Source organism: Equus asinus, chromosome 11, assembly GCF_041296235.1.
Source record: "Equus asinus isolate D_3611 breed Donkey chromosome 11, EquAss-T2T_v2, whole genome shotgun sequence".
NCBI lineage: Eukaryota > Metazoa > Chordata > Mammalia > Perissodactyla > Equidae > Equus > Equus asinus.
Window position 1 is genome coordinate 68,530,445 of NC_091800.1, and position 60,979 is coordinate 68,591,423.

General features: G+C 40.2%; 1 protein-coding gene and 1 non-coding gene across 3 annotated transcripts; both read right to left on the reverse strand.

The window, feature by feature from the left end:
- Positions 1-21,980: 21,980 nt before the first annotated feature.
- Positions 21,981-22,053, reverse strand: TRNAF-GAA (transfer RNA phenylalanine (anticodon GAA)). The gene has a single exon. It is a non-coding gene; the product is annotated as a tRNA-Phe (tRNA).
- A 19,230-nt stretch (positions 22,054-41,283) lies between these two features.
- Positions 41,284-60,340, reverse strand: TGDS (TDP-glucose 4,6-dehydratase). Of its 2 annotated transcripts, XM_014864852.3 has the most exons (12): positions 60,103-60,340; positions 57,887-57,953; positions 56,558-56,626; positions 55,278-55,368; positions 50,845-50,987; positions 49,615-49,713; positions 48,558-48,617; positions 47,319-47,362; positions 46,563-46,728; positions 45,074-45,132; positions 44,326-44,423; positions 41,284-43,205 (listed from the first exon to the last, which is right to left on the reverse strand). In XM_014864852.3, the coding sequence occupies exons 1-12, from the start codon at positions 60,186-60,188 to the stop codon at positions 43,120-43,122; spliced, it is 1,068 nt and encodes a 355-aa protein (XP_014720338.1). In that variant the 5' UTR covers positions 60,189-60,340; the 3' UTR covers positions 41,284-43,119. The 2 variants fall into 2 exon arrangements, with proteins under 2 accessions (XP_014720338.1, XP_070376140.1); XM_070520039.1 differs by lacking the exon at positions 44,326-44,423 and having other exon boundaries at positions 41,743-43,205; positions 60,103-60,328.
- Positions 60,341-60,979: the final 639 nt, after the last annotated feature.

Sequence of the window (60,979 nt, forward strand, 5' to 3'; positions counted from 1 at the left end):
GGAAGTCCTCAAAAAATGATGGGGATGTGTCAGAAGGACACAGGAACCAACCTGAAGGAGCCCCCAGTGGTCCAACCTGGAACAAGCTGAGCAAGAAAATAAATAATGATAGTGATGGATTATAACCCACAGAATAAAATAAATATTCATGAGTCTATACTGATATAAGTAAACAATTGAATCAATAAATAAGCATGGGAGAAAGGACAGTAGAATTTAATTAATAAACATAGAAGGAATGATGAAATAAAAAATAAATATCAGGCAAATTCCACAGTAATCATTCTTGTACGATGAAAGACAATGTATTTTACATAGGGGAAATATCTTCCTAGAAGATATTAATTATATAGGGGAAAATAGTAAAAACCAAAAAGTGGAGAAATCTGTAAGATACTCCTTAACCAAGTGATCAAATTTTACATCACCAATGATAAGACATAACATATCGGCATCATGGACCTCTTGATATCATGCACTGAGAAGGGTACAGTATCACTTGATAGTATTCTTGCAAAAAAATGCCTAACTTCAATCTACTTATGAAAAAAGAAATCAGACAGATTCCCACCAAGAGCTTTACTATTATCCTACTGTATGGTTCTCTCTGGGTCTTGCTTTCTTTATCTAGAAAATAAGGGGGTTGGACTTGTCAGTAGTCTCAAAAGTGTCAAAGTCATAGAAGACAAAGAAAGACTGAGGATTGTCACAGATCAGAAGAAACTAAAGAGACCTGAAAACTAAATGCCATATGGGATCAGAAAAGGGACATGGAAGGGAACACTGGTAACATTCAGATAAGATCTCTAGATTAGTTAATATCATTGTATCAATATTAATTTCCTGATTTTGATCATTATACTATGGTTATGTCAGATAGCAACATGAGGGTAAATTGGGGGTAAGGGTATGTGGGAAGTCTCTCTCCTCCTTTTTGCAACTTTTCTGGAAGTCTAACGTTATTTCAAGATAAAAAGTTTAAAAATAAAAAGCTCCACCTAGTATTCTAAGATTGGAGTTCTGATGGTTTTTGGCCTCACATCACAACTTAACGGGTGCAAAACCTTTGATCTAAGCTACAAAAGAGTCTCTCTTTGGTAGATATTTACTAACCCATATCAAAGGACACCCTGCTTTTGAACAGCTGGTGGAGTTTGCATTTCTGTTATATTGACTATTTTTATTTAAACCCCATAAGACATTAGCTCAGTTTTAATTAATCCCTTCTAACTTTATAGAGTCAAGAGTCTACTGGTTTTACTCTCTGTCCTTCACATCATTAGTGATACAAGTAATTGCTCATCCAAGTCATTAGCAAAAGACAAAATGTGCACATCAAGGCCCTTACATACTGCTCTTTAGACATGTTTTTACATGTTTCTCACATGAATTACATAGTCAAACCTCAGTAATCTGCAAATATGCCCAGAACCGTACACGGCATGCTCCATTTCATAATGATATGAGGAAAAAGTGATTACTACTAATCATTATGCATATTATGTCGGTGGTAGAAGCTGTGTAACATTGCCCTAATTATTTGTTTCAACAATTAACATTTTATTCTTACTACCTATCAAGCACTGAGCAGACCACTTTATGGATTCTTTCCTGTACTCCTTCAATAGCCCTGTGAGGTAGGCACAGACGAGGCTGCAAACATATATTCACTAGTAACATCTGGCTTCGGAGAAAGAGCTGGGTGGGTATACACTGGGCCCTATGGAAGGTCTGTGCTTGGGAAGTGACTGAGTTGCCACATGCCGTGTCCGTTATTTGATCAATCTCCTTTTATTTTATGCCTTTTAAATCAGATTACTCTGTTAGCACTAGCGCAGGGGAGGGGGAAGAAAGCGTGGAAGGAAGGAGGGAGGGAAGGAACGAAGAAAGGAAGGAAAGAAGGAAAAGTATGTGAAAGTGTATAAGGAATCGCAATGTCACAAAAATGGAACTTTCAGTTTGCTATGTTTTAAATTAGAGAAGTTTCAGGCTGGAGGAGAAAGACTCAGGGGAGAATGAAAGACATCTTCAAAAATATGAAGGGCTGTTTTGGGAAAGGAGGATTAGAATTGTGTGTGCTCTAAGAGGGAAGTTTGGGGAGACATATTTCAGCTCATTATCAAGAAACTCTTTCTAGCAGGGAAGTCCAATTACTGGTGAGGCTGCCTGAGGACTTGGTGAGCTCCTGGTCCTGAGAGGTGCCCCAGACAAGGCTGGGTGACCAACTCTCAAAGAAGAAGGAGAAAAGCTGGGCATTGGTACTTAAATTAGATGTCTTTGAAAGTCTTTTCTAGCCCAGAAGCTCTGTGTGGAATTCTGAGCTTCTACTTTGCAACTGGATCAGATCCTTCTGAGAGATGGTGATTTCCAGCTCCTTGTTCCTGGTGTCAGAGCTCTAGTCTGCTTCTGTACTGAGGGTAGAGAAGGAAACCGAATAGGTGTTTGCGAATGAGAGGCTGACTTAGACAACCACTGGCTTGATGTCAGAATCGTTCAGAGCCAAGAGAGATGTACATGAGGTCTCAAATTTGGAAGACTTTTACCTCTGTAAATTCTCTCCTTGACGGTCCTTGTCAGCCTCTACCCATAAGCGGAAGGCCGTGCAGTGTGGTAAGATATCAGCTCTGGAGTTGGCCTGCCTGGGTACAAATCCTGGCTCCCATCTCCCAGCTATGGCAGTCATTGGTTCTGTTCACACAAATATTTCCAGATCCTTTCTCCTGTATGGTAGGATTAGACATCCCCCCATGGCTGTGGCCATGTGACTTGTTAGAGACAGTGACATGAAAGCTGCAAAGCCAGTGTGAGATTTGCAGCCTGATCTCAAAATGAGCACACTGTAGAGGAGAGCCCCCAGCCACCCATGACTGGCATGCAGAATGAGTGAGAAGCAAATCCTTGTTGTTTTAAGCCATTTAGATTTTGGGAGTATAACCTCTGCATACTTTAGTCTACCCTGACTGATACAGGGGTTCTGAGCCAGTTACTTGACATCTATAAACCTCACCCTCCCCATTCATAAAATGGAAGAACAGACTCGTCTCATAGGCATGCTGCGGGAATCAAGTGAGAGTTGGGCTCAAAAATGAGGTTACCCAGAGAGACTGTAGAGAGAAAGATAAGAAACAGTAAGGGCAGTATCCACAGTGGGCCGAAATATAAGGCAATGATACGCAGCAAACCAAGCTTCTTGATGTTGCCCACCCACTCTCTAACTTCAGGAACTCCTTCATCTTACAGAACAAGACTCGAGCCCAGATTCAGTTGGTTCCAGCAATTACCCCGCCTCATGTAATCTAGTGCACTATTGACCATGCTTGTATATGGAATAGGATCTATTGCCTGCTTGTGCCTGGCAAGTATTGTGAGCCTTGATTAGCTCAAAATAGGAAGAGATGATGGTCAGGTGTGGGTGGGTGGAGAGGAAAGCCGGCAGAATTAGGGCTTGAGGTACAAGCTTGGTAGACTATTTTCTACATTAAATTTAAACCCTTCTATAACTGCTGCCCAGGAGAGAAATATGTCTGGTGGAAACCACATGATTCAAATTAAGTGAACTAAACAATGCTTCTTTGTGCTAGAGATTTTATGGTTTGTCTCATTTGCAATGGGTGGGGGAACTTTTTAAAGGAACAAATTTTTAAAAGCAACCCATGCTTACCAACCAAGTAATTTGTAAGATTATTCAAGGAAAGGCAAAGTAAACCAATATCAAAAGTGTGTTCTGAAAAACAAAGTTTGTACAAAGGTTTACCATTGCAAGTAAGATATCTCAAGGCATACTAATTACGTGGTTTCTAACCATTCTCCCTGCCCTTCCCCCGCACCCTTGCCCACCAAATGTAATCATTTGCTAAATCACAAGACGGTAATTGGTGAAGTAGGGGATTGAGGAGAATGGCTTCCAGACAATTTCTCTTCCACTCTGAGTTTTATTCCACCCACCAAAAACATCTCCTCTTCTAACTTCTAATCACTTTTCCTCATTCTTGGAAGACTTTGACAATTGATCACTGCAATTTCTGCTATTGTCCAATGTGACTTCAAGGTCCATGTGAACACCCATCCAATATCTGGACTCTCGTCTCCTTGACTTCATCTCTGATAAATCCCTCCTTGCCTCTACCTCAGAAACCATCCTTATGGTCCTGTTCTTGGCGTCAACATGACCTGAACCTGTATCACTTCCAAAAAATGAGAACTCTGTGTAATTTTTGAGGTGAAGTAGTAAAAACATGTACAGTAAAAATCCAATTCTGTGACCACATCCTCCCATCCTTCCTGTTTCTTTGCTCAAATACTCGGTAGTGGCTGAACAATGGCCCCCAAAGATTAGGTCCCAATCCCTGGAACCTGGAACTGTTACATTATTTATGTTTGGTACCTTTATTTGTCACCTAATGTTAGCTTAGTCTTGTGGGACTGTAGGACCCTTGGCTTATTTTGCTTTTTCTCTGCCTTCTCCACTTTCCCCATTGTCTTCATTTCCCTCCCTATCCATCCTAAATTCCACTGTCCATCATGATAACATTGCAAATGCTTATAATTCCCCTGCCCCTCTCTCTTTCCATAGCCAGCTGACTTACTCTCCACCCTGGATTGACCTAACCATTGGCCATCTCTTTGCCAGCACCTGAGCAACTAGGTGTTGTTGCAGAAAAATCATAAAAACTAGGCAGATTGACGCCACCAAAAATTGTTGGTTGTGAGACTAACTGAGCCCTCCACACTGCTTGCTCTCAGTCACGTTGCAGACCATACATATACAACTGCCAACCCAACTTGGAGGTCACAGAGGAGCTTTAAATCCAGCATGTCCAAAACTGATCTCAGAATCTCGTTCTCCAAACCCACTTCTCTGTGTTCCACTTTAGGAAATGGCAGTAATACCATCCAATCACTCAAACCAGAAACCTGGGTGTCATCCTTGGCACTTTTCTCTTCTCATCCCCTTGGCCAGTTCATCCCAAATGCTGTTGATTTTGCTTTCTAAAGATTTCTCAAAACTGCTCACTTTTCTCTACTTTTCACCAATGCTATGTTCAACTCACCATCGTCCATTGCCTGAACTTGGACAATAGTCTCTGAATGGATTTCCCACATCCATTCTTGCTCCCTCTGGTTGGTTCATTTTTCATGAACAGAGTTATTGTTTAAACAACAAGTATGATCATTTTATGTCTCTGCTTAAAACTAAATATCTGAATACGTTTCAGTTCCTCATAGAATAAAGTCCCAAGTCCAATGCATGACTCAAGTCTCCCTCATGATTTGGCCTCTTCCTTTCATCTTGCTTCCTGCTTCTCCTTAAGCCCTAAGCTTCAGTCTTGCTGGCCTTAGTCAATTCTTAGACTGAAATTGAAATATTTCAATTCAATATTTGGAAAGAATTCCAAATTCTTTCCAGCTTCACAGTCTTTGTCCACACTCTTCTGTTTGGATGGAATGTCCTTTATCCTTTGTTCCATCATTACTCCCTCCCCTAGCCTGGTTATTACTTATGTATCTTTTAAGTTCCAGCATAAATGTCATCTTTTCAAGGAAAACTTCCCTGACCCTGTCTCAGTCAGAATTGCTAATTGTACACTCCTGAAGCCCCCTATGCTTCGCCTTCACAGCACATACCCAGGTGAAAATTATTAATTATGGTAGCTATTTGTTAAATGCATTTTACTAGATTGTAATTTCTACAAGATCAGGAGCATTGTCTGTGTCATTTCTGGTGAATTGCCAGCACCTAGAACAGTTCCTGGACCCTAATATGTGCTTATTCAATTTTGGATGAAAGGGAAAAAACTAAGAGCTTGAGAATATAAAAGATGAGCAAGGCCTGACCTTGCACCCAAACAGTTTGCATTTTGATACTTGCTCAATTCTCATCTAACCTAATCCCATCTCAGAAAGAAGAAATGATTTTACCTCGAGAGACATATTGAGACACACATCTAAGAAGTTTAAGATGGAAAGAGTTGCTTGAGTCCTGGCCATTGTAATCTGTTGTGTGGGTTCTGCCCTGCTCAAGGGAACACAGTCAGGAGGTGGGGAGGAGCTAAAGTTCACCCCGCTTGACTTTCCAAGCTACATGTCTGTGGGGACTGCATCAGCTGAAGATGGGTCTTTTTTTGAATTTGCACAAAGTAGGGTAGGGGCTAGTCATTTCCTTGATTTACAGGATGAGGGCCAAAGATGTGGGCCCTTGGTGATTACAGTGATGTCCAAAGAAATGGGATAGCCTGAAAGTCGACCAGGTAGTAAAGGAACCAAGAAAAAGCCCAATGCTTGGGGCAGGCCCATTAATCTACTAAGGAGCAATTCAAACAGTTGACTGTGAGGGAGACAGAAGAGAAGATCTAAATATGCACTGAGCTCTGAGACGGCAATTATGGACATCCAATAGAATCTGGAAGTGGGTCCCATCTGACTTTAAGATGTCTCTCAGATGTCAAGAAGGCTCAAATGGAGCCTCCAAAAACAAATCTTGCTATTCGACATTCCCAATAATCCCAATGTTAACCCCTCTATAGCTTTCAGATATTGCACCAGTCGCTGCAAAATTACAATTAGAATCAATACAATGAACACTCAGTCTGTAAAACAATTCAAAGCTCTATTCCAGCAAGAAGCTTCATTTAAGCTGTAGGAATAAAAAGAAAAGACAACCCTTTGTTCTCTTCATTTCACAGTCCTGCAAATGGCCTCTTAGTCAAAATAGCTCCTCTAATCTTTAAGTTTTAATTAGCTGCCCACAATTCATAAAGTATCAGGAATTAAAATGCTGATACCTCATTCTCCTGAGGAATGGCACACAATTAACCTCTTTTTTCTGGTCAAAGACAGAAACTGAGAAAGGGTAATGACAAAATTAATCTATTCTGGTGGCAGGGCCTGCTGTAGTGCTGGAAAACAGCCTCCGACCCCACGTCAAAGGAAGAAACCATCTCGAGCGTGGTGAGAAACTGCGGATTCGTGGTGGATAGCCTTTTGTATTTGTGACAAGTTATATCACAAAACCATGGTGGGCCCTCAAAATCTTACATAAATGTTAAATGATTCCCCAGAATTAATCAACCTAACCCACCTTCCTTTTTCCTTGAGAAACAGATATATGCATAGGCTTTTAATAATGTCTGAAGCTCTGGCTTTCTAGTGAGGTGGGCAGAGGAAGAAAAGGCTGAGAAATGCACACTTTCCTGGCTTGATCTCGAGATCAAAACACACGCCTGGCAGCAAAGTCAGAGGGAGTTGCTGGTACTGAGTTTATGCCTTTCTAGAATAACTACTCCCCCAAAAAGGCAGATTCTGCTTTTTTTCCTAGCGATGGCAAATTACATGGTAAATATTTAATAGGATTAGCCACATCCATTTAAACTTAGTCAAAATCTCATAAAGACAGAATACAGTCCAAAACCTTTCAACATATGTTCTCAATGAAGACATCAGGAGACAATGGGTAGGACGGAGGCTGTAGAGTCAATCTGCCAGCTTTCAAACTCCAGCTTGGCAACGCACTAGCTGCGTGATCTAGAGCAAGTTGCTTAACCGCTCTGAATTTTTGTTATATACCTCAAAATAAGGACAAAAATCTATGTTGTAAGGATCAAACAGAGAATGCTTGTAATATGCTTAGCACAGAAACTGGCACTTCACAAGAGCTCATTGATGTTAGCTACTATTATTGTCAATAGAGGAACCCAAATGTCTCTAATGAGTACAGAGAGAGAAAGATACTATTTCATGTTAAGAACTCTTTGGTAATTCCAACTGCTGCTGTTTGTTTTTCAGGCAACAGTTTTACTGAGATATACTTCACATACTATACAATTAATCCATTTAAAGTATACAATTGAATAGTTGTTAGTATATTCAGAGTTGTGTAACCATCACAATCAATCTTAGAACATTTTCATTACTCCAAAAGAAACCCCATACCCATTAGCTATCATTCCACAATATCGACATTCCTCCCAGCCCTAAACAATCACTAATCTATTTTCTGCATCTATAGATAGGCCTATTTTGGACATTTCATACGAATTAAATTGTATAATATGGATCTTCTTGTGACTGGCTTTTTTCACTTAGCATAATGTTTTCAAGGTTCATCCACGTTGTAGCACATGTCAGAACTTCATTTGTTTTTATGGTCGAATAATATTCTATTGTATACTACTCAAATAGACTACATTTTGCTTATCCATTGCTATTTTTCTTTGATAGAGTAATTGCAAATTCAATGCTAAATAATAAAAGCATAATAACACAGTAGAGAACTTCTTCAGTATAGAGGTGTTTTCTAGCCTACAGGGTGTGTTGACATATGTGATTTCATTTGAACATGAGCCATTTTACTTGCAGCTCACAACAATCCTGGGTGGCAGGCACTGTTTTTCATTGCATACCATGATCCCAGGGAGGTCACAAGTCTTCGCAAAGATTGCACAGCCACACAGTTACTGGCAGAGCTGAGACTTAAACCTTCTGAGTCAAGTCCCAAGGTTTTCCTGATACGGTTGACGGGTGTGTGAAAGTCCACAGTGTTAGGCTACACTTTTCGTGTCTTGGAGGGAGCTGAGAGGAGATAAAAACTCTTTTCTCTGACCTCCATTTGCCCCCAAAACACAATCGCTAGCAATTATGTAGCCACGGGTAGGCAATCTTGGCTGTTCAACTTCAAAGCAAAGGCATCACAGCTTCTACTGGGGCTGACCCGCCCCGTGAGGAAGCAAAATAACAGTCCCTTTGCTAAACGTTCCATCTTCCTATCCCCCTGCTAAATCTCTATTTGAAGTTTTGCAACTATGCCATTTCTAAGCCGCACCATTTTGATCAAAGACACATTTGCCCTCGCCTCATGGGGGCTGGATCGGTTCTTTCTTCCATCTTTAAATGTCCAGCTGAACCCCCTACGCTTTGCTGCAAACATGTACAATAGCCTGCTGCCTCCTACTACCTAAATTGTCCTGCTCCCTGGCCTGGGATAAATGACCCCAAAGTATTCTACCTTTCAGAAGATGTTCTGAGAACTTCATTTTTTTAAAATCATTTTTCATTACCTCCAATCTCAAATCAAAGTGATTTGTTAACAGTAACCATTCATGAACCCAAGTATACAGATGTGAATATGAAATCTGGAATCCACTTTGGGAGAGGGGGAGCAAAAGGAAGAAAAAAGGTTTTAGAGTCCACCTGTGGATTTAAATTCAGTAAAATGAGCTCATACCGTCCCCTTTACACCAGAACAAGATCATCTCCCTCCAGACGGTGCCATCCAGGGAAGATCCTCAGCTGCAAAACTCTAAACCAGCTGTGACCCGGGCATAGAACGTTGGACCATATGGTGCGTCAACAAAGAACTGTCAGGTGCGTCACTTCTCTCGGAAGCTGTGGTCAAGCCAGCAAAGCTCCTCACAAGCTCAGTGGGCTGTAGCACATTCAGAACGGCTCGATGATTGAAAGCAACGCTGTACAAAGCCTGGCAAGGAAGCTGGGGAGCCGCCATGCTTGCAGCCTTCTGTCTGCTCAGGGTGAGAAGGATGTGTGACCAAAGACATCCTGGGCCAGACTTCGACCTTCCTCACAGCCTGCCAGCTCTCAGCAGTCCTTGGTTAGCCCAGACCCTCACTGGTGCCATTTCCCTGTGGCCTTGGGACCCTTCAGACAGGGGGCTCAGAGTCCTGTGCATTGATGTGGGAGATTGCAAGCTGAGCCTGCATTACTGTGCTGGATGCTTTGTGACTTTTTCCTTCCACAGTAAGAGAGGGATTTTCTTCCATTTTAAGCTCCTATGCAGAATCGGTTGCTTTCTCCCCCACAAGAAACAATAGAATCTTCTCTTGGTTCACCCTCAGTGGCTGTTTCTGGAGAATCCCACGAAGGCTTTGTTATGGGTTGAATTGTGTCCCCCCAAAGTTCATCTGTTGATAGCCCCAATATCTCAGAATGTGACCCTGTTTGGAAATAGAGTTGTCGCAAGATGTAACTAGTTAAGTTAAAATGAGGTTATTAGATTGGGCCCTAACTCAATATGACCGGTGTCCTTATAAAGAGGAGAAATTTGGACACACACACACACATACAGCGAGAACGTCTTGTGAAGACGAAGGCAGAAATCACAGTAATTCTTCTACACACCAAGGAACACCAAAGATTGCCCACAAACCTCAGAAGCTAAGCAAAAGGCACAGAACAGATTCTCTCTCAGAGCCTTCAGGAGGAGCTAACCCTGCCGACACCTTCATCTTGGACTTCTAGCCTCTAGAACTGAGACAACAGCTACCAAGTTTGTGGTACGTTGTTATGGCGGCCACAGCAAACTAATCCAGGCTTCTCCGCTCGGCTTTTGGAATTACTTCTCATCTCATTTTACATCCCTCCCTCACATCACAGGGAGACTTACCTCCTTCACTCCAGCCCCCTTTCCTGGGGGATGAGGGTACTCCCTTTGCCTTTGCAGGAGTTTGTGCCCAGGTGGAGTGTATTATGTTAAATGTAACTCTAGAGGCCTCTGCACAACTGAACCACTGAAAAGATGTTTCCTTCTAATAAATTTATTCCATTCATCTCCTTGCACTAAATTCTCAAGAAGATGAGAATATTTTCATCTGACAGATAATTGACATAGTAATAGAGCAAATACCGTTTAGAGCGTAGTATGTGCCAGCCTCTGTTTTGGTTGCATATATTAGCAATTTAATGATCACAACAATCCCACAAGGGAGATACTATTATTTTCATCCCCATTTTACAGGTGAGGAAACACGGGCTGGGAGAGAGTGAACGACTTCCACAAGGTCAGCAGCAGAGCCAGGGTTCAAAGACAGGCTGCAGTCCGGCACCAGAATCTATGCTCTGAACCACTAGGCTAGACTGCATCTCACAGTCAGAACGAATAGCATTTGTGTGGGTTTTTGAATATTCCAGGTGTCACTAATCTCTGCCACCTAGGGGTCCAGCCCAGTGTTCTAAATAGGGGATGATGACACGCTTCCATTGCACTCCCAGTGGGTTACTTTATACCACAGGACTAGCAGAAATGGGGGCCACCAGCAGTTCTCCTGTGCAGAGCACAGCAACACTCAGCCCCCCGAGGGCACTCGAGTATCTGTGGCAGTGCCCAGCAGAACTATGGCAGGGCCCATGAGGCTGAGTCAGAGAGGAAAGAACCCTGGTAGACCAGAGTTCCAATGGTGGTGCCCAGCAATCTGAGATTTTTTGTGAAAATGCATGAAACACCCCCAAGCAGGTAGGCAAGATTCTTTCTGATTGCTGAGGTCTTCAATAAATGGCTGGGGCAAAAGCCAGAAAACTCTGATTTATTACAAATACCATGACCCCATTTATACCCTCAGGTTGGGAGTACATGGTGAATTGCAAATAAATGCGAATAATATATCAGTACTTTTAAGTGGCATAGCCCAGCCTAGGTTGACCTCTTCCAGGGAAAACACCTTCTGCCACCCCACAGAGGCTCTGTGGAAACCAAAGTCAGTTCAGCTCCCCATCAGGGCTCCCAAAGAGGTATTAGCTAGAAATAGTATAACCCTCAACTCCAGAGAAAAGATCGACTGCGCTTCCAAAATGGTGTCAAGAAGCAGCTCAGGAGCTAGTAAGTGACACAAAACCCTTCTACATCTAGAGAAAATGAGCCCTTATTTAAGGCCTAGTGGACCAAAGTATGTGCACAGAAATGTGGCAGCTACCAAAGGCCAGTGGCGGATACAGACTAGGATCCAGGGTTGACAGGTCCAACCTCAAGGATGGCATGTACCAAGGGGTCTGGACCTGATGATGTAACATTGACATTGGACAGAACAATGTTCTGGGAGCTGCCAGGGCCTGTGATGTCAGCAACCACTCTTCAAAGGGGACCTCCTAAGCATACCCACTGAAGACCAACGCTTGCACAGCTTCACAACCCCGCAAGGATGAATGAACTGATAACTGGCGGATTAAGCGAAACATTTCCATTACATAGTCCTTTATCTGCGGTTTTGCTTTCGATGGTTTCAGTTACCTACAGTTGACCACAGTCCAAAAATATTAAATGGAAAATTCTAAAAATAAACAATTCATAAGTTTTAAATTGAGCACTGTTCTGAGTGGGCAGGATGATGTCTCCCTCCATCCCACCAGTACAAGAATCACCCCTTTATCCAGCGTCTTCACACTGTATATACTACCGGTCCGTTAACCGCTTAGTAGCCATCTCAGTTGTCAGACTGTCTCAGTATGGCAGCACTTATGTTCAAGTAACCTTTATTTTACTTAACAACAGCCCCAAAGTGCGAGAGTAGTGATGCTGGCAATTCGGATATGCCAAAGAGACGCCAGAAAGTGCTTCATTCAAGTGAAAAGATGAAAGTTCTTGACTTAATGAGGAAAGAAAAAAATCACATGCTGGGGTTGCTAAGATGTACGGTAACTTTTATTACAGTGTGTTGTTATAATTGTGCTATTTTATTATTAATTATTGTTGTTAATCTGTTACTGTGCCCAATTTATAAATTAAACTTTATCATAAGTATGAATGTACAGGAAAAAACATAGTATATATGGGGTTTGGTGCTATCTTCTGTTTCAGGTATCCACTGGGGTCTTGGAACCTAAGCCCCCGGATAAGGGGGTACTACTGTATTAAGACATGTTTCTATTTGTGTTGGACTGTTTGGTTTCTTGATAGCTCTCTGAATACAAAACTAGCTCTTAATCTCTCAGTTACCTCTGCAAGGTTTTCTAGAACCTGTTTATCTAGAAATTTATTTAAATCTTCCGTGTAAAAATAGCAGTCAGAACATCTTAAGTAACTTGAAAAATACAGAGAATGCTGTTGTTGTTAAGACAACCACGTATTGAATGTCAACCATGTAATGTGTGACTATGATCCCACTTCATGGGTTTATGACCTAAATTAACCTAGGTTAATGCCCTGGCAGATCCTGGTCCCCCAAACGCTCAACTTGTCTCTGTTAGACTAAGACAAACCCATGCTCTTTTTGGCACACTAACAAAGAGGTCTGGCTTCCTGCTGTCCTCTTCTGCTGTGTTGAAGAAGGTTTAGAACATTTTTTCTGCCCTCTTCTTTTAATTTTGCAAGTGAGAAATTTTTAAAAATACACATTAAAAAAAAAACACTGAAAATCATCCATAATCTTAAATTAACCACACAACCTTTTTAGTCCTTCTGAAAGAGTTGCTTATTGTCAAGTCAATAGATGTCAAGAAGCATTTCTTGAGAACCTAAAATGTTTCTGGCCCAGGGCTAGGCGATATAAGGTATAGAAAAAGAATAGGAACCTCGGTAGACCCTCAGAAGCATTCATTCTCCTGTTGGGAATATAATAAAAACAAGTACAGGCAGGGACTGTGACATGGTGGTGAGCCACCATCGGGAGGATGAAAAAGGGAACAGACGTATTATTACTCATTGAATAAATATGCATTGAACACCTACCATGTGCTCTCTGCTATGCACATAGATCATGATCCAAAGGAGATGATAGCAGCCAGTCAGGAAAAAAGACCAATGAAATACAATAAAATCTGACCCAGATGGATATCTGAATAAGGTGTGGGAGGACAGAGGGGAAGGAGCACCTAAGCTTTCCTGGGGAGCCGGGAGGATGGGAGGAGCTGATGCTTCAACTGCTTCCTGAAGCAAGAGAGCTGCATGCTGGAAGCTCGTTACTTCTTGAGCACACAGTATGTGCCTGGTGCCAAATGCTGAGCACTTTTCATGGATTACCTCTTTTAATTCTCACAGAAGCCCTGTAAAATAAGCATTTTTCTTTTTCTCTATTTTACAGATGGGGAGACTGAAACCGAGAAGAGTTATAGAAGTTATGAACATGACACAGGCAATCAGTGAAGCTGGAGCTCAGGCCCAGGCAGCCTGCCTCCAGGGGCTGTGCTCTTGAGCACTCCCCACGCCATATATGTACACATAGCAGCATCACCTTAGTTTCAGCCTTCTCCTCTGCCTCCTGCTGGACCACGTTTCCTCCTCTTCATCCACTGCAGTCAAAAGATCGTCCTCCATCTTTATTACAATGTGAGAGTTCAAGGCTATAAACCATAGACTGTTGGAATGAGTCTCAATTCAAAATCTTCAGCCAGGTTGGCTGAGGGTTACGGCGCTCACTCCACTGCTGATCATGAATGCAACTGAGAACTCAGATTTGAAAGGAATAAGGTTGCATTCAGGCTCTCTTGCAGTTTCTCTCTATGCCTGGGACAAAAGCCCTTTTCTGAGGATTCCTGCCTTAACATGCTAGATCAATCATCTGAGTTGCCCATCTGCCTCCCAGCCTCACCCCCACCACCTCAGGGGAGAGGACTTGACTGCCCGGACTCCCGCCTGCCTGGCTTCTTGTGTTGTTCTCTGTGCCCTTTTCCTCTTGTTCTGAGAGTCCAGCCTACTCCACCCTCTCAGGGTAATCAGTTACCGCCCTCCAGCTATTCCAGGTCACCTGACCTCTCCGCATTTTCTTGTTAGAAGGTGGAAACTCTGAATTATCTCTTCCTGAAATCAAAGCCATCTTTTGTGAAGAGCTAGCATTTTGCCATAAGGAAATGAGCACACATTCAAAAAAGAAAACACAAGATGGGACAGAATCACATGCCCAGTGGAGAGTGAGCTCTCTGGGGGGTCAAAATGAGGAGAGCACAGTATTAGCTTAAACTACAGGAAGAGGTTTCATGAGGAGGCCAAACTTGAGAGAGAACTCGAAAGGTGAGTATGAATTGAGGAGAAACTAAAGGAATAAGATGTGGACTAAACAGGCCTCTGATTATATTTTTCTCTGAGAAATTTACCAACTTGACATAAGAAAATGCTTGAAAAAGAAATATTTCTATGCTGCTGTACACCTGTATTTCATTCCTGCCTACTCAACAGTTGAACCTACTCAACAAATCATGCCTTCATTTTGTAAAAGGAGTAAAATCAAATTTTTCTATAACAATTGTTCCTAGAATAAGAAATAAGACCATTACCAAACAAACACACAGCAAGAGAGATTGGATGGTGGTTACCAGAGGGGAGGGGTGTAGGGAGGAGGGTGAAAGAGGTGATTAGGCACATATGTGTGGTGATGGATTATAATTAGTCTTTGGGTGGTGAACATGATGTACTCTACACAGAATTCAAAATATATTATGATGTACACCTGAAACTTATATAATGTTAAAATCCAATGTTACTGCTATAAAAACAAAAATTTAAAAATCAAAAAATCAAAATTAAAAAATAAAAAATCAGACCATTAAAGTTAAAGTTTATAGATTTAATATTAAAGTCCTTTGTAATCATATCTTTAGAATTTGATTCAATTAAAAAATGTAAACATCATGGCTACTGAGTGAGATTATCCCTGAATACTTTACAGGATACTAAATATGGTTTAAAAGTTCAGCCCAGGGGCCGGCCTGGTGGTATAATGGTTAAGTTCACAGGCTCCACTTCAGTGGCCTGGGGTTCACAGGTTTAGATCCTGGGTGTGGACCTACACATCGCTCTTCAAGCCACGCTGTGGTGGCATCCTACAAACAAAAAAGAGGAGGATCGGCACAGATATTAGCTCAGGGACAATCTTCCTCAAGTAAAAAAAAAAAAGATGAAGATTGGCAACATGTTAGCTCAGGGCCAGTCTTCCGGACCAAAACATAAAATAGTTTTTTAAAAAAGCTCAGCTCAGATTTACAATCAGTTAAGAAAAAAAAAGAGGAAAGTAGGGTGTTGTGTGAAAAGCAGAAGTAATATAGATCTTTAGAAAAAAGCTTTATGACTATAGGCATAATAATGATACTGTTTGTGTAAAATGAGATATACAGACATATGTGCTTGTATATATAAAAATTATAGGATACACTTGAAGCTACTAACATTGGTGGCCTCCACAGAGGAAAACTCTGCACAGAGGTAAAATGGAGATATTCTTTTCATTTATACCTCCTTCTCACCATGTGCTTCAATTATCAATTCTGAAAAAGAAATTAAGTTTTTTAAAACATTTTCTCAAATTCTCATCCCTAAAATGTGAGAATAGACTCTGATTTGGGAGTGAGAGATTAAAAAAGAAGATAGGGTGGGAAGGAAGAAAGAAGTTGTGGAATAGAGCCTGTGCTCTGGGAACTAAAGGATGCAGAAAGAGGAAAAAACCTCTGTTCACGTTGTCCTCCTGTTCTAAGGATATTTTTCCTGGGAGTGGGCTCCCCAGTTAAGAGACTCCTGGAAAAGTAGAGTCAAGGACTACATAGACTTTGTGAAGATGAGACAGAGTATGGGAAGATTCAGATTTCAAAGAGAACTGCACTAATGTGGAGAGAAGAGGGCTTTGTCCTATCTCCACACATGGGCCACTGCAGCTGGAAAGGACTCCAGGGGCAGAACTCTGGATTTTAGGAAATCACCTGCCTCATCTTTTATCTTCACACAAGTAAAGGTATAGAACTATATGCATATTCATTTCCTGAATAATTAATTTCATGGACTACCGCCTACTATCAAATCTCCTTCTAGGCAATCATGAAACTTACATGAAACAGACTGGCAGGGGTGCACGCCTCCTCTTTAACAGGACACATCAATGTTATTTAAGCAAGTGCATTACTATGGAAACATTAACTCAGGTCTTCACACCCACCAACAATTCTTGGGCATTCCATCTTTACGTGCCTGTTCCCTTTATTCAAGGCCATCAAGAATGTAATAGCAATTTTCTTTACTGAATTCTCACCCCACATAGCTTTGTGCTTTATGCATTCATGCATTCACTTCTGCATGTTTCCATTTGCCTGAAACTCTATTGAAGGACCCAGATTTTTATTTTTCTAACACTGAGCCCATCTTTGAGCAGACATTTGCTCTGAAAAAAAAGCATTTAGAAGCAAAATAGTTTACTTGCAAAGAAGGTTAATAAGGGAGTCCAAGTTTTAAAAAGACTAGCTTAAAAACAATACAAAAACAAACAAGAAATTCTGGAATAAACCCCCCCAAAATCAACTCACACCAGCATCTACACACAAGATGAGCGATGTTACCAAGTGTACATTTAGTCTGTTCATGATCAGAAAACAGTGATTCTGTCACAGTGTTTTATTTACCAAGGTCATCACATATCTTCAGATATCAACATTGAAATTGTCATGGATAAAAATTATCTTTGATGCAGAGTCAATAACTTTGAGGAAAGGCTCATGGCTTCATTTTTCATTTATTATGGGGACTCTAACCAGACAGGGGGATCCTCTGGGGGGCTGTCTTAATCTATATCAGGATGCAGAGTGCTTTTTAAAATTTTTTCTAACTAGAGTACACACTAACGCATCACAGAGGCAGGGACAGGTGCTGGTATTCCTCCTAGACACACTTAGTGTTAAGAAATAATAAGATCCATCCCAACCACCCTTTTTATGGTCTCTGCCAGCAACGTCCACACCTCACACTACCCCACCCCCTTCCTTCCTGAACTATCAACAGCAACAACCACAAAGAAACCACAACTCAGTAGATTTTCTGAAAGTGTCTGAAGGATGGCAGATTATGCCGCCCCCAATCATGCCACTTTGCCATAAGGATTATTTTAAGCTGAAGGCAATTGAGAAGAAGCAGATACAAGAAAAGCTCTCTGCCCCCTCCCCTCCATTTACCTAAAAACAGGACATAAACTTGTAAAGCTGTCTCCTTCTCTACCGGGAAGGACAGAAGTTAATCACGGAGACAACTCTAGACCCGAATTAGCCCAGAGACAGCACCAGAGAAATCTACAGAACAAACTTTGCTAACTAGCTCTTATCTTCCGTTAGTTCCCCCTCACATCTGCCTTCCCACAATTTGCCCCCCAGAAGCTCGAAGTCCTTCTCCTTTGTCTTGTCACTTCTCTACAAATTTACTTTTCTTCTATTAAGATGCTCTGTAAGCCCAAGTTCTAGCCACCTCTTTGAGTTACGCATCACTGAGCCCATGTGTATGCACACTGCACATATTAATAAATTCTACTTGTTTGTCTCATGTTAATCTGTCTTTTGTCAGCCTAGTTTACAGGGCCCCAGCTGAGAACCTAGGAGGGTAGTAGGGAAAAGTTTTTTTCCTTCCCTACATACCAAAGCAGTCCTCTTAAACACATACAAATTTATTCAACAGCAATTCTCTAGTTTATCCAATCTTGACTGACACTTTTCTATCACAAAACTAGGTCAAATATCTTATCACAACTTCTCTTGCTATCTAACATAAATCTCTCCTGCCTTCGTCTAAATCTATTTCTTCTTATGGCAGCTCCCTGGAAATTATATACTCCTGAGAAATAGTAATTTGAACCACAATCAAGTTACTCTTAGCTTTCTTTTATTTTGGCAAATCTATTTCATATCCTTTTGTCATTGTTTTTAAAATCAATCTCCTCTTCCTTAATCATGTTTTTGTTCTTTGTTAACCTTTTTCTCTCAAGTTAATTAAAACTGATCAAAAAGCTCTCACATGGATCTCACTAATGCAACATATAAAAGAACTACTGCTTTATTTTTTTGGCTCATGTTCCATTTTAAGACATCTCAGAATTATGCTGGCTTTTCACAACAGCACTCCTATGTAACATTTTTTTTTAATTTACATTCAACTATGCCTCCTCCCTCAAAAGGTTATTCACAAGTTTAATGGGATTGCATATGAAAAGTGCTCCTCAGAATGCCTGGCACATAAAGAACACTCCAGAAATGTTGACTCTAGTTATTCTTGACACTTTGGACTAGAGAGTCAATGAAGTTTGGAGCAGGAGGGGTTGCTCAAAATGCTCTGTGGAATATATGAAGGCAGTCAATAGGCACATATTTGTGCATCCTGATTTAAGACAATTCATTATATGAAAATTGGAATTTATGGAACTAATATGTGACCAGGTGTCTGTTATAAGAAGACCCTTGCCTTTGCTCAAATGGTCCTGCTTCATTCCCAGGCTATCAACTGGCCTTCTCCCAAACATTACACCCCAACAGTCAGGACCTGCAAACAACCCTCCAAGATTTTCAGTTAGATAAGTGAGCTACACTTAAACATGGTAATCCAATCTGACACCATGTATTGAGGATGATTGTGTAGGATCCATACATTCCTGGAATCTCAGGCAAATCCAAACAGGAGTTGTATTTCTGACCAAGGTTCAACAGATAAATCTGAGATATGACAAATGATATAACATGAAACTAAACAACTGTAAAGCATTATACATTTAAAAGACTAGAATTATGACCCAAGACTAATAAAATAGGCATTAATGTATGTACACATTGACTACACAAAAGGCCCCAATGAATTATTAAATGCTCATCTAGTTTAATGTATATAACAATTATAACAGCTTCACTATATCATAGTTCTGGCCTAAAATGAATATAGTGTCCAGAATAATTAAGAAATAAAGAGTCATTTAGCAACATGCTTGCACATCACCTTAGAAATTTGTTAGATGGGCCAGATGTCCCAGGTTCCCTTCTAAAAGCTTTCCAAGGAAATTTGAGATGCCTTCCCCCTTCCACCCCAAATAGATGGCCTGAAGTAAGAGGCGACATTCCTGACCTTTCTGCTGACAATAGAGCGCTGCAATGAGCATTAACTCTTATAAATGTTTAATGTTGATAGTGTTCTTCCCACTGAAAGCATTTCTTTTCCAAAGTAAGCGCTGACTCCACACTTCCACCCTCACCTTCTCCTTAGTTACAAAGAGGTACCCCGGAGCTGCAGACAACTCGTGTTCAGTCTTTCTCAGCCTTCACTCCTGGGAAGTGATGGTGTTTGACATCTATCAGAGCACTTCACACGTCAATGAAAGGCAATAAAGATGATCAGATTACATCTTTAGACTTTACTTCTTAAGGTAAAAAATATATATATATGTAAATGTACGTTATATAATTATTTTTAAAATTATATATATGTAATTTTTTTAATGCTGACTACTTTCGTCATGATCATTCCTCCCTCCCACAAGGCCAGCAAAACCCTTTACAACCACACTCCCAGTGGGGGCCTGCCCCAACTATCCGGTTTCATCTTCCTCTCTTCAGACTTCTAACAAGTATGTGCCTCTAGTCTCCTGGATACCAAACATGCCTACTCCAGTAGCAAATCCATGGTTTTACGATGTCTGTCTCTCAGGGTAGTCAGGCCTCAGGCTGTCTGAAATGAAGTCACTCACTTTCAGCTCGCACACCATTCTGCTTCCATTTAAACAAGCGGATAGCTTGTTGAGCTCCAGTTGGGTCTATTTGCTATCCAAGAAATCCTCCTCTGAGGGTCCAGTCAAGACATACTTCCCCACAGAGCCCTTTCCAATTAACCAGCAAAAGCTTTTGGTTTCCCTCATTTTTATGCACACAGTTAACCAAACATCCCAACAACTATTAATATATAGTAACATTGAGGAGCTGGCAGATGTAAGATGACTGACACACATTATGTTTAATCCTTGCAATCCTACAAGGATTGTTACGGTAAAATGAAGATAATGATATGCGCTTCATGAGGTAGTCATGAAGATAAAATCATGCCTGGCACATAGTGGGGAGTCAATAATTAATGTCCAATTGATGAGTGAATTAACCTGAGAGCACACAGTACTTCATAAGCGTGAGTTGCCTTTTCCTTTCAAACCAATAGAAGCAGAAGATATGCAAGACCCAAGGTACAAATCCCACAAGTGACTCATTCAACTGCAGACCAGCAACTCACCACCCCACTAAACTGCAGATTCTGTTTTCTAGTGATTCCAATAGATTGAAATTTCTTCCTCCTTTAATTCAAATCTACATCCTTGCAACTTCTACCCAAGTCCTGGCTCAGCTGGCACGAGCCACACAATTTAGAAGCAGGGTCCGGGCCTCCACTTTCTGTACTGCACACCACCAGCCTAGGAAAGCTCATACCCCTGCACATCCCACCCGCAACACACAGTGCAAAAGCCAAAATTCTCAGAAAAATTAATTTCGAGCAAGTGTCTAAGCTTTATTTCAGACTTCAGGACAAAAGACAGTAAAAGGAAAAAGCTTGTTCACAAAAAGTCTTAGGAGAGGGCTCTTTTAGAAAAAGAACGTCTAAATAAGTGGATCTCAAACTATAGCTGCTTCAGAATCACCTGGAGGGCTTGTTAAAACACCTGGTGCTGGGCGCAGCCCCAGTTTCCAATTCACTAGGGTCTGAGGTGGGGCCCAGAATCTGCGTTTCTAACTACTTCCCAGGTAAAGATGAGGCTGCTGGTCAGGGGACCACACTTTAGGAGCCACCAATCTAGACTCTAAATAAAGTTGTTTAGGTGCAAGACTGATACAGTTTACAGAGCTGTAAAGCTGCCGCGCCTTGACCCATCCGACAAGTAACCTTGGTCAAGCCACCCGAGCCGCCCCGCGTGCGCCCCCAACCAGAAAGACTGCGCTGCCGGTTCCCTTCACCGGCAGGGCCAGATGGGGGCCATCTGATTAGACAGCAGGGTTTTGCTTTTCAAACTCGGACGCTTTGGGTAATGAAATTCGGGATGACGTCGTCTTTCTCGTCCCCCAAGGCAGACCGACTCCTCTCTCACACCACCAGCCGCCAAGGCAGCGCCTGCCCGCAACCAGCGCCTGGCACCCTCTCACCCCCGGGCGCGCCCAGGCCCGGGCCGGGGACGCGCGCTGCGTCTCACCGCCCGGGGGCGCGCTCTCGTGGGCTTCGCGCGGCCGGACTTCGCGGTTTCCGCGGCGGAGCAGGGCTTCTGCACCCGCGAGGCTCCGCGCCGCGCATGCGCAGCAGCACCTTGCCGCCCGCCCGTTAGGCGCCCCGGAAGCGGCGGTGCCAAGTGGCTGCTCTCCTGAGAGAGACTGAGAAGGGTTTTCTTTTTCTCGCTCGCCCTTGAAGTCCCAGTTTTCACTTGCGCTGGCTTTAGTAAGCCAGGTTACTGTAGGCAAGGAGTCCTTGGAAATTTGAATCCCTTCAAATTAAAAAAAGAAGGCCCTGCCGAAACCCGGGATCGAACCAGGGACCTTTAGATCTTCAGTCTAACGCTCTCCCAACTGAGCTATTTCGGCGCCCTTTTTTGCTGTCTTTGGAGTAAACTGTTATTGAAGTCTTCATATCCGTTTCCTCCCCACAATCGCTGACGGTTTCTTTCTTGTATTGAACGGTTACATCAGAATTCTTCTGCCTTGCTTTTTATAAGCTATGATTAGGTGCACTGTATACGTTACTTTCTTCAATATAATCCGAGTTTCTGACGTAATTAGCAACAACGGGCATCACGAACGAGCCCGTGTATCGGCCTCGGGTCGGCGGCCGGTGGCCTGGGCGCCTACAGCCCCGCAGAGCTGGGTCCGGAGCAGTGATGGAGGCCGCGCGGCGGGGCTGGGCCGCTCCTCTGGAAGCGGGTTCCATCCTCCCAGGGCTGGTCCCCGCGACCCCGGGACAGGGTGGTGCCCTTGGCGAGCCGCCTGCGCAGGCGGGCTAGGCCCTTCCCGCTGTGGCCGCACATCTCTGTCGCGATTGGGGTGAAGGAGTGGACAAGGGTATGGAGGCAGGATTGCAGCCTCCTTGAGATCCTGGGCCCTCGAAATGCCCCCTTCGCCCACCACCACTTTGCACGGAGCCAGCCTGGCACACTGCAGGCGCTCCATAAAAGCTTGGCGAGTATGAACCACGATTATCTGATGTCAGTACTACTTCCTGCATCAGTAGACAACTGTTTCTGAAGCATCCGCTACGGGCCAGGTACAGACATTCTGCAATGCCCAGATATCCTGTTGATTATATATACGTATTTTCTCTCTAGTTGAATTCTAATTCTCTGAAGGCAGCATGATTATTGTACCGCCCTGTTAGCCGGCTCCTTGGAGCTTTGCGTTTAAGTGGAAGCTTCAGAGCCGGTTTTGAGGGATTGATGCATGCATTCGAATGTGAAAGGAAAAATAAAAGATTGAATATTGGAAGTGTTTGCGATATCTAAGGTGGAGAGTCGCTTTCTGGGTTCCTTTGTTGCGTGAAATACAGATAAGAGAAGAGTTTGAAATTTAAAAGTCATTGGCTAAGGAGGAGAAAGAGAGCAAAGAGAGCTTAGAGATGGACGTTGACCTGTGAAGGATTTCCGGGGCATGGAGTGGAAGGAGGAGAAATTTGGAGCAGCAGCCTGGCACAGGTGATACATAAAGGCAGGATGAGAAAAGAGGACTTTGACAGGCTTTCTCGTGTGTCATGAATGTAGCTCCCTTTCACATTCTCCTCAAAACACGGCAGGAAAGACTTGAACCCGGATGACTAGGAAAGTGGCTGGTAGGTTTTGATGGGATTTGGGGTGAGAGTAGGGGAAGAAAAGGTCCAGGGTCTGAGGGGAAATGGAGGGAAAAGATCGGGAGAGAGAAGAGAAGAAAGAGCACGACAAATAAACTTCACGTTTCACAATTTAACGTGATAAGATCCTTGGGGAAATTACGAGATGATAAAAGCCGCATTGTGATGATCATTTGTTAAGTAAAGGTGGATTTCAGAATGTAGGGGATATGATGTATGTCGTGGGTTAACTGGGTGGCCACACAAACCAGTTTGCCCAGGACAGTCCCTGTTTACATCTGTTGTCCCAGAATCCTGTCATGGCAGTACCCCTTTCACTTTTAAAAGTATGCTAGAATAGTTGGAAAATAAACGTTGTGATCACCCAATTTATAAACTGTGAAAAAGAGCCACAGCTTGGTGCTACATAATTATTCATTCATACACTACATAATGAACTCTACTAGTTTCACCATTGGTGATAAGATTTTTAACATCAACTCCATGTTTGTTGTTGCTGTTTTACAAAGGAGACTGAAAGTTTCCAGAATTTAGTGTATCATAGTTCCCAAACTGTGCAGATAAGCACCCTGGGGCACTGCAGTGCAGAATATTTTCCATTTTTGAGGGAGACACAGTTATACTGGACATCTGTGGGACACTGCACAAATCACTGGGTAGTTCATAGTTTCAGCAATAGAGCACTCCTCATTTCTGCCAGTGACATCATCTCTTAGCTGGGGTTTCAGCAGTTGTGATAAAAAGCAATTGCCCATGAAAATAAATGTACAACAGGAAATAGGTGGGCCAATGTCTAATCTGCTTCCACAGCTGGAGAAATTGTGCACTATGCAACAGGTACACACATCCCATTGGAAAGCAATGATGGTTGTTTAAGAATGAAATAAAAATTTAACATTTATTTTAGTGCTGGCCCCGTGGCTGAGTGGTTGAGTTCGCGCGCTACACTGCAGGTGACCCAGTGTTTCGTCGGTTCGAATCCTGGGTGCGAATATGGTACTGCTCATGAAACCACGCTGAGGCAGCATCCCACATGCCACAACTAGAAGGACCCACAATGAAGAATATACAACTATGTATCGGGGGGCTTTGGGGAGAAAAAGGAAAAAAATAAAATCTTAAAAAAAAATCATTAAAAAAAATATATAACTTTTCTTTTAATTTATGTGTATAATTTTTTCCAAACAATTACCAAGTTGTTGGACATAAATACTTAATAAGTTGTTTGGGCCTGAGTACTTAATAAAAGGAACCGTTCGATACTTCTTTTGGCTTGGGGGCATTGGAAAAAACTACAGAGACACTAAGAGCATTGTGAAAAGAGAAAGTTTGGAAACCTCTAGCTCAGTGCCTTAGTGTGGATAGCAGGAATGAAAATATTACTGAGTTTGGGAGAAAGTCTGGCTTTGCTCAGCAAGATTGCAGAGGCAAGACGAACCATCGGAACTTCTTCAGGGGCCAACTGCCAAGGGCTAAAGTGAAGTGAAAATCTTGGCACACACATCACAGCAAGGGCTAGATGACAAAGAAGTTGGCATTCAAATGAGGATAAAGTGTTGAAGAAGACTCCATGTGGTAAAGCTTTGCGTAGGCTGCAGGCCTGTCTTCCAAATTAGCCCAAGGATTTTGGCCAACTCCAGGGTAATTACCTATGACAACTATGAAAACTAATTATGAGAACTAACTAGAAGACCTGAGAATAGCACAACTAAAGAGAATATGTTATATACAGTTATAGTATCTAATAAATTTTTGAACTGGTATCAGTTGATAATCTGTCCTTAACTTTGTTCCTGGGACTCCACAGCACAAAAAAATAGTACTTATTTTGATTTGCCTCTGATTTTAATCAGTATTTCTCAGAAGTATTGAAAAGATGGGAGTATGTCAAACGGACATAGGAACCAGTTTGAAGGGGCTCCCACTGACCAAATCTGGGACACTCTAAGCATCAAAATAAATAAGGAGAGTAATAGATGATTCCCCCTTTGAATAAAATGAAAATCCATGAGTACAATATTGGGGGGGAGGAGACTGAGGGTTCTGGCTTATAGCTGAATGAACTGTGCCAAGTGATAAATGTGGAAGGAGTGCTGGCATTGGAAATCACCATTTTCCAAACATCATAGTAAAGACTGGGTCAGTCAAGAATCATCAATGGGTGCTAAGTCTGGGGGAAAGTTAAATGTTTAGTAGGATCATTGCATGGTCTCGAAGAGTCTCACCAAAGATTGCTTAATCGTTGCAAGGGGAAAAAATAGAAACTATACAGTGGCTTGATCTAGTCATCAAGATTACCATCACCAATGAAGGGCTTTCAGACATCATGGTGCCTCCTAATGTGATTCCTGGAAAAGACAAAATGTCACTTAACTAGTGGTCCAGCCAGGGATATATAACCTGAATTTAATCATGAGGCAACATTAAACAAATCCAAAATAAAGGTCATTCTAGTAAATAACTAGCCTGTATTCTTCAAAACTGTTAAAGTCATGAAAGCAAAGCAAAGCTGAGGAACTGTTCCAGATGGAAGGAGGATAAACAGACATGACAACTAAATGCATTACGTGACCCTGGACTGGGTCCTATTCCGGAGGGGAAATGCTTTAAAGGATATTATTGGGACAATTGAAGAAATTGGAACATGGACTGTAGATTATGTAAAATGTCATATCAATGTTAAATTTTCTGAAGTTGGCCACCAAAATTAGATAAGAAAATATCCTTGTTTTTAGGAAATACGTACTGAAGTATTAAGGGATAAAAAATGTCATATCTGCAATCTAGTCTCAAATGGTTCAGAAAAATAAATAAATAATATGTGTGCAAATACACACACACACACAGAATATAAAAAGATGTATGGAGAAAAATATTAAAAGTTGGTAAACCTGGGTAAAAGATATACGGCACTTCTCTGTACCGCTTTATAACTTTTCTGAAAATTGGAAACTCAGAATTTCTAAAAAATAAAAAAAAATTTGGTGCTCTTCTGGAGCCAGACAATTTCCATTAGAATCAGAGTAAGTAACGCGAGAGATGGAAGAGAACTAAGGGTTTATTTAGCCTGATCCACAACTCTTACATATCAGGAAACTCAGGCTCAGAGACACTATGAGTAGTTTCTTAAGGTTATCATCTTAGCTGCCAGAACAAAGTTCAATAGATGGGGAGCTTAAACAACAGAAATCTATTTTCTCACAGTTTGGAGGCTGCGAAGTCCAAGATCAAGGTGCCAGCCGATCTTGGTAAGAACTCTTCCTGGCTTACAGACTGGCGCACTCTTCCTCTTCTTAAAATGCCACCAATCCCATCGGATTAGGATTAAGACCCCACTGTTCTGACCTTTCTAACCTAATTACCTCCTAAAACTCCTATCTCCAAATTCAGTCACGATGGGAGTTAGGCTTCAACATATGAAGGGGGGTGGGGTGGACACAATTCAGTCCACAGCAGTTTAAAACAATTTATTTGGTGCAGAATTAACTGCTGACCCATACAGCATAATTCTTTTTTTGAGAAAACCTATTTCAATTAAAGAAAAATGACATTAGAGTCTAAATCTGAAAACTGGAATCTGGGGTCAGGACTCAGCTTTTTCTTGTAGATGCTTTTTTATGGGCATGTATATGCATCTTGAAGTTCTCTGTGTGTAGAAAGTAATACCTTTGCTTGATGATGTAAAGTGATTTTTCAAAGTTATATATTAAAGTTGTAACTTAGGGGAGAAGTATAAAAAAGTTAATAGATTGCAAATATCATCAGTGGGCTGAATTGATCCAAAAGAAGTTAATTTATTTAAAGCCATTAAACCACAAGTCAATAAAGACCTTATTGTTTTTTGTTTTTGTTGAATCTCATGCATCAATATAAAGCCTGTGGGTATACTTACCAGGCCAGAAACAATTAAGTAAATTATACTCAAGAACAACCTACCAAGCTTTTCGTATGTTCTGATCCAATACTCCCACATCCATCAAACAAATGCCTAACTAACCATGTGGATTTTGCACAATGCCCTAAAGGCCAGAAAACTTGGATTCCAGAGCTGGAGTTTCAGAGGCTTGGGCGCTCATTAAATACTTGTCAGCTTAATTGCTTGTCTCTCTCTTTTGATGAAGTGGGCCAGCCTCCCAACTATATCCCTGCACCATCTCTCAAGCCCGCCCCATCCAGCCATTAAGGGATAAGGCCTGATTATTCACTCAAAGAAAAAACACGAAACAAAGTTAACCCAGGAGTTTCCTAAATCCCTTATTTCAAAAATAAATGCCAGAAACAAGAAATACATCAATCTCTTCCTTTGCCCCATTGAAGACACACTAGATGGCGTTAAATGACCAGAGGCTCAGAAAAGAGGCCAGAACACAGAAGCACCTGTGCTATTTGGCCCTGATTCCCCTCCAACCTCCCAGGTGCCTCTCACTCTTGTCTTTCCACCGCTTTCAGCCACTTCTCTAGTCCTATTTTTTGTACCGTTACACTCCCAATTCCATGTCACTCCCGCCCCCCCCCCCCCGGGCGCGTTGACCAATTCCTGACCCACCTCACTTGTACCCAGGAGCCTTGGTGACAAGTCAGCTCTTCTCCCCTCTTCCTCCCTGTCCTCCTGGAATACACAGGCCAGAGTTTTTCTAGAGGACTTTTGTGGGTGGGTGGGATGGAGGGAGAGGAAGGGATAGTGAAGCTTTGCTGCTTCCTGTGGTCAGGACTCAGGCAAGACTCTGCAACGTGAGGCAGAAGCCTCGTCGGACTCACTCTCCTCTATGCTGCAGCTGGAGCTATAAGGGCACTTCTCCAGGGGTCTCCTAAATTAGAACAGAAAGCAGGGCCCTCACCCCAGATTCCACCACTCAGCTATCCAGCCCATTCCCATCACTTGGAATGGGAAGAGTTGACTACACCCAGTTTTCCCCAACCACATAAGGCTGCATATGTTTCAGGAGGGGCTGCACTCCACCCCATCATTCTCTGTCTTTTCCCATTGATAGTCCAGTGCCCAATTCTTCCCTGGTGGGCAGGAAGGAAGCCATCACACCACAGACAGAAGCACTGTATTCAGACTGCACATACTGCCCTCTTAATAACGATTGTCTGAACAACTGGATAAGGAGGAATGCTTTGATTTGGGAATGACTGATGCTTCCTTCCTTGCCCCGTAAGGGTAGCAAGAAGTAAAATCAGAGTGTTGTTCCTTGTCTCAACAAGAAGTAAACACTGGCATTGAATCACATCAGTGTTTACGTAATATTTACAAATGACCTCAGATCAGCTGGGACAACAGCCTCTGCTCCCACGTGTGAATCAATGAAAGCGCAGAGAGGTTAATGATTCCCAAAGTCACACCATTATTTGGTGACAGAGGTGGGACTAGAACTCAGGTCTCAGCTCTTAGGCCAGAGTTGTCACACTGCACCATGCTTGTCCCTGTATTAGACCAGCCTTATCAAAATACAGCAGCTTATTTAAATCTATGATCCACATGCACTTTGGGAACATTAGATTTTTGAGGCAAATGGTTTTCTTGACCTTACGCAGAGCTGAATTTTGCTGCTTATGCTAACCTGGCTTATTCCCCCAGCACATGAAGAAATTCTATGCCAACGTTGCTCTGAGAATCTTGAGGTCTAATCGCTTTCAGTTCACTCTTTCCTAATAAAACCTGGGTTCAGGAAAGGACCCACTAGGAATCATTTATACTTCAGTGTAGGAATAAATAAGTCCTTCAATTAATTTTTATAGGCCTCCTGGTATACAGGAATATAACATGCATAGCATCACCTATAAAAGCTTCTTGCCAAAAATGTTTGACCTGAAACTACCCAAGCCTCTATGTAGACCTAACTTCCAGTTTATACGAAATTCAGAAAACGGAGATAAATTAGATGACACCATGAAGAAATAACTAGACAAATCCAGAGGATGAGACATTCTCTAAGACATCTGGCCTGCTGTCTTCAAAACATCAATGTCAAGGAAAAAAATAAAAACACCAAAAAGATGAGGAGACAGCTCTATGTTTAATAGACTAAAAAGATATAACCAATAGTAATATGTGGACCTTTATTGGATCCTGGCAAAACAAACAAACAAAAAGCTATGAAAGAGAAAATCAACCCTTATAGCAAAATGTGAACAACTGTTGAATCCAGGTGGAGAAATTTATCCTTCAATTTTTCTGTATGTTGTAAACTTTTCACAAGAAAAATCTGAAAAAAGAAATATGTTTTATCTTATGCATCCTAGAAATTTCTGGATTTTAATGCTATTTTTCACTAAAGGTTGAAGAACTTAATTCCTTAGGAATGGGATTTCAGGTATCAGAATGTGATTAGGGATATATTTTTTGAGAACAGAGAGGTCCTTCCTGGAATCCATAATCGGTCTAAGTAGCCCCTTGCCCATCAATTGCTAAGGTTTGTCCCGTATATACCAGGACCATATTTTTGGAATCACCAAATCAAGACATGTGGTCTGACAAAGGATGTTTTCCCTACTTCTGCTTTTAATCACATGAAAGCCTTACAAAGGCATAAAAATCAAAACACGTGTAGATATGATTTTTCTGTTTAATAATCACCTTTTTTGAAAAATAACACAACTAAATGAAATTATGCTGTTTCCAGAAGATTTCGAACACACTTTCCATACCTTATAGTCAACTCCAATGTGATTTACAGCAAAATCTTTCTTTAACTTTTTACAAGGTCAACTTAATAATCTATCATGACATATATTGGGGATAAAAACGTCTTCCTTGTCTTTTATTCTTAACTTTTAATTTCCTTTTTGAAGCAAGCTTCCAGTTTTGACCTTCACAATTACTAAGGAAAATCAGATTGCAGTAATTAGGATATTGCAGAAACATCATCTAAAACTATGGTTTGATTAGTCTATTAACTTAAGCAACCACAGTGTCAACTCCTGAGAATTTTAAACTGATTTAATTTTAATACGTGGTGCGCTATTCTATTTTATGATAGCTGAAACATTTGCAGAGTAAGTCAGAGGCAGCATACTTATTTAGAATGTTATAAGGGAAAAAGGGAAACCTGCAGAGTAGCAGATTAATGGAAATGTGTATTTTCTAAACATTAACAAATAGAATTTTCACTTGAGGGTAACATCCAAGTAGCTAAAATGAATGTTTTACTTTGGAGGCTTTTTTTTCCAGGCAAAGAAAAATTGCTTTATATTTTCACCTAAGCTTATTCTATCAAGAAAAAAATGTGAAGGGCAGAACTCCAGAACCATTAATCAAAATTTTAAAATTTGCTGGAATAGACATTTCTCAAGGGCTTATTTGGCTTATTTTATTTAATATTTCTCATCTCTGTAAATTTTATTCAGCATTTTAACCTGAAAACCTGCTTTCCCCCTCTCCTACCCCTGTAGTTAATTCTTACAACTATCTTCATTAAGTGAGCGATGTTTTCATTCCAAGTCAATGGATGGGGGACTAAGCAAAGAACAGAACTGTTCTTAGACACTTGATTGGAGGGTGTCCCAACTGCTTAGAGCCACAGGAGGAAGACCATGACAGAACTGCTTCCTTTGCACCTGGAAATTGACCTAATCAAGGCAGGATGATGAAAAGGGGGCTTCCCACTTCCTGCATTTAAGATAGAAATATTTCATAGGTAAAATAGAATATTTTCCAGCATTGGGCAAAACTGATTTTTTTAAGAATGTGTCAATTAGAACATAATGAGTTTAGCTATAAACACAACAGTATTAGAAATACTAACTAGTAAAGCTAAGATCAGAGAACAATTATTCAAAGGTAGAAGTTTTTATAATGAAGCATCAAAGTGAGCATTAAAGATCAGTCCTTCTAAACAACCACAAAACTTCAGTGAAATCCGTAGCAAGCACAAGACTTGCAAAACATTTACTTCTTCCGTAGAGGGTGAGGTTCAAGGAAAAAAGTGAGCTGTATGTGGTCAGTGGTGTGTGAAAAAGCAAGGGGTTCGGCCTGGAGTGGGGATGGAGAGCAGATATGTGTGTGGAGAGAGAGGCAGAGAGAAACTGAGAGAGCAGAGACAGCAACACAACCTGTTGCTTTAAAACCCCACAAATGAATAGAAATGGCCAGGCTCACTGGTCTTTTACGTAAAACCCAGAAAAAAAAAAGTGCTGGGAAAATGAAACATGGGAATCATGGTCATCATGATGCAAGCTGATGATACAGGAATGAATGAGATCTCCCAAGAGGGCACGTAAATGAGGAGGCAGAGGAAGTAATGCTTCAGGGCAGTGTTTTTAAACTGGGGTTGATTTTGCCCCTCCAGGGGACATTTGGCAAAGTCTGGAGGCCTTTGTGGTTGTCACAACTGGGGAAGGAGGTAGAGTCCAGGATGTTGTTAAATCCTTACAATGCACAGGACAGCCCCCCACAACCAAGAATGATTCAGCTCAGAACGTCAATTTAGGGAATAGGCAGAATAAGAAGCCAGCAAGAGAGAGACCGGGAACGTGATGAGTGAGATGGGAGAGAGTGGTACTGCCGAAGGCAAAGGAAGAAAGCGTTTTAACAACTGAGGGATGAACAGGGCCAAATGCTCCTGCTGCTAAGTGAGAATAAAATTGCCTTTGGCTCTCTCATTTAAGAGGTTATGAGTGCTGATGGAGAAAACAGACTTGGTAAAGCAATGGGGGCAGAAGTCAGTCTACAACAAGGGCCTGAGAGATCAGGAGGTGAGGACACAGGTGGCTGAGTGGGGACATAGTTGGCAAACAGAGGAGGAAGACAAGACAGGAGGCAGGGAACAACTCTGTGTTCAAGGTGAGGAGACTCCTGTTTCCTCTACTTTTTCCTGTGAAATAAAAATAAAAACTAACATTTACCGAGCACTTATTATTTCTATACCAGCATGGTCTGAGTGTTTTACATGTATTGCCTTATTTAAAACTCACAATAACTATTATTCCATTTTACAGAGGAGGATATCAACACAGAGTTGAAGAAATGTGCTAAAGGTCACAGAGGGCTGAAGTGGTGAACTTTGAACTTGGAAGTGTTGGGAGGTTCTCCTAAGCTTGGCAGGGCTCATGGTCGCCCTATGCAGGTGTTGCTGCTGCCACCTTTCAGTTGCCCAGCCTGATGGCTCAAATGCAGCCTCCAAAGTCCGAGAAACTGGTCATCAGAGCCTTACAATGCCAACTTACCCTGGTGCTCACTTTATTCATCCATTTCTAGTAGGAGAGCTAATGAAATAACACTAGGATGCTGTCACTTTCCAACCAGGTTAGAATGGTGGGTTTACACTCCCCAGGAACTCACCAGCTGTAGGATTCCATATGACTAATCCTTGCTCAGTCCTCCAAGCAGGAGACAGCCTGGCAGGACGTCTGTCTGGACATGGTTGCCATGGTCCTCACCTTGGCGATCCTCTTCCAGAATCTCCTCAGTCAGGGAAGGGTGGGAATCCACAGGACTGAGGGATCTAGGGATCTAGGATTTTGCAAGCTCGAGCACACCTGCTCAAGGGGTTAGTTAGTCAAGAACTTTCAAAGGTGAGCACCAGTTTTCAGGGTTACTCTGGCCCGGCAAACACAACTCCAGCACTCATGCTTTTAACCATGGCATCATTTTGCCTCCTTCTACAACAGTGCTGGGAGAATTGTCTGAGAACGAGCGAGACCAGAATGGGATCAGGAACTTAACACTGTGATGAAAACTGAGAGCTCCTTCCCTGTGGCATATAAAAGGGAGCTAAACAGGGACAGATGAAAGCATTGCTCACAGTTTTGAGACCCTATCTGTTGGTATGGGGCCTCAAATGTTGGTAGTACTGATACTGTATGTAAAACTTTGAAATTTTCTTCAGCAATATCCTATAATACAGGTGCAGAATTAGAGAAAGGTCAGGTTCATTCAAGGTTGGACTAGGTAAGGATAATGCTTGGAACACGGCAGGAATTCAGCAATACAGAAGGAAGGAAGGAGGCAGCAAGAGAGCAGGCAGCAGGATTAAGAGTGCTAGGAACGAGTTTACACCAGTTTGGACCACTGGAGTCCAGACTGAGTAGGGGGAGTAGTGAAGCCAAGTCAAGGATGATGAGATGGACGGTTGAGGCTCATCTGATTGGGATCCTAAGTGGAATCCCGGTTGGATGGACCCTGAAGCTCATGTCAGGGGAGATGACATCAAAGGGGATGCTCCAAATAATGTTCAATCATGTCATTAAAAAAGATCTGCTTCAAACACCCCAGCTGAAAAACCACAACAATATAAATAGGCAGTTCAGACAAAAAGAAACACAAGTGACCAATAAACATACACAAAAAGCTTAAGCTAGCTTAAGCTAGCTTATAGAAGTGCAATAAAACAATAGAATTTTTACATCTTTCAAATTGGCCCAGATTAAAGGGTCTATTAATGCCCACAACTGGACACAGGGCAGGGAGTTTCATCTGTAACTTTGCAATTTTAAGTGCTTGTGCCTTTGGACACAGAAACAGCATTTCCAGGCATCAATCCTTCAGAAATACCCTCACCTGTGATAGGGTAGGTGCGTACAGGGATTTCAATGCAGCATTTTTTCCATAGTTGTAACAGCTGCCACTATAAATCACGGCCTTCATACCTGCCTGCACCTTCGTCTTGGTAGTGGTAGGGTTTCTGCTCTCATATTCCTGTGACTCTTCAAAATTCACTTCTCTCCTCAGTTGCCTCCCCTATCACTCTCAAGAAGAAATTGCGGCCATGGTGCATTTCTTCATGTGCCTTCCCCAAAGTCTCTATATCCAAACTCATCTCAACACCTGCCTTTACTGGTCCAGGAGGATGAGGTGAACTCTACCCATCTCACTCCACCTTAAGGTCAGTACTTGCCCGTGGAGCCCATCGTCTCAGACATTGTACCCCATTAATTACCCACTTCTGACTATCATCAATCTTTCCTTCTCTACTCCCCAGTCTTCAGTTTAGAATAGTACACAGTCCATTCCATGCTAAAAACAAAATAAAGCAGCTTCTGAAAACCCTTCTGAAAGGAAAACCTCAATTTCCTTCTCTACGCTCAACTAGTACCACACTCAGACTTCTAGCCACCAAATGTGTGTTTTTTTCCACACCAAGCAATTCTCTAATTCTCTGTGGACACCAACTGGGTATCCTACAGTTCAATTCACTGCGGAATTACCATCAGACCCCACAGGTTAAGGGCTCAGTCCCACAAGACTGCCCCCACTTCAGATGCCAATTGTAAGTCCAGGTTATCACCTGCACCTCTGACAAATAAGCTCTAAATCTGAGGTTCCCACCAGCCCCTCCTTGGGCTCAATAATTCGCTAGAATGGCTCACAAAACTCAGGGAAAGACTTTACTTTGGTTTTTGAGTTTATTATAAAGGATACAACTCAGGAACAGCCCGACGGAAGAGACGCATAGGGCAAGATACAGAGGAAGGGGCACAGAGCTTCCAAGCCCTGTCCAGGTGCACTCTCTCCCAGCACCTCCATGTGTTCACCAACCTGGAATCTCATTGTTCAAGAGTTTTCATAGAGCTTAATCTCCAGGACCCCTCTCCCCTTCCTGGAGGTGGAGGGATGAGATTGAAAGATCCCATTCTCTAATCACTTGGTCTTTCTGGTGACCAGCTCCATCCTGAGACTATCTAGGGGCCCCACCCTGAGTCATTTAATTAGCATAAACTCAACTCTGATCTAAAGGGGCTCCTTATGATTAAGAGACACTCCTTTCATTCAGGAAATTCCCAGGGTTCTAGGAGCTCTGTGCAAGGAACCTAGGGCAAAGACCAAATATATTTCTTATTATATCACATCCTCCTACAGCTTCCTTGACCCTGCCTCCTCTTTAGGGCTGGCCCTCTCTTGATTTTTCTCAGCTCCTCAGGTCTAAATTGCATTTCTCCATTCATCACTCCCTAACCGCTGCTCAATCTTTATTATCCAGATGCCTCTCCTCTCCCCTACACTCTACTAAAATGTCTCCGGAAAATTTGCCTGCACATTGCCAAAACCAAAGGACGCTTTTTAAATCTTTGCCTTCCTGAACTTCAGCTAGATACCTGCTTGCTATTGAATGTCTATCCCTCTGGCTTCTGTGCTGTTATTTCCTCCTCTGTTGTTTTTTTTTACCATTCCTTATTCATCTTCTCACTGCTCCTGTGCCTGCAACTAATGCCTTGGTATTTCTCATGGCTTGTCTATGAATCATGCCGCCCACCATCAACCTTGTCATTTTATATGCTCTCCTTGGGGGGATTTAATCCACTCTCAGGGTTTTAGTAACCATTTAACTCCCATATATGCATCTGTAGATCTCAAACCCTGCCCACCAATTTGAGCATCTGATTCATGTGTTTGACTGTTTCTACAGATCTCTAAAGCTCAACAGATCCCAAATGTAATTTACCGTTCCTCTACTCTTTCCAGTTCAACACTGAAAACGTTAAAATACTGCCCAAGTCAGGAAAGTGCACCTCTCACGTATAATCAATCAACAAGTTCTTTAATCTGCAGAGTCCTCACACCTGTCCCCGACGCTGCCCTTTGCAGTGAGGTGCTTCAGGCCTTATCATCGACTGCCTGATTTACTGCCACAGCTTCCTAACTTGGATCCCTGCAGGAGCTCAATCTTGCTTCCTTAAATTCATCTTCCATACTGATGCCAGAATAAGCTATCAAAAATGTAATTCTACAGTCAATAAAGATGGCAAAAGATCTCATAACATGTAAAAACATTCATGATATATTGCTTAGTGAAAAAAAGCAGGCTCCAAAACAGTATATCCATTATGACCCCATTTTTGTTTTTTTTTCTTTTGAGGAAGATTAGCCCTGAGCTAACTACTGCCAGTCCTCCTCTTTTTTTGTTGAGGAAGCCTGGCCCTGAGCTAACATCGTGCCCATCTTCCTCTACTTTATATGTGAGACCCCTACCACAGCATGGCGTGCCAAGCAGTGCCATGTCCACACCCGGGATCCGAACCGGAGAACCCTGGGCTGCCGAGAAGCAGAACGTGCAAACTTAACCGCTGCACCCCCGGGCCGGCCCCCATTTTTGGTTTTTAAAAATGTTTATATATGTTCTAAGAAATGAAATGAAGAACATACATCTAAATATTAACAGGGGTTATCTTTCAGTGGTAGGTCATGGGTGATTTTCTTTTTTTTATTGATTTAGTTTTCCAAGCTTTCTGCAATAAGCACATATTATTCTGGAATTAGCAGCCAGATAAATCTCACAAATCTAACAGTGTCAATTTCTTCCTTAAAATTCTGAATTAGCTCTCTGCTGGCAGGATGAAGCCCACGAATTTTTTCACAGCAGACAAGGCTGTCCACGACCTGGCCACCACATTCCTCTCCAGCCTCATCTCCTCTCTAACCATATAAAGCACTGGTTCTCAAACATTAGGGTGCATCAGAATCACTGGGCCCCACCCTCACAGTTTATGGTTCTGTAAGTGTGGGGTAGGGCTCAGGAATTTCTAACAACCGATGCAGATGCTGTTGGTCTGGGGATACATTTTTTAAAATTATTATTGTGGCAAAATATACATAACACAAAATTTACCATATTAACTATACATATATATTTTTTTGTGAGGAAGATTGGCCCTGAGCTAACATCTGTGTTAATCTTCCTCTATTTTATGTGGGGTGCCACCACAGCATGGCTTGATGAGTGGTGCTAGGTCCATGCTGTGCCTGGGATCCGAACCTGCAAACCCTGGGCTGCTGAAGCAGAGCACACAAACTTAACCACGATGCCACTGGACTGGGCCCAACCATGTTAACTATTTTTAAATGTACAATTCAGTGGCATTAAGTATATTTTCAGTGTTGTGCCACCATCACCATTATCCACTTTCAGAACTTTCTCATCATTCCAAACAGAAACTCTGTACCTATTAAACAAAAACTCTCCCTTTCGCCCTCCACCCCTCCCCTGGCAAACCTCTATTCTACTTTCTGTTTACGAATTTGTCTACTCTAGGTACCTATATGAGTGGAATTGTACAATTCCATTGTTTGTATATACTACATCTTATTTATCCGTTCGTCTATAGATGTACATTTGGGTTGTTTCCACCTTCTAGCTACTGTGAATAATCCTGCTATGAACATTGGGGTACAAGATCTGTTTGAGATCCTGCTTTCTATTCTTTGGGATATATAGCTAGAAGTGGATCATATAGTAATTCTATGTTTAACTTTCCGAGGACCCACCATACTGTTTTCCACAGTGACTGCATCATTTTACATTCCCACCAGAAATGCATGAGGGTTTCAATTTCTCCATGTTCTTACCAACACTTGCTCTTTTCTGCTTTTTAAAATAATAGCCATCTTAATGGGTGTGAAGTGGTTCTCATTATAATTTTTATTTGCACCTCCCTAATGAACTGGGGCACATTGTGAGAATGATGTGCTAGAGTAATACTGATGATCTGTAGTTCCCTGAACAGACAGTATTATTTACAACTTCATGCTTTCACTCTGCTAGTCACTCTGCCTTGAATCATCCTTGGTTTCCTCTATAACTCTGGTTCATCCTTTAAGTCACAACTCAAATGTCATCTGTGAAAGCCTTCTCAGAACCTCTCGGTTGGGCTAGTTGACCTCAAAGAACCCCTGAGAGGCTCAGGCCCCAGGAGCACCAGGTGCTATGCAAGGTGGGCAAGGCAGAGTGGGGAGAGTAAAGCACTGGACTAAAAGCAACTGATTTGGTTGAAAGTCTGTACAGGGAGCTGATGAGCCCCAAGACCACATCCCCCATGGCAAACGGCCAAGTGGCAGCTACAGAGGTCCCACCACTTGGATTTCCCTATAAGACTGAGTTTGCCATTCAGCTGCCAAGAGTGCAGTTACCTGACAGCCTCAGCCTACAGAGCCTGCAGTCTCCACCTCACTTCTTTCTGAGCAGCCTCTAGCCCATGACTGAGCATAATGGTACACCTGGCATTTCTGTCCAGTGTGGGACTTTGCAGCACTGACCACATGCTGGATAACAGCTATGCAGCAGACCTAGAATGCAAGTGATATATTCCACCAAATATATGACACCATCAGTTTTAAGAAGCATGATTATTTCATATACCACTAAGAAACACACAACCTAAAAATTATCCTAAGACATAATAGATTTCCTAATTTCAGAAATGTTGAATAGTGAAGAAGCGTGGGTCTTGGTATCAATTAAACACAGTAGTTCAGATTGGAAGATGGAGGGCTCCAAGAGTTAAGTCCCTAAGAATGAAATGAAATTCAGGTGGACGCCGGCCCTGTAGCTGAGTGTTTAAGTTCCTGTACTCCACTTTGGTGGCCCAGAGTTTGCTGGTTTGGATCCTTGGCATGGACCTACACACCATTCACCAAGCCATGCTGTGGTGGCATCCCACATAGAACTAGAATGACTTACAACTAGGATACACAACTATGTACTGGGGCTTTGGGGACAAAAAAGAAAAAGAGGAAGATCGGCAACAGACATTAGCTCAGGACTAATCTTCCTCAGCAAAAAAAAAAAAAAAATATATATATATATGAGAATATCTTTAAAAAAATGAAATCCAGGGATTATCTGAAATATTTGAGCATTTAGGAAGGAACTTATTAACTACGACAGAACTGATGGAAAAATTAAAGATAGCACTTAGAAAAGAGAAAAGAAAAATGAAACAATTACTAACTCCAGGAAAAACCAAAGTTAAGAATTATAATAATAACACTATTCTTGACTCTATAATAAAAAATACATATTTAATTACAATATAAAATACTAACTCAATTTAATTAAAATTTAATGTGGTTTTACCGTTTTGGGAAGATTGGAAGAGAATGGGAAGTTGGGGGGATAGCAAGAGAGGTAAATTCTCATCTATTATTACAAGAAGTTGATAATAAGAGCAGTATAAACATGCCACTTAAAAACATAAAAAGAGATGCCAGAATGGGGGAATATGATGGTGGAAGAGAAGGCTATGCAGAAGAGGAAAATATCAAGGATGACTACAATGACTACCAGTTTCCATTTATTAAAATAGGGACCACCAGGGCCTTAGGATCATATTGAGATTGAAGTGCTCCAAAGGCATCAATTTGCAAATATCAAGTAGGCAATTGGATACATGAGATTTCAAACTGGAGATCAGAAGCTCAGAAAAGAGATCTTCGCTAGAGATAAGAAATTGAAATTTGAAAAGACAAAAAAAGATGGTAATTGAAGCCATGGGAGTAGACGGCATTTCTCAAAAGGGTTTTAGAATTCCTGTGGTAGGGGTGGGATGGAAGCCAGATAGCAGCAAGTTGAGTACAAAGCAGGTGAGGAAAGGCAGACAGCTTTCAAAGGCCCCTTGGAGACTAAAAGCTTTCAACATAACTCAGCCAATTTCTTTATTTTTAAGGTTGCTCTTAACTTTAAGACTTTATTTTTTTAGAGCAATTTTAAGTTAACCACAAAATTGAGAGAGAAGTACAGAGATTTCCCACGCATTGCTTGTCCCCACATACGCAGAGCCTCCCCCATTATCAACATCACTCACCAGAGTGGTACATTTTTTACCAAGGATGAACCCACACTGACACATCACAATCACCCAAAGTCTATAGTTTACCTTAGGGTTCACTCTTGGTGGTGCACATTCTATGGGTTTGGACAAAGGTAGAATGGCATACATCTAGCATTACGTTATCATACAGGGTATTCACGCTGCCCTAAAAATCTTCTGTGCTCTGCCTATTCATCTTTATCCTCCCCACCCGGCAACCACTAATCTTTTTACTGTCTCCAGTTTTCCCTTTTCCAGAATGTCACATAGTTGGAATCATACAGTATGCACCCTTTTCAGATTGGCTTCTTCCACTTAGTAACACACACTTCAGGTTCCATGTCTTTTCATGGCTTGACAGCTCATTTCTTTTTAGGGCTGAATATTTCACTGTCTGGATGTACCAGTTTATTTATCCATTCACCTACTGAAGGACATCTTGGTCACTTCAAAGTTTTGGCAATTACAAATAAAACTACTATAAACATCCTTGTGCAGGTTGTCGTGTGGACATGTTTCAACTCTTTTGGGTAAATACCAAAGAGTGTGATTGCTGGATCATATGGTAAGAGTATGTTTAGTTCTGTAAGAAGCTGCCAAACTGTCTTCAAAGTGGCTGCACCATTTTGCATTCCCATCAGCAATGCATGAAAGTTCCTATTGTTCCACATCCTTGTCAGCATTTGTTGTTGTCAGTGTTCCAGGATTTGGCCATTCTAATGGGTGAGTAGTGGTATCTTGTTTTTTTAATTTGCATTTCTCTGATGACATATAATGTAGAGCATTAATTTTTTTTTTTACACTTTTTGTATAAAGCTTTGGGGTTTTTTTTTTATTGAGTTATTGATAGGTTACAATCTTGTGAAATTTCAGTTGTACATTAATGTTTGTCAGTCATGTTGTAGGTGCACCACTTCACCCTTTGTGCCCACCCCCCACCCCACCTTTCCCCTGGTATCCACTAAACTGTTCTTAGTCCATAATTTTAAATTCCTCATATGAGTGGAGTAATACACAGATTATCCTTCTCTCACTGGCTTATTTCACTTAACATAATTCTCTCAAGGTCCATCCATGTTATTGCAAATGGAATGATTTTGTTCTGTTTTGCAGCTGAGTAGTATTCCATTGTATATATGTACCACATCTTCTTTATCCATTCGTCTGTTGCTGGACACTTAGGTTGCTTCCACGTCTTGGCTATTGTAAACAGTGCTGCAATAAACATTGGGGTGCATAGGACTTTTGGGATTGCTGACTTCAAGCTCTTTGGATAAATACCCAGTAGTGGGATGGCTGGATCATATGGTAGTTCTATTTTTAATTTTTTGAGGAATCTCCATACTCTTTTCCATAGTGGCTGCACCAGTTTGCATTCCCACCAGCAGTGTATGAGGGTTCCTTTTTCTCCGCAACCTCTCCAACATTTGTTGCTATTAGTTTTAGATATTTTTGTCATTCTAACAGGTGTAAGGTGATATCTTAATGTAGTTTTCATTTGCATTTCGCTTTGGGGTTTTTTTTACTGGTTTTTCACTACACGTTCCTAATGTCTGTCGAGGTCATCTCCTGAGATCAGACGAACAATACAGGTAAATCATATTGAGTATAGGGGCTGGCCCTGTGGCTGAGTGGTTAAGTTCTCGAGCTCCACTGTAGGCAGCCCAGAGTTTCATTGGTTCGAATCCTGGGTGTGGATATGGCACTGCTCATCAGACTACACTGAGGCAGCATCCCACATGCCACAACTAGAAGGACCCACAATGAAGAATATATAACTATGTACCGGGGGGCTTTGGGGAGAAAAAGGAAAAAAATAAAATCTTAAAAAAAAAAATCATATTGAGTATATTAAAGCTGGAAACAAAAGTACATACCAAAATATGCGCAAGAACAAATGACAGAGAACAAATGACATAGAGCGTTTTTATTTTGTCATCTACTCCCAATGACCAAACTCCTCCAAAGACCATTTGCTTTCAGTTGGTCCATTTTCCACCTGTAGCTTCCTAGCCTCCCTGAGTTCTCACCTCCACTCCTTTATCCCTACTCCTCATCTCCATTTTCTCTAGAGCCACAGGCTACCTCCAAGAAGCATTTTCTTCCCTACACAACTAAGACCCGTGGAGCATCATTTCAGTCATGCTCACTCTCAACTCTCTAGTCATCTCCCCCACCTGGCTTTTCCTATGCCCAGCTCTGGCTCAATCTATTTTTACATATCTCAAAATTCTGAAATTACAGTGTTCAATTTTAGTTTGTGTTTCATTCCCGTTTGGCAAATGCTCTTACTAATTTTAAATCTGCTTACTCTTTCCCCAATCTTCATATCCTCAAGGCCCTTACTCCACTCCTATCCCCTCAACCACCTGTGAGTTTATGACCCTGCTTCCTACTTCACAGAGAAAATAAGTCATCACTCATGAACTGAACCAGAAAGCTTGGCATAATCTTGACTCTTTCCCTTTTCTCAACACAATATCCAATCAGTTACATTTCCAAATCATCTTAAAGTCTTTAGGGAAGAGAGGAATTAAGAATAAATAATCAAGTATTTTAAAAAATTTTCTACAGCAAAATAAAAACATACATTACTAAAAAAAGCCACATTGTACATTAAATACATTAAAATATTGATAATTTTATAAATAAAATCATTTTAAACAGTAAATACATGATAAAATTTCTCTCATACAAGGTTACTTATATATAGTTCAATGACTGATTTTGAAAATATAAAAACTATATCCTTCTTTTAAAAAAACATTTAACTTAATTTTACAAAATTATCAAAAGTTAAAAAGTGCTAGATATGCTTCCATTTTTAAATTACAGCACAACATCAGACCTTAAAAAAAAGATTAATTAGGGCATAAGGCTCAGCCTATATTGCCTAAAAATGAAAACTTCAGAGACTTTCTATGCAGTGGGAGAGGCTGGGAAGCTGACTGAGTGCAAGGCCAGTGAAGGCTGTCCCCTGCCCAGGGCTACTACCTGTCCTTGCTCTCAGAAGCAAGCGACTCCTTCTTCCCGGCCCACTCCTAGGGAGGAGTCTTTCTATGCCTACTCGTTCCTCATTTTCAAAAGACAAGGTTTCTGAAAGAATTTTGATATTTAAATCCTATGCCAATACTGAAATTCTTCTAAAGATTGAGGCATTTTGCATTGAATTTTATACAAAAAGTCATGATCTTATTCCAAATGAAACGAGGATACTTCATTTGGTGACTTGATTTCATACCACTTGTCGAGGTAGGATAATTTTCTTCTTTCTCTGAAAACAGCTCTGACTATACAAACGATGGTTGTACTGGAAAGGGCTCTAATGCCTTTTCCGCATTCTTCCAGTTGTGAAAATTCTCTCTGTACCACTCAACTGAAAGGAAAAACAAAAGACAAAAATAAAAAATAAAAACTAAAAATAGGATAAACAACATTTACTGAGTTCATACTAAGTAAAAGTCTTGCCCATCAGCTTATCAGCAGGCAAGAGTTGCCTAATGATGTAAACAATCTAATTTTAAACCTACCAATGAAGTTAATCAGAAAATGTTTCAGCACCTGAAAACTTAGATTTAAAAATCAACTTATTTTTAACTTCAAAAGTCCTTCAATACTGAATTTGCTGGTATAAGTGTTTAAGACATTCTGATTCTAAGGAATTCAGGAGGAAAGGGAGATAAGTCATTTGCACTGGTTTTACAGTCATGGAAAAAAGTATAATATTTTGTTCACGTAAATGTAGCAATACTACATTATAGGCATAGGGAGATAATACGAGCTTCCTTCTGTTAATATGTGAAATTATTTTATGTCTCTACACTATAACATTTTTAGTTAAAAAAATGATAAATTATCTTTGTATTTGCTTTTAAAATTCAACACAAGTACTTTGTATTTCAAACTCTTAATCAAGACTTTTTTTTCCTATATTTGGGTATATCCTTTACCACGAGTACATTTCTAAATAGAACTTTAACATATATACACAGACTTTATATACACTTATTTTAATGGATATTTCTGCATAAACCAAATTTGTTACCTATTTGTTTGTTTCAATATAAAAAGACTCAAGGCATTCAAAGACTGTAAACTGTCTCTATTTCATCAAATCTAAGACACCCCTGATCGTAAGATGGACCATTATTTTACATACCGCTAAGGAAAAGTGCTTACAATAATAATTATAAGATACTAGTGATTGTAAAACACACACTTTTCAAGGAGGTGAAAAAATATATATCTGAAAATCAATGAAAGAGGTATCTGACAAATGCTAATAAGATATAAGGAGACTAATCAGAAGTTAGTCTATGAAATTCAAGAAGCTTAGGAAATATATTGCTATTGCTAGAAATAGATTAGATGTTACAATGTGAAAAGTGAACATGATTCATCACAATATTCTGCTGAATTTGTAGTGTTCTAAAAATAAATTTCTTTTCTTTTAAATTTTCCTGAATCCCCCCAAAAATGACCAATTCATAACATACTTGTTTTCTTTATTCCTTCTTTCCAAGGCACTTTAGGTCTCCAACCTAAGCCATGTATTTTTTCTGACTTCATTGGATATCTCATGTCATTGGTAGGTCTTGGAAAACAAAACAGATTTAAAATGACGTTGTGGATGTACATTTACAAATTTGAATACTAAGATAAATAATGCATGTCCACGCATCTCTAGCATAATTCAAATTTTTTCTTAAAAAAATTTTCCCTGAAGACAAGCTTGTAGAAAATTTGTAAGATAAAATATATATTAAAAAAAAATCATCTATAACCCCAGAAGCCTAACCGTCTCTGTGGTTTATCCTTTTCTTATTTCAGCCACAATCTAGGTATGAATACAGTGCCTCATACCTAAATGTTTGATGAATGAATAAATAAATACACATCAACTTATTAGGACTCCTGTGCTTCACACCCTGGGTGGAGTACTTTATATACATTACAATTAAACTTTAAAATAGTTTTGTGAGCAAGATATTATTTTCCCTATTTCACACTTGAGGAAACCTCAGACTTGGACAGGGTCAATAATTTTCTTTAAGTCACACAGCTAGTTAGTAATAAAACACTTTAATATACTTTATTCTGATGACATCTATAAGTAGAAAAAAAATACTTTAGGAGAAAACTCAAAAGACATAAACTAGTTTCTGGTTAAGTCCATGTATTTTATAATTTTACAAGTACCTAAGATTTCACAACCTTTCCCCCGTGTTTTAACTTGTTACTCACCTATCATTAACATAATCAACCCAGTTTTCCATTTCAGACTCTGAACTGGTCTCTTTGATCTGTGAAAATGGAGAAGGCTTTTGAGTCAAATTGAGACCAGAGAACGACAATGGTATTCAATAGCTGATTCCAAAGAGAAGAAAAACCACCTCCTCTAATTAGGGGAGATAGCTAAAATGAACAGCATTTTAGTAACACTTTCCATACTTTATAACCTAAACTCCATCTGAAGCTCAGCGAGATTACACAATATATAAACTATGGGAGAAAATAAATTCTTTTGGCTTTTTGTTATTAATCAGTGTGATATTATGATTTATAATAAAAAAATATATACTTGGTCTTCATCCCTGTTCTTAGCACAGTGCTCCTAAAATCCTTGGAATTTCCTAAGTGATGGAGAGATAAAGCTGTCTTGTGCTATTCATCACAAGCCCCTTTTACCACACCAGAGTTTGTTAATGAGTGATTTCTGGAAAACCCCTAAGGATGAGGGCTGGTTGCCAGGGGAACCATTCACGTGATCTGATGCATAGCACTCAGCCCCCTTCTCCCTATCTCCAGGGAGAGAAGATATGGAGATTAAATTAATCGCCAGAGGCCAGTGATTCAATCAATCATGCCTACTTAATGAAGCCTCCATAAAAGCCCCAAAGGATAGGGTTTGGAGAGCTTCCGGGCTGCTGAAAAATGCAGGTGCTGTGAGGGTGGCACGTCTGGAGAGGGCATGGACACTCCACACCCCTTCCTTCATACCTTGCCCTATGTATCTCCATCTGGCTGTTCTGAGTTACATCCTTTGTAATAAACCAGTGATCTAGAAAGCAAACTGTTTTCCTGAGTTCTGTGAGCCACTCTAGCAAAGCACGTCCAATTTATAGCCCGTTGGTCAAAAGCACAGGCGACAATCAGCTCCTGTGACTGGCATCTGAAGCAGAGCACAGTCTTGTGGGACTGAGCCCTCAACCTGTGGGATCTGATGCCATCTCTAGGTGGATAACATCAGAATTGAGTTAAATTGTAGGACACCCAGCTGGTGTCTGAGAATTGCTTGGTGTGGAAAACCCACACGTTTGGAGTACAGAGCATTCTGTGAATAGTGTAAAGGAAAACAAAAGTTTTTCCATACACTCGGTTTCCCTTTCTACTTAATCCTGAGATTTGAAATTGATGTTCATTAATACATACAAGCATTCCAAACTATAGTTATTTATATATCATTGTTCCTCGATTCTGGACACACAATTTTATATTTTTGAAATTGAAGCATTTCTTATAATAGGTATATACATTTAATGTATTAGGATTTTTTTTTCCTAAAAAGCTGTTACTAAATGAGCGATACAGTTTCAAATAATGACATATCTTAGCATACATAAAATATACATAATTATGAATTTCATTTTTTACTTGTTCACTTTCCAATTGAGTAAACTATAAATTGTTGATTTTGAATTTGGAAAACAATCCTTTCACAATATATACATACCAGTTGTATTAGTTCTTTGGCAAGCTGGAGAACAGACATTTCAAAATTGGTTCCGATGTTATAAATTTCACCTGGTTTCCCCTTTTTGAGGACAGTGAGAAATGCTTCTACTACATCAGTAGCATAAAGGAAATTTCTTGTTTGAAGCCCTGACCCATGAATGCAGCTAAAAAGATGAAATGAAAGGGACTCATAAAGTGTAAAAATGTACGCTCTCCCAAACCCGGGTACGGCAATGCCTGGGTACAATTCCAGAGAAGCCAATGCCCATGGCGATCCTAGACATCTTTTACTGAAAATACAAATTCTTATGACTCTTCTAAATTTTATCCATGGTTCTTAAACGATCTCCAAACCTCCTGAGGGTACTCAGTAGGAGAGTGGAAAACATAAGTGACCCCTGCGAAATATTTATTCATCAATTTTATACCTTAAATTCACTTTGAAGAAATATCTACAGTTCTATGAATTAAACAAATTCTTTGAAAAAGTAAAACTACATAAAAATCGATGTCAAATTTTAATGCTGTTACTCAGAGTTCCAGGATACATTATTTAAGAATTGAAATTAGAAAGTATATTATAAAGATGAATTACAGATTATAATTGATTGTAGAAGGAATTCTTAAATTTGTTGGGACACTCAATTCTATGGCCTCCAACTCTAAGACTTTTATGATTTTCAAGACAGACTGTCACTAAATACTAGTAACATAGCAAAAAAACATGTGGGTACAAAGGTAAATAATAACATACCATTTCCTGTTGTGTTGTAGTAAAGATATAAATTTTGGAATAACCTAAAAGAATATTTAAACATCATTTCAGACTTTGGAAATACACTCATTAATATGAATCTGAACTCATCATAAATTAAAAGACTATTATTAAGAAATATAGATAAATTCTAATTCTTCCTATCAGGAGTTCAAGAGAAAAACCTATTATAATTTTGTTAAGTAAAAGAACTCTAAGCTTCTTATTTCACAAAAACAAGTTATCTGCTACATAAATATGAAGATAAAATGACATATACAGTGGAAACACTCAGAAGAAGTCTTCACGAACAGTCTGCTCCCATCACAAAGCTCACGTTTGTGCTGATTTTATAAGGGCAGGGATCCTATCTCACGGCTTTACAAAGAGCACCTATTCAGTAAGTGTTGGTGAAATTAATAAAAAGTAAATTCCAGTGCCATGGATTCAAAGAAAATTTACGTTAAACAGGGTGAGATAAATTACTAAATTTATACTCAACCTGTTAAAGATACTCCAAAAATTAAGCAAAGTAGATATTAATACCAGCAGATCATGACATGGCCCTTTCCTTTGGGCAAATAGATCAATACAACTGGCTGCCAAGTGAAAAACCCAGTCCCTAAATATAGGCAGAGAAAGCAACAGTTACTTAAAATTGGGCTTAAAAATACAGAACTAACCAGCATTTTCAGTCTTTTAACTGCATTTCTTTATTCGCTACTTGTACTACTTTCTGGAAGACATTCTGACCTGCAATTATAAAGAGGGAACTTGGGGACAGTTAACGAGCTGACTAACACAAATTTATGTACAAGCTCCCTGCATCACACTCTAACTACCTTTTACATCTCTGTACAGTCTGATGTACTGCTCTGACTGCTAACCAGGAGTCTTAACCAGCATGACAGTAGTGATGGGAGTACTCCATAGTGCTTTAGAATCCTGCAAAGTACAAGGCATTTTCACATATATGATCTCATCGGAGCCTTCAAAATCCTTTCTAAGTCACCCTTCAATTTAAAGATGAAGCTCAAGGGCTTAAGTTCATGCCAACTGGTATCAGGTTGAGACTTAAACTCAAAATCTGATGAGAGTTGCATATGGCCTACACAGCATTTATAATTATGTACAATTAAAACATAAATTATTTTAGACAAATAACTGAAGAAAAGCTATTTTAAATAATGAGAAGTTATGATCACTAAAACACACCATGAATTCAGAAGTAAAATGTACCTTTTCTGGATATTGATGTGGTCCATAAACATTACTGCTTCTTGTGATGACAACTGGAAACTTAAAGAGTATTCAACATTAAGGTAATGGAAAGGTCCGATAACAATTATCTAAAGGCAAGCAGTTTTAAATATGGGTGCTTTTGGCTAAATAATTCCACACACCTTAAAGACAGAAGCGAAGGGATTTTTTTCTAATGTAAGGGTCCTGAAAAGACAGGAGAGGATGAGATTCAGATAAGGCAGAGGTTGCAAAAGGAAGAAGAGGAATATTCTCTTTACTGGGACAAGGGGAGGACGAATATAGATGGAGGTAGGTTTGTAAGTCTGATAGCAGAAACTAAGGAAATTTCCACCTGATTACTTCAGAGACCAGCTCTAGGACTCTAGGTTTGGTTAGATGTTAAACTTCAAGTTGGCTTTCTCTGTTGTACCAACGCTTACGAATAAAAAGAGCTACCATGAAAGGGGAAAGGACCAATGCTACCGGAACACAAAAGGCAAGCGAATCTTAAGTAATTTTCTGGCTTGCCTGTCTGACCCCGTCCCTAATAACTGCACAAGAAGACTGGGGGAAGCCAAATGTAGGGATTTGAGCTGATGATTTATAGTGAGTAAGGCTCCCACATTGACAGTGTAAGAGCCAGCAGGCAAGTCTACCTCCCATTCATGAGGAGCCAAGAGAGGTGAATCATGCAGAAGGAGCAGGTGGAAGGGAAGGGAATGTGCCCTCCCTCTGTCTTCCTTCACTCAGAGGATTCCTGGGAATCAGGATATTCCAACAAGGCTTTTCACTATAGCTGTAACACTCTACCTATTACTAAAGCAGGAAAAAAATATACACAAATTATTCCTTTAAACGATGAACAGAACAGGAAGAAGTAGGCCCTTCCCTGTCTACACAATGTAGGAAATCAGTTTTCTTAATTCCTTAATATATAACTTTTCTCAATCTATGTCTTCTACTCTAAAAGAGAAATGTTTCTAATGCTAACTTGGAGTTTTAATACCTAGGTCCAGAGAAAAATGATTTGAGAGTTTCTGAAATCAGTTCTTACCTTATATCGTTCCCAGTAAGACTGTACAAAACACTCAGCGGCTGCTTTAGATGATGCATAAGGATTTGTAGGTTGTTTGGGTGAAGATTCATCAAATTCCTAATTTTAAAAAGATATATTTAAAAAAGACGTGTTATGCATACTTTCTAAGTAGAAAAATCAGTAAACATATTACAAACTTGAAATGTTAATCACTACATTTAAAAAAACATTTACTGAACCCTGACTATGTGGCTGCCATTTTTCTAAGCACTTTCTATGTAGTAACTTCTTTAAAGTTCACGACAACCCTTTAAGGCAAGCAGGGAGAACAGTAAGTGCAAAGGCCCTGAGACAGAAGCATGTCCAAAGGAACAGCAAGGAGGTCTGTGTGAGGGAAGAGAAATGGAAGATGAGGTCAGAGAGCTGGAGGGAGGAGAGAACATGCAGAAGCGTGAAGGCCACTGTAAAAACATGAACAGGTTTCTGGCAAAGTAATGTCATGATCTGACTTATATTTTAAAAATCATTCTGGCTACTGTGTCAGATCTGATGCAGGGTGACAAGCATACAAGAAGAAAGAAGTTTAGCTCAGAAAAATTGCAAAGTGAGTTGAAAACAGTTACTTCTCAGAAGTTGGATTGGGGATTAAGGAGAAGTGGTCAGGGTCTGCTTTTTCTCATGAGTTTTTTCAATCTACTTGACTTTTTTCACTATGTATGTGTTTTGGTAAAATAAAACAGAATGAGGTCATTGTAAACAATGACTATGAAAAATATAGACGAGAGAATGGAGCCATCTTTTTGCACAAAACGTATATTTACAAATGATTAAAAAAGGAGAACAGATTCCAGTTTCTACAGTAATTTCACACGTGCTCCTTGCCCCTTGACAGTGCTTTCCTGAGGGGAAGAGACAGGTGAGCAGGCAGTATGCTGCAGCCTAACTGACATCTGCCATGGCCCGTGGGAATGCCATCCATCATGTGAGACTGGGAGGAAAAGGTGAGACCTGCTGCTCTCTTACAAAATATCATCAGTCAAATTACACATAAATCTGTCCCAAGACTAGGTTAGTGTTGCCAGTTGGTGGCACATTTGATCTGAACAGAAGACACAATGGAATAACATTTGGCGAGTCCCAGAAGTGTGTCCAATCAGAGGATGAGAAAAGCCCAGAGTAGGTTTTAATAAGACAGATTTGTATCATGATGTGTAGTGAGCAGGTGAAACACACATTTCCTAAGCTTACCTTATCGAGACTGCCTCCATATACTTCATCTGTGCTGACGTAAATAAATTTCTCCACTCTGGCTTCATGAGCAGCACTTACCAAAACGTGAGTGCCATAAACATTAACATATGTAAACTCAAAGGCACGTACAAATGAAAGATCTAAAACAAGAGAAAAAGCTAGAACAATTCCACCCAAGGGACAAAACAAATACCAAATGATAGACTGAGTTTTAAGGAGTAATAATGATTTCTAGTGGAACTGAAAAAAACAAAACAAGACAGACTTTGAATTCTAGAAAAAAACAGAGCTGAGAATAGATACATGGAGTTAAGTGTCTAAGGACCTTGTATTATTTGAGAGGAGGGCAAAGGTTTTGATGGACTTTAGCCCCTGATAAGCTAATTACACATGTTGTAATTTTTAGGGGAACCACTCAAAGCACACAAACAGACTATATAACTTCCAACTAGCAGAGGAAGAAAAAGGATAAAAAAAGTTCCTCAGTCAAGTCTTTAAAAAAGCAAGCATTTTTTTAAAAAGCATTTTTTAAAAAGGCAAGGAAGAATTTTTTTAAAAAGAATTTAAAAAGAAACAAGCAAAGAAACAGAACAGGTGAGAAAAATAGAAAGTACACAATAAGGTGGTAAAAATAAATCCAAATATATTAATAAACTAAATGCTCGGGGTAAAGATCAAGGATGGTGACACTGGATTAAAAAAACAAAATCCAAACACAAATTGTTTATAAGATATACAGCTAGACCATAAAACCAGAGAAAGGTTGGAAATAAAATGATAGGAAAAGACATATTATGAAAATAATAACTAAAGGAAGGTGACAGAGCTATACTAATTTCAAATAAAATGCTCTTCAAGGCAGTATACATCACTAAGGAAGAAAGATCGCTTCATATGAATAAAAGGTTCAATTCACTAAAAATACACAGAAGATTTGAAGAATATGATTAACCTATTTAACCTAATGGATATGTAAAGAACAATGCACCCAACATTTGCAGATTACACATTCTTTTCAATACACATGTAATATTTATAGAAAGTGACCATACATTGGGCCAAAAAGCAAGTTGCAGCACAAAGAACTGAAATCATACAGTATGTTATCTAACCAATAAAATTAAGCTAGAAATCAATAACAAAAAGGTAACAAGAAAATCCACACGTTTGAAAATTAAGATATACACTTCTCAGGAACCCATGGATTGAGAAGAAATCAAATTCTTAAAAATAAAATATAATAAGAATAATGCACATGAAGACTTGTGGAATTCAGATAAATCAGTATTTAAAAGTAAATTTGTAGACTAAAATGTAAACATTAGAGAAAAGCTGTAAATTAATAAGCTAAATATTATCAAATATTATACAAAAGGTAGAAAAAAATAGAAAATAAACCTAAACAAAGTAGAACTAATGAAATAATAAACATCAGAGTAGAAATTCATGACATAGAAAACAAGCATATGATGGAAAAGCTCAACAAAGTCAAAGACAATTTTTTGGAACAACAAAAGGGTGGGATGGTTTGCTTTGCTGATATCAAGAATTATTATAAAGGTACAGTAATAAAGACAGTGTGGTAATGGCATAAGGACAGACAAAGACCAATGGACAGAACAGGAGCCCAGAAATACCAGCATGCATAAATGGGCACCTCATCTACAATAAAGGTGTCAAGGAGGAAAAGGTGAGTCTTTTCAATAAACGGTGTTGGGTAAAACTAATATTGATATGGGGGAAAAATCTGAATGTAAAAGGCAAAACAGTAACTTTTATAAAAAGAATATAAGAATATCTCCATGACCTTGGTGGTAGGAAGAACTCTTACCCAGAACACAAAGAGCACTGACCCCAAGGGAAAAGGTTGATGAACAGGACTACACAGAAATGCAGACCTTCAGTGACCAAAAGACACCATTTAGAAAGTGAAAAGGCAATGGAAAGACTGAAAAAAGTAATGGCCAAAGGTTTGGATCCAGAATAGATAAAAGACTCATAAGAATCTGTAAGGAAAAAATTGACAACCCACTAGAAAATGTAAAGAGACTTTCCAAAGAAGATAGACCAAGGACAAAGGGAAGAGGATAGTCCAATAAACAATCGCAAACGTTTTTAACCTCATTAGTAGTCAGGGAAAAATAAAATAAAACCTCAAAAGACTGACAACAGCAAGTATTGGTGAGCATCTCATAAAGTGCTGGAAGGAGTGTACAATCACTTTATCATTAACCAAGTAGAAGGATTTGCTCTACCAGATAGGAAAGCACTATATGAGTCAATATACTGTGTAATCAGCCCAAGCATAAACAAAAAGAGAAATGAAGAGCTGACAAACAGATACTCATATAAGGATACTTAATATATGACCAGGCCATGGAAACTGGTGAACTTTTCTGTAAGTGGTAGAGATCCAATTGGTATCCAAATAGAAAAAAGTGAAATCGGACTCCTATTTCATACTGCACATAAAAATAAACTTCAGATAGATTACAAATCTAAATGTGAAAGATAAAACTTTTCAAAGATAACACAGGAGAATATCGTCAGGAACTTGGGGCAAGAAAGAATTTAAGATCCAAAAAGCATTCACCATAACATAAAGGAAAAGATACATAAATTCAACTACATGAAAATTAAGAACATCTGTTCATCAAAACATGCCAGAGGGGCCTGCCTGGTGGCATAGTGCTTAAGTTTGCACACTCCGCTCCGGTCGCCTGGGGTTCGTGGGTTCAGATCCCATGCACAGACCTACAGACCTACACACCAATCATCAAGCCATGCTGTGGCAGCATCCCACAGAGCAGGACAAGATATTTTAATACACATAACAAAGGACTAGTATCCAGAACATAAATAAACTCCTACAAATCAATGAGAAAAAGGTAAATAACCCAATTTAAAAAATTGGCAAAGATTTCAACAGCATTTCACAAAGAAGAAATGTAAATTACCAATAAACATACAAAAGGTGCACAGCTTCATCAGTAATCAGGGAAACAGAAATTAAAACCACAATGAAATACGATTACACACTATTCAGACTGACAAAAATGAAAAAATCTGATAAAACTAAGCTTTGGTGAGATCTGGAGCAAGAGGTCTCACATCTTACACACTCTTGGAGTGGAAACTGGTCCAGTTACTTTGGAAAACAGTTGGACACTATCTCAATGTTGAAGTGTGAAGATCTATGATTCTAGTTAGATACTGAGAGAAATGTGTACTAATGTGTTCCAAGATACATGTCTAAGAATATTCATGGTAGTGTTGTTCAAAATTGCCCAAAAGTGTAAACAATCCAAATGCCCATCAAGATAAAACAGATACACAAATTGTGGTATATACTTAGAATGGAATGCTGTGTCACTGAAAATGAACAAATTATACCTACACCCAACTACAGGGAGGAATCTACAGAAACGAAAACGTTAAGACCAAAAAACCTACATGTTATTTTATATATACATTTTTATAAAATTTTAAAACAGGCTAAACTAACCTATACTGTTGAAGGATAAATACATAGACAGTAAAACTGTTGAGAAAACCGAGTGAAATTATAACTTTAAAATCCGGTTATAAAGCAGTAGTAATATTACTATTAAAGAAGTTCAGTGACATTCTATCTGTTGTTTAAGTGATGGCTACGTGGGGATTCACATTATTATTCATTTAACTTTACTTCTAAATTCTTCTGAATGTATGTTATTATTTCACAATATAAATGTTAGACAAATTATTAGAAGATATTTCAAATATACAAAACAGTAACAGATAATAATGTAATGCTCAGAGGGCCAGCTCTGTGGCTGAGTGGTTAGGTCTGTGTGCTCTGCTTTGGCAGCCCAGGGTCTGCCAGTTCGGATCCTGGGCATGAACCTGCAACTACTCATCAATCCATGCTGTGGTGGCATCCGATACAGAAGAACTAGAATGACTTACAACTAGAATATACAATATGTACTGGGGCTTCGGGGCGGAGGAAAAAAAGAAGAAGATTGACAACCGATGTTAGTTCAGGGCCAATCACCCTCACCAAAAAGCAAAAAAAACCCAAACAAACATAAGGGAATGCTTAACTGTGTATCACCACCCAGGCTAAGAAAAACACTATAAAAAATACAGTTGAAGCCCTATCTCCCCAGAAGTAATCACTATCCTGTATTTGGTTAAACTCAAAGTTTTAAGATAGCATTCAAGGTAACACGTCAACCTAGACTAATAAAACTGACCTGAAATGTGCCAAATATCTTGATGACAGAGTGACCACGGGCTTGTTTTTCTGGTACAGTGTGGTATATGCTCTTTCAAGACATATATTAAGTACCTACTTGTTCAACCTCATTACTGGACTTCAATTTAGGCTAGTTAGCCACTGGAAAAAAAAATTTGTCCATCATAACCGTAATATAAACAATGCTTACCTACATGCGTTTGTGCAGCAAAATGTAGTACTATATCTATTTTCTCTGTTTCAAAAAGCAGTTTCACAAAGTGAGAATCACATATGTCACCCTATATAAAAAAGCAAACACGAAAAAACTAAGTTTCATTGAGCACTCCCATTCATAATTACCATTTACTATATAAGCCAAAAAAAGATAAGAAAAAAATTAATTCTTCCTGTCACCACCCTGGTTTAATAAATAGAGAATATCTTGAAAATTCAACTGAGGGGTCAAGAAAGTATAGCAATGATACATTTCTCCAGCATCTGAGGATATAAGATATTCAATTCAAAATATTTTTTGGCAAGTAAGCATCTAAAACAATATTTTATTAAGCACCAACTACTATTAAGGACTGCACTAGCTTTTTTCCATAACATTCTTGCCAACCTAAGATCATTGTGTTAATAAGAAAATTTTTAGACATATTTTTAAAAGTTTGAGACAGCCATTACTGAAATATATTTAAAGCAAGTAACAACTTGAATTACATTTTGAAAAATGTATTTAACCACAACTAAGTAAACTTATGAGTACTTTTGATGTTATATGTACATTTAGGTCTTCTAAAAATACATATTCTCGGTGATTCTTTGGTGACTGAAGGAAATACTTTCATATAGAAGAAGAGAATTATGAAACATTTGCTCAGTATAGTCTTTAAGACTTGTGGTTAAAAAGAGAATTTAGAGAATCTCTTTAAAAGAAACATAAATCATAAGACAGCTTCATCTGACATTAAAATTTCCCTTTGCAAATTAATGACCTGGCTCTCTGGTTTATACTTTGGACTCTTCTAAGAGTGGGTAGTAAGAACCAGCCTTTCAGAGCCAATCGATCAACCTTCATGGAGAAGACTAGCCCATGGGCTGGATGGTGGGCTTTTGGCTGTTGGCTGGCCTGAGTAAAACCCAGCTTTATAGTAATCTCTTTAAATCCCAGCATGACCTTATTAAGAAGGCTATCGAAGCCCTAAAAGTCACAGACCACGTAAGTCCAATCAGCTACTCATAGATCTGCCAAGGCACCAAAAATCAACATGTAGCTTTAAGACGTGGTGTCAATCTAATAGTATTCTCTATAGCCCGTTGTACTTCTGGAAACTACTAAGGCTTTAATAAGTGGGCTTTCCAAGTCCATATTATACAAGTTCGTAAACCCATATTACGCAAGTTTGTAAAGTAGAAAGATAAAATGTCTGAATGACTAAAAAGGCACAGTATAATAATTACATAATTATAAGAAAACTTTCATACCTGTATAAATTTGTAGTTTTGTTTGTTAGAAATGGTTTCAAGATTCTTCAAACTTGCACAGTAATCCAGCTTAAAAGAAGTAAGTGGGGGAGGGTGGAGAAACAACACAAAAAGTGAGACTGGCTATTCCTATAAAAATATCAATTTATTTTAAAGACCATAGATGTTGTGATTACAATACAAGAACATGTCTTCTTCAAGTGTTTGCCCTTTGCGTTTTTAGAAATTTCTGATATCTTAAAACTAAGTGTAATTTTATCATCTTTCCAAAATACAAAAAAACGACTTTTTATAAACCTCTTCTTTAAAAAATTTTCCTGTCCAGAATTGGCTCCAGCCACTGGTGGCTAGCAAAGTTTACCATTCCTTACTGAAAAGAAATCAGTGAATAAGACAATTATGTCTGTGTTATGCATATTATAACTCATTCCACTGTTTCCTGAGTTATCTGCTGGTAAATTGGTGTACAGATGGGGGAAAAAATTATTGTCGATGATAGTAAGGCAGGCAAAAATTCATAAGACTTACAGGTTATTCTTTGTCTACATATTTTTATTATTACATTTTATAAAATTAAGGTAACTAATCACATCTTATGTTTAAAGTCAAAAATCCAGCAATTACCAATCACAGCTTTCCGACTCCCCACAGAGACTCCAATTATTACAGAAAAATTCTCAAAACTATATTAACTTAACTGCATTTTAATTTTAAAAATATATTTAATCTTAAAAATAAATATATTAAAAAAACAGTCATGTGCCACAGAATGTAATCTCAGTTAATGACGGACCACATATATGATGGTGGTCCCATAAGATTAGTACCATATAACCTAGGTGTGTAGCAGGCAATACCACGGAGGTTTGCAAAAGTACACTTATGATGTTTGTACAACGATGAAATTGCCTAACAAGGCATTTCTCAGAATGTATCCCCTTTGTTAAGTGAAGCATAACTGTATAATTTTCCAGGAGGTGGGGATGATAAAACCAAATAATAAAATGATAAAATCAAATAATCAGAGTATCCCAATTCCAAAAAAGGTTAATAATCACAGGATTACACTCAATATTGAATTTAGGGTGAAGAGATTTTCTTTTGGTAAAAATACTGCAGTTAAAAACTTTACTTCATGGGCCATCATAGTAAATGAAAAAGTTTCAGAAGACTTTTACGTAAGGCTGAATATAGCACAAACATGATGATATATGCCCTTAAGTTGCTAAAATGACTAAACAAAAAATTAAAATATCAGCATGATAGGATCCTAATATTTTCTAAAAATGTAAAGTTTCAGTACTTAAAGCTCATTTTTATAAAACTCACCTTGTCTAGATTTATGATCATATAATTCGGATAATCTTCTACTAAAGAAACAATCATATGTGACGCACTATAAGAAAAAAGTGTATCTTGTTAGTAGAAAATTTAACCTTTTCCCTAAATTCTTGAATGTTACCCTAAGCTGTCGAGTGTTAGAAAACTATTCAGATACCTTTAAATTTCCACAAGATATAAATAATATAACTACACTGAATATACACACACCCACACTTTCCACTAACCTTCTCAACAGTATTGATACACAAAGTCTTACACTCTTTTTACACTATGTAGAAGACAGAATTCACTGGTCCTAGGTATAAGAAAAAATCAGTTTAACCAAATGATGCTGCCCATGCATGCTTTGAGTGTGGGAGGAAAGCAGGATGATAAATACAATGGGTGATGGTTAGTGCAAATGAACTGAAACTATAATGAGCCTTTTCGGCGACTGTAGGCATAACTATGTAAAAATTAAGTCAGTACGAGCATAGTGAGCTGTCTATGTTCACAGCAACCCTACTGCAGTTGCCATCTCTTGGTACAAGAATTTGGTGGTGTTAACCAGAATCCTTGGTGGGAGGGGGGAGTGGGGTGTCCTAGACTAAATCTAGGTTTCCAAGGCTAATGACAGCTGAAACCATCCTGAGTTGGATACGCATAGTGGCTCCTGGGTTTCAGAGGACCCTGAAGGGCAACCAGAGGCATATCTCGGCAAGACGATACAGCAGATTTTATCATATACATCAAAATGTTGCGCTCCCAGGAAAACGAGCAGCCTCTGACCAAATTATGAACTCAGACTTTGTACCTGGCAGCCCTTTCAAAGCATTCTCTAGGAACCCTTCCTGGACGAGCACTCTCACACTAGTACCACCTTTTTATGCCCACGCTCCTCTTCTCATTAAGCAAATCTTGCCTGCCTGGCAGCCTCCTCTAAGCCACTGTCAGCTTAGAAGACGTGATTTGATGTGCTAATGGGTGGGACGATAAAAAGATCCCATGTTCTTCTTCCACTAGACATTGGGAGAGTTTCCCATTTGTACTCCTGCATTCATCCGTTCAACAATTACTGAAGACCTTTATAAAATAAGCTAGGCCTTCTTCCAGGTGCTGAGTGAACAATAGTCTGCCCTCATCCACTTGACATTCTACAGTAGGGATGCAGGCAATAAGCAAGTGGACACAAACATGCAATATAATCTCAGGTAGTGATAAGTGTGTTAGTTGTGGGAGGGGCTATTTTCGATAGGTTGGTGAGGTAAGGCCTCTCCGAGGAGGGGATGTTTGAGTAAACATCTGAACTGAGTGATGCAAACAGCCTAAGCAAAGGGGAAGCAAGTGCAAAGGCCGGAGGACAGGAGGAAGGAGCTTCGTGTGTTCTAGGAACTGCAAGAGGGCAGACACAGAAAAGCAGATCAGGTTGGAAAACAAGGCTTGGGCACTGGTCTTCTAGATATGGTAAGGAGTTTGGATTTTATTCTAAGTCTGACAGGAACCATTGGAGTAAAACTACGCATTGATTGACTGAAACGCTGACTTGTGTGTGAGGAACAGACTTCAAGGGAACCAGAGTGGAAGCAGTGTGACCAATCAGAAGGCTACAGTAGCACTCTAGGCAAAAGAAGACAGGAACGCGGGCTAGGAGGGAAAGGGCCCGGCGTGAGAAGTGGTCGCCTTGACATATACTTTGGAAGTAGTGAGAGGACTTGCTGACTGAATGTGGGTGTGAGACAGCAAGAGGCATCAAACGTTTAGTACAGATCAAAGCACCAACAGAGGATTTTTAAAAGTCAGCTGAATAAATGAATGCCCTATCATAATCCAAAAGTCATTTTTTGGCGCCTATATGTACAAGGCCTGTGCAGGAGTATGGGGATTGGGGCAGTTGGTGAGAAGCTTACTGCAATGTGGGCGCGCTCAGAAGAGTGACAGGTGCATCTCAGGCCAAGTCGGAGGGCGGACAGTACCACGGCGCTTTTGCCTTGAGAAGGAGGCGTTTTAAAGAAGTGGCAGTTTCAAAGGAACCTACGCAGGAGGTTTCAAAGGAACCTCCTCTACGCAGGCGGGAGAAGGTAGAAGGATCTCGGCCGTGCCTTAAGACCCTCCCCATATCAGACCCCCAAAGTTGGTCCCAAGTTGCCAAGGGCAAGCAGAGTCGTAGGAAAGGGTTGGGGTTTCTGGGGAGCCACTGCTCGGCCAGCGGCGCCGTTACCTACATGAAACCAGCACCCCCGGTCACCAGGACCCGCTTCGCAAAGCTGCTGGGAGGACCCCAAGGCTCTGCCTGGCCCTCAGCCGACATCTCCAGCTCAGCAATGCCTGGCACCGTAAAGAGCCAGCTCTGTAGACCGTAGGGAAGTTCCACCGCGACTTTTTGCGACGTGTCTTGCTGCCGCGACACGTCAGTCGGGCAGGCAGCGGCAGCTTCCGGAGCGCGGACCGACGTGTCCCCGCCCACTGGCGGGCTGGGCGGGGCCATCGGGCAAGCCACTGGGCGCGAGTAGCTCTTCTCTGCTGGTTCCTGTCTGGGAAGGTGAAGTTTGGGACGTTTTTGCTCCGAGTGTCACCAGCACGAATTAGGCTTTACTTAGGTACACAAAAACGGTCGGAGCTATGAATGATTACCTTCCTTTCATTCTTGTACTACAGCGATCTCCAAAGATTACTCACCAGTTGAGCTGAGAACTCCCGGAGAGTTCTCTTGCGAACTGTTGAGATGGGAGGTTGGAATTGCAAAATGAGCTTTGACTGTTGTTGTTAACGTTACTACAGACAGCGCAGGCTGCTTTGAGTCCTGGTAAAGATGTTCCCTAGATACTATCCTCAGATCTTTTCCTAGTATTCCTCTTACTCGCTCTGTCCCAGTCTCCGGGTCCTCCTTGCTCTTCCTGGGAGGCTCCTGACATGCTACTTCCTTTAGGCCTGGATGTCCTTTCCCCAGATATCTGCCTAGTTTTTACCCCTACTTCTTCAATTTTCAGCTTGAAATGTCATCTTATTAGTCCTTCTTTGACCACCCCAAATGAAATAGCAAACTCTACCCCAGCCCTGCCAAACCACTTTACCCTTCATATTTTTCTCCATAGCAGTCAT

Coding starts and splice junctions, on each gene's coding strand:
- TGDS (XM_014864852.3), bottom strand. CDS start 60,188: ATGTCGGCTGAGGGCCAGGCAGAGCCTTGGGGTCCTCCCAGCAGCTTT. Junction 44,424..45,073: donor GTTGATTATGTTAATGATAG/GTGAGTAACAAG, acceptor TTGTTTTCCAAG/ACCTACCAATGACATGAGAT. Junction 43,206..44,325: donor AGAAGGAATAAAGAAAACAA/GTATGTTATGAA, acceptor TTTTCCTTTCAG/TTGAGTGGTACAGAGAGAAT.